The following is a 72,089-nucleotide window of genomic DNA, read 5'->3' as shown; positions in this document are numbered from 1 at the left end:
ACCACATTAGTAGATGTGCAGTTGAATGAGCCCCTGATGGTGTGACTGATATGGTTGGGTCCTGTGATGGTGTTGCTCTGATGGTGATACAGGGATTGGTTCCTGGGTTATGTTTCTGTGGTATGGTGTGTAGTTGCTAGTGAGTATTTGCTTCAGGTTGGGGGGGCTGTCTGTAAGCAAAGACTGGCCTGCCTCCCAAGGCCTGTGAGAGTGGGGATCATTTTCCAGGATAGGTTGTAGATCACTGATGATGTGCTGGAGAGGTTTTAGTTGGGGGCTGTACGTGATGGCCAGTGGTGTTCTGTTATTTTCCTTGTTGGGCCTGTCCTGTGGTAGGTGACTTCTGGGTACCCATCTCACTCTGTCAATTTATTTCCTCACTTCCCCAGGTGGGTATTGTAGTTTTAAGAATGCTTGATAAAGATCTTGTAGGTGTTTGTCTCTGTCTGAGGGATTGGAGCAAATGCGGTTGTATCTTAGAGCTTGGCTGTAGACAATGGATCATGTGAGGTGTCCTGGATGGGAACTGGAAGCATGTAGGTAGGCATAGCAGTCAGTAGGTTTCCAGTATAGGGTGGTGTTTAGGTGACCATCACTTATTTGCACTGTAGTGTCCAGGAAGTGGATCTCTTGTGTGGACTGGTCCAGGCTGAGGTTGATGGTGGGGTGGAAATTGTTGAAATCTAGATGGAATTATTCAAGGGCCTTCTTCCCTTGGGTCCATATGATGAAGTTGTCATCAATATAGTGCAAGTAGAGGAGGGGCACTAGAGGATGAAACCTGAGGAAGCGTTAGTCAGCCATAAAAATGTTGGCATACTGTGGGGCCATGTGGGTACCCATAGCAGTGCCGCTTACTTGAAGGTATAAGTTTTCCACAAATCTGAAATGGCTGTGGGTGAGGACAAAGTCACAAAGCTCAGCCAGCAGGTGTGCTGTGGACTCATCAGGGATACTGTTTCTGACAGCTTGTAGTCCATCCTCATGTGGAATATTGGTGTAAAGAGCTTCTACATCCATGGTGGCTAGTGGTGTTTTCAGGAAGATCACCAATGCATTATAGTTTCCTCAGAAAGTCAGTGGTGTCTCGAAGACAGCCAGGAGTGCAGGTAGCGTAGGGTCTGAGAAGAAAGTCCAAATAGCCAGATAATCCTGCTGTAAGAGATGCCTGAGATGATGGGGCGTCCAGGAAATCCAGGTTTATGGATCTTGGGTAGCAGATAGAATACCCCGGTCAGGGATCTAGGAGTGTGTCTGTGTAGATTTGTTCCTGTGCTGTAGCAGAGAGTTTCTTTAGCAGATGGTGTAGTTTCTTTTAGTACTCCTCAGTGGAATTGGAGGATAGTGGCCTGTAGAACGTGGTGTTGGAGAATTGTCTGGCAGCCTCCTGTTCATAATCTGACCTGTTCATGATGACTATAGCACCTCCTTTGTCAGCCCCTTTGATTAATAATGTCAGAGTTGTTTCTGAGGCTGTGGATGGTGTTGCGTTCTGTATGGCTGAGGTTATGGGGCAAGTGATGCTGTTTGTCCACAATTTCAGCCTGTGCACGTCTACGGACGCGCTCTATGTAGAAGTCCAGTCTGTCATTTCGACTGTCAGGAGGGAAAAAAAAAAGCAATTTTCCCTCTCTTGGTATTGACACCTCTGCATCAATTATTGGGAGTGGACCACATCCACCCTGAGTGAATGGGCCTTGTTAACACTGGTTCTCCACTTGTAAGGTAACTCCCTTCTTTTCATGTGTCAGTGTATTTATGCCTGTATCTGTAATTTTCACTCCATGAATCTGAAGAACTGGGTATTTTTACCCTTGAAAGCTTATGCCCAAATAAATCTGTTAGTCTTTAAGGTGCCACTAGCCCATTGGCAAGTATCTGATAAGAAATATGAGGATTGTCCTCTTCCAACAAATTCCTGAAACAAGGTATAAAACCCAAGGCCATCATGTGGAACCTCAGAGTTTGCCGAACCCACCAAAGAAGCTGCAGAACCCAGAAGTGTATCCGATGAAGTGAGCTGTAGCTCACGAAAGCTCATGCTCAAATAAATTGGTTAGTCTCTAAGGTGCCACAAGTCCTCCTTTTCTTTTTGCGAATACAGACTAACACGGCTGCTACTCTGAAACCAGATACATGAACCAGTGATGTGGACAGGCTGTCCCTTCACAGGATTACCAGAAGTCAGAAGAAGTGGTGAGACTTCATTGCCTCTCTCTTTGTGTTCTTTAATATAAGTACTGAATGTTACCTTCTTGAGTCTACACTCTTTCTAGTGAGACATCGAGGAACTGCATTTTTGGATTCTAACTAAGCAATGCTCTATGCTTGTATCTCATTTGCAAGTCCAAGTAAATTGATCTAAGAGAATCTAGTCCATTGCAGACCAAACACTAGACCTATCAGGATCACATTAAGATAAAGTACAACATTACATCTTAGAGAATTACTTGAAGTGTGATAAATGCATTAGAGATACTAAAGAACTGATTATATTCTTACATGATTCTTGGTGACTTAATACACTTATTGGTTAGTTAAGAATAACTAAGTATTCTAATCTGTGAAGTACTGCCCAATGTAAGAGTTGACCTGAGACGAACATAGCATAAAAATTGGTAATCTAATGATCCCTGGACTCAATAAAAAAGGGTTATTATTAAATTCAATTCAGATATTGGCTATAATTAAATTGAAATATCTAGTTTGTTACATTTCAGCTTTAAAAACTAACTGGTACCTCAACAAATTCATAAATTTAACCCCATTCACACTTACATAACCTACATTAACATTATTAATAAATGTAGTATCCAGTGCTTAATTTGTAATGAAAGAGGTGCTGGGGCTCAAGCAATTTTTTTACTTTCATAAGCGATTCAGCAAGCCCAGTGGTGCCGGGGCTCAGCCCTGGCACAAATTAAGCACTAGTAGTGTAGAACCCAGTGGGGTGGGAGGGTTCCAGATCTTGGGCTCCCACCTGAGCGTAGAAGTCTACACAGCAACGAAACAGTCCTGCGAGCCTGAGTTGGCTGGCACCAGCCGGCTATGGGTTTTTCTTTGCTCTGTAGACATATCCTTTGACTTTGAAATTCACTCAGCTCAGTCCAAAATGACCTGAATCCGTTGGCTTCTAGTGCATACAGCAAGACCCATCTGTTTCTCAGACCTTTGGAAGTTGATTAGGATAAAGCAAATGGGATGCTGAAGTTTGCTGAAGATTATTTGATCGTAGCTGGTTCTGAAAGTGCGAGAGGCTGATTGGAGATTTTATTGTATAATTTTGTAAGTGATTTTAAGGAATGGCAGGGCAGAGAGAGCTTTTAGGGTGTTCTATAAATGGAAACAAATGGTGGCTAATAAATTTTGCCTGCACCTCCCCAGTGTTCTCCTGAATACAGTGCCCCCTGACCTTCTGGCTATGGGCCTGGGTGGCTAGCCCAAACCACTTCATGTGCCACTATGGCAACACGGCTATTTTTAGGCACTAGCCTGAGCGGAGCTAGTGAGTGTACAGATACCTGAGTGCGAATTACACCTTCCAGGGGTTGTGTAGATATACCCTTAAAGGGCCAGCATGCTCTGTTAAACACATACCAAGTTATTTTTGTAATTGTAAGATTCCAAAAATTCACTGTCACATATGTTGTCAGATTATGTGAAGGAATGTGAAGAGCACAGGGCAATATTTGAAAAAAGGAGCTTTTTAAAATGTTCCTTCTGCAAAAATTGATAAATATGATTCAGCATGAGAAATGTCAAGGCAGTTAGTATCTTGTTAGGGGAGTACTTGTCTGTTGATTTTTTTTTTTTTACCTCAGGCTCATAATGGGAAACTAACTTTAAGCTTGATTAGGCAGCAGCTACCACTCCATAAAAATGTGTATACTCTCTCTTGTTCCAGTATCTTTTATTGAATGATATATGCCCCCTCTTTCAAATCTTCAGATAATGCATTATTCAAAATCTTACACAATCTTGGGAATCAGCATTGTCAATAGTTTTTCTCCATAGATAAGATGGTATTGATATTTGCACTTAGAGCTGGACTAAAATCCCATTGTGTCACTTATGCATGATTTAGTGTAATCTCCAAATTCAGCACAATAACTCTTCACAGGACAAGTGAATGTTGTGTGTAATTTCTTTAAAATATATTTTACTAAATTAAAATGACTAAAATTACATAGAAGACTCAATTGCTCTATGAAGAGTATTGTGCTAAATCTTGAAGATTTAATTAAATCACTATCACTAGAATGTGACACAGACGCATTTAGTTTGACCTTAAATGCAAATTTCAATGCAACTTAACTACGGACTCACTCCCGATGCTTCCGTAGTAACTTGGAATGAGAAAATAAATGTTGATTGCCAAAAGGGTGGCATATTTTAGATTTCTAAGAATCTAGGAAAGGGAAATACATATAATTATGTGAAAATACTGCAAAAAGAGCTAGGGTATTAGTTTCTTATGAAGGAGTAGTAGTAGCCACGTAATAATTAAGATTGAAGCTAGCTTCCCATTGTGGGCTAAATAAAAGAGTCTCTGATCTAGCTACATCCTGACTGTCCAGCAGCCTGAGGAAAGAGTGGCCTCTACTGACAGGCTGGAGACAAAACTGTTTATAATAATCACACACACACACACACACAATATTGTTAAGGTTGCAGAATCAAACACATTATTCAAACCTTGCTCTGAAGATAGAATTATTAATTTCCTCATGGGATTTTGTGTAGTGCTAATCACTAGAGTATCTGAGAGCTTCACAAAACTTAATGTATTTATTTTCACAATATCTCCTATTATATCCCCATTTGGCAGATGAGAACTGAGGCAGAGAGAGATTAGGGTCAAAAGTTTCCACTAATTTCAAGTGCCCAATTTGAGACATCTAGGACCTAATTTTTCAGAGTACTTGGCATTATATAGCACTGCATATGGTCAAAACATTTTACACTGAGTTGCAACTCTGGCTGCTCAGCACTTTTGCAAATCAGGCCATGGAGTTCAAGTCAAACATCCAGAAAACGAGGAACACACACTTAAGCACAGCAACCTTAATTCTGGTATATCTTGACTTGAGTGCTTGACTTTGCACCCTTAGTAGTGTTCTTTTAACAATGTTTTGGGTGTGTCAAAGATTTATTCCCTCTGTAGCACCTCATTGGGGTGTGACAGGATCTCATACTTGGGTTCCAATTATCCAGGTTGGGGTAGTTAACATCACCAGACTGAGGACAGAAACTTGGCCCTCTGGCTGACTTCCTCTGGAGTCTGCCCTTCTGAGATTCCAAGAAAACAAAAAGAAAGAAGTCAAGGGGTGGGGGAGGGGAAGGAAAAAAAAAAAAAGGGACAACCTACCAGCCCCAAACAAGCCATTGGCCACTCTGCCTTCAAGATGCTCTTGGGGCAAGCTGCAATCCAACTCAATACTCTCTGGTCAACCAGCAGAAAATGCCCTAAGACAAGTAATTGTCTATAGTCTGTCCCACCTTTCTCTCAAGGTACTCAGACATTCTATAGATATGGGAACAGGTACTGCTCTACATCGGGCTTCTCCCTGGGAGCTGTGTGGGCTGTAGAAGTCTATCCTCCTCCCAAAGCTGCCTCCTACTTAGCTGGGCTCCCCCCCACACTTCTGGGGGGAGAACTTTTCCTCCAGTCCTGACATGCCTTGCAGGCATAGGAATAGCTTCAGTTGCAGCCCAAAGCAACTCCTTAACGCATTCCTGTCTGGTGTGGACATCCATCACAGTATGTAATAATACACACACACACATACACGCTCACTCTAGTTATGTTAAGATAAACACTAGTTAACTGTATTTCTCTGGAAAATATATCAGCCACCATTAGCTATTGAAATCTCTCTTCCACAGTCACAAAGGTTCAAACGTTGTATTTAATCAAGGGAATAAATATGGTAACTAATTGCTGCCATCTATACTTTAAAGTATTTCTTGAATTGTAGTGTTTATGAAAAGTGCCAGAACACCATTAGAACTGAATGTTCAGTACTTTTGTGTTTTGTATAACTTGTACAGTAAGGCAAGTAGCAGTGTAAACTTTCCCATGCTGCCCCACTGGTATATTTCAAAACTTTTGGTCAAGAACCACTAGGGATGTGAGGGTAGGTTAGCTTCCATGCCCATTAAATCTTTACAGATAACCCCAGCTAAAAGAGTAATGGGGCTAATTGTGATACCCATTCACGAAGGAATGAAGGCAGAGAACACTAACTGAAATTTCATTGGCTGCAATGGAAGTTATGCTTGGTAGCTGAAGAGAGAGAATTTGCCCCTATCTAGTGACAGAATGAAGAAAGAACAGCTTGTACTAAAAATATTGATTAACATGGACAACTAGCAAGAAGAAATACAACATCTTGAAACATGTTAAGTGTCATGTAGAAAGCAACTTAACTACTGAAGTCAAAAACCTGAAATACTAAATCGTATTTCCACAAATTGTTACATGTGAATTTCAGTTTGCTGGTATTTGATATCTTCAATGCATTTGGTTCCAGTCTCTTCTCTTCTGACCTCTGAAATAATCTGGGTTGTTGAAGAGCCCAAGGTGCTGTGCAAGGAGGAATATCATGTTTGCAGATAGAAAGCTGAGGAGAACACACTGCATTTCTGGTTAGTTTTGAAAATTATAAAATCCTTTCACCACTAATTCTAATGAGCAACAATAGATAAATAATAAATGTGTACACACATAGTGCTTTATGTCTCCTAGTCTGTGTAATCTTCACAAGCAAATTTCCCATTCTCATTTTACAGATAAGGAAACTGAAGCAGAGGGGTTAAGAGTATGCCTGGAAGAGACATAATTGCACTAGCTGTCATTGACCTGGCATGCTAAAAACAGAATGTAGCCATAGTGGCATGAGTGGCGGGAAAGGCTGACTGCCACAACTATATGCCAATAGTCTCAGAAGGGTCTGTACTTGGGGGACTACCATGGCTAGATTCTATTATTAGTGCTCTAGCTCGATCGGAGCTAGTGCGAGTCTGCCTCCTCGAGCTGGGAATCATACTCCCAGTCGAAGTGCAGACATACTGTAAGTGACTTGGCCAAGAGTACAGAGTTAGTCAGTAGCAAAAGCAGGTTTAGAACTTATATAACATGTAAATATTTCCAGAAAGGTACCCAGTTTTGATTTGAAGACTTCAAGGTATGTCTACACTGCAATAAAAAAAACAGGGCACCGAATCTCAAAGCCCTGGTCAGCTGACTTGGGGTGGCGGGGCTTGGGCTTCGAGGTGTGAAAGTAGAATGAATTATATTGAAATTATAATTCATTAAAGAAATGCTACTTGAAGGGTTTGTTGAAATATAGTTGTCAGGAAGAGAAACGTTAAGGAGTGTGAGACAATGGGTCCTCAAACTAATGAACTTAGAGCTCCTACTGAGCTAGGAGATTGGTAAACGTTAGTATGCAAATAAGATATGTATGTATATTTGTCAGTTTCTGCTTCCTTTTGTCTCTTATGTTAAATTGGCTTTGGCTTAGCTGTATAAATAAGTTATCTTGAGCCGCAGAGAGGGGCTCACATCTGGGTGCATTGGCAAAGCGCTTTGCTAATAAACAGAGGGGTCTGACAAATTATGTGAGTCCTGAATCTGACTTTGACAATTTGGAGGTCCCACCGAGATGGCAACCGTCTTCACTGGGGCCGTATGACTCCTGACTGTTCTTACGACGGCCGTGTGACTCCTGACTGTTCTTAGGACGGCCGTGGCAAGCCGGCACCTGGGCATTTGGCCCGAGCGGTCCTCTGCCAGAACAGAAGGGTGCATGACCACAGTGAAGTCTACGCCATCGAACCTGTTGGTTCCCACTCTGTTCTGGTAGGGATCCTGGGATCTGACATCAGGAATCTGGTCAGGTAATTATTTCTGTGTTTTGTCCGGACTGTCTTGTCTCTGTGTCTATCCGTCCTCCCTGTGGTGTGTTTGAGTCTGGGCACCGTCTCCATCCGGGGATTGGCTGACCAAAGGGTTCCTGTCCCCACGGTCTGAGTGAGTGAAATCTGCACAATCGCAACCACACTGCGTCTTGGGTAAAACCTTTGGTGTGAAAGCAGGGGCGATTGAGGCAGTATCTTGTGGGCTCCTTTTGTGTGTTGCACCGGGCATCGCTCTGACGAACTCGACTTTCCTTCTTGTGTGATTGGTGTGTAAAGTCCTCCTGTATGGGTAACCAGACGTCTAAGTCGGGACAGTTCCCTAAAGGAACGCCAGCTCATTTTATGTATTTTAGGAAGAGTCCGGACTCCTGTAAATTTCTGGAAAAATGATGTAGACTAAGGGGATCAGGTAGAGTGGCTACTACCACCACTACGCTTCTGTCCCCAGAAGTTTTTACAGCTATTCTGAGGGAAAATGGGCCCTTTTCCCACAGAAATGGTCTATAAGGGACTGCTTCAGGCAGCAGGCGGAGAGAGAATCTGATCAAAATTATTTGACTATTGGGTAATGTAATCAAAATCACTAAAGGATGTAAGGGGTTTCTATTGGAACTTAACTTGGCTGCTCCTGGTTGTGTCTAGTTGTACAAGATGGAAGTGTAATCGGGGTACAGTTGTGTAAAAGAGTAATCACAGTGCAAGGGATGTTAGGCAAAAGAGAATTGTGTGTGTGTGTGTATAGTGATAAAATCTGAAGCTCTGTCTCAGCTATTACCTGAGAATAAACTTAAAGATTGGTACAGCAGAGAAACTATTGCAAACATGGTCTGTTGCACAAAAGGGGAAACTGAGGTACACCACCTCATGAATTTCATAAATGACCAGTGAGTGGGGTAATTCACTAACCTGACTATAGAACAGCCTGACTATAGAACAAAATAAGTACAGCCTGGAGGTAATTCTTCTGTTTTTCCTGCAATTAGCAAGGAAATTTGTAAAAGAAAGTGGTATTATTATTAAGCAATAATCTGTCCCCACCAGGGGGGTGGAAATTGTTTCTTTTGTTTTTAGACTCTACAAGCAAGCTGGCGCCAGCGGAAGAATAACTCAGAATACCATGGATCTATGTTTTGTGTTGTTTGTCTGTGGTGTTTGTCTTGTTGCTAGCATTGTTGTGTTTCAATGAACAGAAAACCTCATGACATGGGTGGGGGATGGCTTCAAAAGGCTGACCTTGGGGGAGTGGGGGGGAGATGTGTATGGGAATGCAAAAGACTAACTCAGGAGAATCCCAAAATTCAGTGGCCACTATTAGGATCTTGGGACAAAGACCGAGTAGGCGTCTTAAAAGACAAACTCGGCCAACCTAAAACTGAAGTGGCAAAAGGAGAGGCTAAAATTAGCAATGTAGATGTTCAGGTTTGGACTGGAGCCCAGGCTCTGCGACGCATCTATGTCGTGGGTTCTCAGTGCCCAGGCTGCAGCCCTAGCTGGACGGTCTACACTGAAATTTTATAGCCCCACAGCCCAAGCCCTGGGAGCACATGTCAGCTGGCCAATGCCAGCCACAGGGTCTTTTACTGCAGTGTAGATGTACTCCAAGACACTAAAAATCCAAAATTTCCCTTGCTAATTTGTTCCAATGGGTAATCATTCTCACTGCTTAAAAATTGTGCCTTATTTCTAATTTGAATTTGTCTGGCTTTAACATCCAAATATTGGTTCTTGTTTTTCTTGGGAACTCGGAATTCCTGACTCCCAGGCCTGAGTACATTCCTTCCGATCATGCTGCCTTATAATTCTTACAATTTATGTTCCTGATTAAAATTTTTAAGACAGTGATAAGATAAAAGACAAAGTGAATATGTGCATTTCCTTTTATATTAAACCAGGATTTCAGGTAAGGGAACAAAATTACAAAAATCACAATCAAAATCATAAACAGAGCTAATTACAATTTTTGTAACAAATAGTTTTTTTCATAAAAAAATGGCCTTTTTTCAAAAATAAAATTTCACAAACCTATCTTCCCCCACGAAATAAAGCTTGCTTTTTTTCAATTTTGTTTGTTACAAAATTTTTCATAACATTTTTATTGACACATTACTAAGGACATTTAAAAAATGCTAGTGACATTTCAATCATCGTTTTGATACAGGTTTCAAGAAGAAAGGGTCATCCATTTGAAAAAAACGCATCCATTTTGAATCTTGTGAAATGGGTACATTTTATGAAATTTCTGAATTTTTCACAAGACGTTTTTGAACAGCTCTAGTCAAAAGTCCAATACATTCGGACATATGTTTTTGCAAGGAATGTTTGTGTTTCTTTGCAGATGGGATTGCTCAGATCTGAACAGAGCGCTGAAGGCTCTGGAGGAGTCAAAGGCAAAGTCTAATCTTCAGTTGCAGCAGGTGTCGCTTTCTCAGGTTAAGATGGCCTGGGAGCCACTTTGCTGTCTCCATGATTCCCTTGCTGGTGAAGACAAGTTAGGTGCGGGGCCCACTCCTGCTTGTTAATACCTCTCTTTGGGAGGACTAAGTGCTCGCTTCCTTTATGGAAACACTTGTTAGATTTCTGCTCAAGAATCTGTCTCTTGATGCAGACTTTTTATCTTTTAAAGCCAGCAAAGTAGACAATCCCTTATATTCCAACTCTTCCTGCTCTTCACAATTTAAGTGACTTATATATTTGATTAAAGCAAAACAGCTTTTTGCTGCAATTTCACTGCATCTTGTCCAAGAAATGCCTAGCGAGTCAAAGACTTCTCTTAAATTTTCATCCTTTAGTTGGTATAGCAGTCTTCTAATTCTTGTGTTAACCTATTTGTGGACGTGTGCGTGTCTACTCAAATTGGTCCCTGGCTCAAGTAAGCGCCCCATTATGGCAATGCAGTAAAACCACCTTTCTAAATGTCATAGAGCCATGGTCAACCTAGGGAGGTCAAACGAGGTGAATGTAGACGCTGCACGACCTGTGTTGACCCTAACAGTTCTCCAGCAGCTATCCCACAATGCCCCCTTCCTTATGGCACTGAACTCTGTGCTCACAATTGCCCAGACTGTCACAGAGACTGGAAGTCACTTCCCCCACTCTTTAAAACTCCCATTGTGTTTTTGAAATGTCTTTTCCTGATTGCCCACCTTGATGCGCACACCTAGCAACTCTCCCTAGTTGTTTGCAATTGCCCAACTGAGCATGCTGGCTTCATGCACTAAACACGCTCCTACTTGGAGTAGCCAGGAGGTATCGGATCTCCTGGGGCTGCGGGGAGAAGGAATGGTGTCAGCGCAGCTATGGACCAGCCATAGAAATGTTAACATCTTTGAGTAGATTGCATGGTGGATGCAGACAAAGGGGTACCACAGGGATCAGCAGCAGAGCCATATGAAAGTGAAAGAACTTCACCAAGGAAGCCACAAGGCCAGGGAGCGCAACAATAAATCTGATGCTGAGCCACAGACCTGCTATTTTTACAAGGAACTGCATACCATACTTGGAGGAGACCCCAACAGTACGCTGCAGACCGGAATGGATACCTTGGAGGTGCCCAAGACAAAGACCACGATATCCTGCACATTCATAGAATCATAGAATATCAGGGTTGGAAGGGACCCCAGAAGGTCATCTAGTCCAACCCCCTGCTCGAAGCAGGACCAATTCCCAGTTAAATCATCCCAGCCAGGGCTTTGTCAAGCCTGACCTTAAAAACCTCTAAGGAAGGAGATTCTACCACCTCCCTAGGTAGCGCATTCCAGTGTTTCACCACCCTCTTAGTGAAAAAGTTTTTCCTAATATCCAATCTAAACCTCCCCCACTGCAACTTGAGACCATTACTCCTCGTTCTGTCATCTGCTACCATTGAGAACAGTCTAGAGCCATCCTCTTTGGAACCTCCTTTCAGGTAGTTGAAAGCAGCTATCAAATCCCCCCTCATTCTTCTCTTCTGCAGGCTAAACAATCCCAGTTCCCTCAGCCTCTCCTCATAACTCATGTGTTCCAGACCCCTAATCATTTTTGTTGCCCTTCGCTGGACTCTCTCCAATTTATCCACATCCTTCTTGAAGTGTGGGGCCCAAAACTGGACACAGTACTCCAGATGAGGCCTCACCAATGTCGAATAGAGGGGAACGATCACGTCCCTCGATCTGCTCGCTATGCCCCTACTTATACATCCCAAAATGCCATTGGCCTTCTTGGCAACAAGGGCACACTGCTGACTCATATCCAGCTTCTCGTCCACTGTCACCCCTAGGTCCTTTTCCGCAGAACTGCTGCCTAGCCATTCGGTCCCTAGTCTGTAGCTGTGCATTGGGTTCTTCCGTCCTAAGTGCAGGACCCTGCACTTATCCTTATTGAACCTCATCAGATTTCTTTTGGCCCAGTCCTCCAATTTGTCTAGGTCCTTCTGTATCCTATCCCACCCCTCCAGCATATCTACCACTCCTCCCAATTTAGTATCATCCGCAAATTTGCTGAGAGTGCAATCCACACCATCCTCCAGATCATTTATGAAGATATTGAACAAAACCGGCCCCAGGACCGACCCTTGGGGCACTCCACTTGATACCGGCTGCCAACTAGACATGGAGCCATTGATCACTACCCGTTGAGCCCGACAATCTAGCCAGCTTTCTACCCACCTTATAGTGCATTCATCCAGCCCATACTTCCTTAACTTGCTGACAAGAATACTGTGGGAGACCGTGTCAAAAGCTTTGCTAAAGTCAAGAAACAATACATCCACTGCTTTCCCTTCATCCACAGAACCAGTAATCTCATCATAAAAGGCGATTAGATTAGTCAGGCATGACCTTCCCTTGGTGAATCCATGCTGGCTGTTCCTGATCACTTTCCTCTCATGCAAGTGCTTCAGGATTGATTCTTTGAGGACCTGCTCCATGATTTTTCCAGGGACTGAGGTGAGGCTGACTGGCCTGTAGTTCCCAGGATCCTCCTTCTTCCCTTTTTTAAAGATTGGCACTACATTAGCCTTTTTCCAGTCATCCGGGACTTCCCCGGTTCGCCACGAGTTTTCAAAGATAATGGCCAATGGCTCTGCAATCACAGCCGCCAATTCCTTCAGCACTCTCGGATGCAACACGTCCAGCCCCATGGACTTGTGCACGTCCAGCTTTTCTAAATAGTCCCTAACCACCTCTATCTCCACAGAGGGCTGGCCATCTCTTCCCCATTTTGTGATGCCCAACGCAGCAGTCTGGGAGCTGACCTTGTTAGTGAAAACAGAGGCAAAAAAAGCATTGAGTACATTAGCTTTTTCCACATCCTCTGTCACTAGGTTGCCTCCCTCATTCAGTAAGGGGCCCACATTGCTGAGTGTCACAGTTCTGTGCAGCAGGAGACGATAAATGGCCTGGCACACTTTCATGACTTTCCTACTCCACAATGATTTCTTGCTGACTAGTAGCAATCCAGTGTTGCAAGCTTCCACAGTGAGATTGCCATTCGCTACTCTACGGTCAGTGCAGCTCTCATTTTTGTGTCCCTGCCTAGGATGGCTGGGGTGAACTCAGCACTCAGATCTAGAAATGTGGCCTTTCCTATCCAAAAGTCCTGTAACCACTGCTCGTCATCCCAAACCTGCATTACAAACCAATCCTACTAGTCAGTGGTTGGGCCCAGAAGTGGCACTCCACCATCTGCAGCTGCTCTGGGAATGCCACCAACAACCTTGAATTGTTTTCGTTATGTCCCTTAACAAGCTGCCCTTGAAGAAATCATCATGTCCCCTGTTGTTGTGGTTCTTCTCGTGGGTCTGCAAATACTGGATGATTGTTCTATCTGTATTTGCAACATTCATGAGAATAGTGCAGACCCTGTGTGGGCTCTATGCTTCTGCAAGAGATGGCAACAGCAAAAGTGCTATGTGGGTTTGTGGGATTAAAAAAAAAAGACGCAAAGTTTATGGGATATGGATGGCATTATGAGATGGAAAATTGCACACTGAGAACTTGATCCCCCAGCTCTCAAAGGTCCCTGGGCAAGTCATTTCTATCCCAAAACACTTTGGAAAAAGCTTCAGAGAAGGCATTACACTAGATGGTAACAACACTGGAGGGTGGCAACCGGGGCATGTCTCCATTCTGTGTCCCCAGAAGTCAAACACATGCATCTCAAACAATACAAATATCAGAGAAGAAATAACGTGTTTGCTGCCCAGCTGGCATGGTCCAACATGGAATAGGCATGCAAAACATGGCTCCTCGACTAGCCACACTGACATAAGCACTCCACTTGCATCACATGTAAAAAACCACAACTCCTACAACAGACTCATCATTATCACAAAAGGAACCCTACAGTTCCATATTGTATCAACATTTTACAATCCTGCCCTCAGGCCACAACTGTTCCTTAAACCTAATGAATCTTCACCAGCAGTAGTTAGTCCAATAAAACATATCACCTCACGCACCTTGTCTCTCCAGTATCTTGGGACAGACATGCTACAACAAAACTGTATACAGAAGATACATGTCCACTCCCTCATTAGGCTGTGGCCATGCAATGAAGGGATCAGACATCTTCATCAAGAAGCGATCACACTTCATCAAAAGGCTATTTCATCCCTGAATGCCGGCATGCTGGCAGGACTCCCCAGGCCAGGCAATAAATCCATCCTCCTCAAGACTTCTGTGTCCCCGTGGTACATTCCAATCACAGCAGATTTCATTTTAACAGTGAGTCAAAGGAAAAGAGGCAAGACACAACCAAGCATGACAAATAGAAAGCATTGCCAATATCCGCAGACATGGCACAGTCCAGCTAGGAAGATCCTCACAAGACATTATCTGGTGTTCAGCTGCCTACTAAAATCAAAAGAGGGACAAGTATATATTCACATGGGCTGAACTAACACACCCAAAGATCTGTAGGAAGAACAGTGTCAGGTAATGGGATGTGCTTTCATGAAGGCAGAAAACTGTGTATGATGTAAGATGAAGTGTGACTTTCAACTGTTTGCTAAATCTACCAGAAATACACCAGACATATACTGCCAGTGAATACATGTTCTCTATCATTCCATAGAGCATAAACACCAAATGGTACCTTGGGGAAAATCTAACAAGCAGGTCAATAAGCAGCCAAAGAAATGTATGTGTGTGTAGTAACTGGAGATGGGTAGAGCCAGCTCTCTAGGGCACCGTGTTCATTTTTATAAATGGTGTAATTTAGATTTGACCAGAATGAGACTTTGTATTGCTGCAAAACCAGATAAGGATAGTGGGGATATTCTCCCAGAAAATTTTGAAATAACCAGAGCAATTCCTGCATCTTAGAAGATTTAAACATTTCAAAAGACAGATTTTGCATAGACTATCCGATACATTATTGGTCTGTCTTTCCTCCAGAGGGGAGAGGAGGTGGTGGCTAGCTTGTGGTGCCAAATCTCTTTCTTTTCTCTTCCCCCTTACAGTGAAAGAGAAGCAGGTGCGGGGATAGATATTTCTGTAGAGCTTGTAGATAGGTGATTTCTGGCTGGACACTGTCAGGTGCTGCTGCTGCTCCACCCACTAATGCCCAGAAACACCTCAGCCAGACATCAGGTTCTCATGGTTCTCCCACTTCAGATTTCCTAGCCTGCTGAGTCTTCACCTTTCTTGCCAAAGAGGAAGGGGAGCAGTGTTCCCTCAAGCAAAAGGAGAGTGAACTAAGATCCTCCACACTTGCTCTACAAAATAGCATCCTTCGCAGTGTGACCTCACACGCACCATACAGATGAGGTCACCCCTGCGGAGGATGGCATGCCCTGTGGAGCAAAATGGCATCCTCCATACAGTGTGAGCTCACATGTACAGTGCATGTGAGGTCATGCTGTCTGGGGTCCCAGGAGGAAATATTTCATCAAAATGGGATTGTGCCAGCAAAAAGTTTGAAACGCTTGGTCTAATGGTTGTAGGGACATGCGACTCGGGGTGACTCAAGAGGTATTTTGTCATTTACACATCCTCAATTTGAATAAATAACTCAGATTTAATAGGAAATGATATGACGGGCGCCTGGGGACTTGCTTGTACCTCTGTGAAGCATGTTCTCAAAAACACGCTTCTGTAGTGTTATAAAGTTCAGTCTCATTGAGTTGGAATTTCTAAAAATGTAAATTTACACAGATGCTTTTTTTTAAAAAAACTTCAGCTTGGAATAAGGAACTGGGAGCAACTTCAGGCTTGTCCCTTACACGAACCTCTCACCAGTCAGGCTCCTGCATCTGGATCATTAGTTCTACAGGAACTATCAATCATAGGTGGAAGCTACTCTAAACCTTCAGTGAGTCTAATTTGTCTGGATACCATCATATGGGGGAATGAGAAACAATCGTCACATGGTTGCTGAAGCTGAAGGCAGCTACTACTTTGGGGTGGGGAATGAAACTACATTTTAGAATTCCACAAGTTCTTTTCCGTTCCAGGGTAGAGGCAAGGAGGCCGGCTTGCTAGGTGTCATGATTATTGATTGCAGACATGCTACAGAGATCAGCAGTACTGGAAGTAGTAGGTACCTATTATGTCCTGCAAGGGAGACAGCATAGCATTACACTACGTTCAACAGCGTTTATTGCTGTTCACTCCCCTGTTCAGGTTACCTATTGCTCTTGCCCTTCGCTTGCAGTTTTTAATAATTGTACACCACAGTAGGCTATGGAGCCAGTGACCATGAAAACACTCCAGTTGGTTCAGAATGCAACAACTTTCCTACTCAGCACATGACTCCCCACCTCCTCTCTTCTCCTCGTTGGCTCTGAGTGGAATGCAGAGCTTCATAGTTCTAACCAGTGTTCTGTTTCACAGCCACTATGATCCGTCATGCCCAGATGCATTAACTGTTTGTTTTTCCCCATGTAAGCGTTATCCTGTCAACTGTTTAAATAGTAAAACTTGCTGCCCAGGGCCATTGAGAATAAAGATTTTCAGGTTTTTTTAAAAAATGGTGGTAGTGATGCTATTGTGAAGATATTTGTTATACTTGGCTCTCTACAATTCTTGCTGGTTGAAACGCTGTTCATTTAAACTGTTTAGTACCTCTGTAAACAGTGTCAGGATGAGCTCCACCCTGACATCTGGTGGTGAGGTGTGGCAAGTTGTGGAAAAGAACTTCAGGGGCTGATCTCATTTGCATAGGCACACCCACCCCGCCTAGAATGAGGCCATAGCTGCCCAAATGGTCACTTTGGCTGCTGTGGGTTCCTCAGTGTCTCTGTTATTGGGGCAGGAAGAATAAATTATTACCCTGATTTTGGGAACTGTGCTTGGAACTGTACTTGGCCTTTTGTTATGATGGAGGGACTCACCATCAACTAATGGCACTCGCTAGGCAAGGGTCATGGGTTCCAAAACTCTGTGAATTGAGAGAGGCTGGGGACAAGTATTAATACTTGGTGGCATGGGCCCCTTGGTGAGGGCCTTACATGCTACTTGCACTTCCTCCTCTCTCCACTGTGGAATATCAGAGCTAATTTTGATTTCATTAGAAGTCTAGTTACAGGCTGCTGAGCTCACTTTGGGCTAACAATGCACCAGCACTGAGGCTCGCCTACTAATTCACCAAAGAGCTGAACTGACTAAGAGCTGAAATCACTGAGCGTTGTGTTAAGTAGTGGGGGAGCCTGAAGATAGATTGTGGAGCAGTTTGCGGGATGGTTGGAGTGCCTTGTGGACAAGCTGGTGGAGCAGTTCATAGGACGGCGGGAGCTGCTGGTGGGACACGGAGCAGTTTGTGGACTGGCTGGTGGAGCAGTTTGTGGGACAGCGGGAGCTGCTTGTGGGCCGTGGAGCGGAGCTGAGCGAAGGAGTTTGTGGGGTGGCTGGCAGAGCGGAGCGAGGGCCTATGGAGCTGTGGGGTGGTCAGCTTCAGATCATGTAAGGTGCCTCTTACCCCCGTCCAATCTCCACCCAGGTTGGGAGGTAAAGCCCCGTAGATAAACTTTCGAACTCTGGGGCTGCCCTGACCAGGGACAGAGACCTTTGGGTCATTGGACTTTTGGGACTTTGGGTGATTTGGGGTTGCTGGACTCAAGAACCAAAGGGAAAGGGGCATGCCCCAATTTGCTTGGGATGGGTTTTTTTTGCTCATGGGTTGTTTTATGAATCCTGTTGGTGGTGTTTCCCCAACATAATGACACATTGTTTCTCTGTGTTATTAAAAGGCTTTTGCTACACTCAGACTATGTGCTTGCGAGAGGGGAAGTATTGCCTCTTGGAGGCGCCCAGCGGGGGTGGTATATATTTGTCCCAGGTCACTGGGTGGGGGCTCGAGCTGGTTTGCATTGTGTTATTGGAATGGATCCCCTAGATATTGAACCCAGCCCTTGTTGCTGCCAACTCTGACGGGCAGAAGGGTTACACCTCTTTCCTTACAAGATTATGAAAAAATTAATGTAACATTGTTTGAAATTATACTAAAAGCCCCAGCAATTTAAAGAATCAAGATTACCACAACACCACAAATTCTGCCTTTTTATGCTTATACAAAATCACTAGGCTGTGTCATCGGCATACACAAGGGATCTACACTCTACACCTTGGATCAATATTTCCCAAACTTCTGAAAGGTAAGTTCCCCCTTCAGGAAATGAAACCAATTATGCCTTCCACAGCTACACCATGTGTTATTAAAGGCCTATTAGTTTTAATTGATGTGTCTTCTGCATGTCCCTCCTGAGCTAGCCCTTCATGCCCATTCCCCTACTTTGGGAAATACTTCACCCATCTTCACCCATGGTTCTCAACCAGGGGCATGTGTACCTCTAGGGCTTCGCAGAGGTCTTCCAGGGGGTACATACACTCATCTAAATATTGGCCTAGTTTTACAACAGGCTACATAAAAAGCACTAGCAAAGTCAATACAAACTAGAATTTCATACAGACTTGTTTATACTGCTCTATACACTATAGAGTATACACTGTACTATAAGTACAATATTTATATTCCAGCTGATTTATTTTATAATTATATGGTTAAAAAGCAATTTTTCAGTAATAGTGTGATGTGACACTTTTGTATTTTTATGTCTGATTTTGTAACCAAGTAGTTCTTAAATGAGATGAAACTTGGGAGTATGTAAGACAAATCAGACTCCTGAAAAGGGTTCAGTTGTCTGGAAAGGTTGAGAGCCACTGCCCTATGATACTTCCTCTCTTTTCATAAGTATTTTGACAAGCAGTGAGATAGTTAGTAACATTGACATTTAAAGCATTATTAGCGACATCTGAGTTAGCACCCATTGAAATGCATGGAGCAGTTCACACTTCAGTGCTATTGTTTCAAGGTCTCTGTAAGCTTGGACAGACATCTTTCCTTTGGTTGCACTCCAGATTTTAACAGTTTTCTTTTCAGTATAATAGCTAGAGACTTCATTTCGTTTTAAATGAAAGCACAGACTCTGAAGAACGTTTGAAAGGTCTGTATGAACCCCTCAAAACTAGTGCTTTACTGTCCTCCTTGGACATGTCCCTCACTTTGGGGAAACACTGCCTTAGATACAACCTTTCAAATTACTGCCTATGCATGGAAGTGAAATATTCTGCAGAACTAAGAAGTAAAGGCAGTGGCAATGCAACTTTTTCTATTCAGCCCCAATTATTGTCCTGGAGGAACTACCTTTAACAATATGAGATTATGTCAATCTCTCCATGTCCATTAAATCTCACAATCTCTTCGCTGTGAGAGCCCATAAAGGTAACAGCTATGTTAATTTGTGACCTCGATACCCATTACCTATGGTACTGAGACAGGTCACTACATTAACTTTTATTTGCTTTAATGAATTACATACATATGTTGAGGGGAGAATATGCCTGTACTGATGGAAAGAAGAGAGAACAGTTGAGGATAAAAAATACTGAGTAACAGACAGCTATCAGAACAAGTATGACATCTTTAAACACCTAAAGTATCATATAGAAGAGAATTGATCTAAGGAAGAAATAAACCTGAAGAAATAACCCATTATGTCCATTAACTGTTAAACATGAATTTTGATTAGCTGGTATCTGACATCTTCAGAGCAGTGTGGTTTTGGTCCCTTCTCTTCCGGTCTCTGACACCGTCCAGATTGTTGAAAATACCAGCATACTCTACAGCAAGGAGTAGCACTTTCTTAGGTACAAAGCTGAGGAGACAAACAGCATTTCTAGTTAGTCTTGATGGTATTTTTTAACTATCCACCCACTAATTCTAACTAACAAGGAAATAATAAATTAATACTACATATAAACATAAAATCAAATATCTGTCAGGGATGGTCTAGGTATACTTGGTCCTGCCTCAGCATGGGTGGATGGTATAGATGACCTCTTGAGGTCCCTTCCAGCCCTATGTTTCCATGATATAATACTTTACATTTCCAACATTAGTCTTCACACCACATTTAACAATCCAAGTTTACAGATGAGGAAACAGAAGAGAGAGATTAAGCCATTTGACCAAGAGCACAGAGCTAGTCAGAGGCAATTTTAGAACTTGGGAGTTCCTGACTTATGGCCCCAAGTGCCTTCCTGCAGATCACACTGTCTTATAATTTGTGAAAATCCTTGAAATAACTTTTACTTGTGTATACATTTACCTGAGAAGTGTGTTGGAGGCAGTAGTTGAAACCACCCTTTCTTCATAGTTCTGTAGGTAACTAGTCTGAAAATTGATAGCCCAGCATCATATCTTATTGCACATTTTTACTAGCTTTGCATTCTGTTTAGCTACCAGGTATTTGGTGGGGGGGGAGGGGAAAGAAGTCCCATTCTTACTTTTTCAAAGAAGAAAGGCAATTGGTCAGAGGCATGAACACATAAAACTTCTCCTCTCGAATTGCATCCACGATCTTCCTGCCTGCATACTCTACATCCAAAATAGGAAGTAAAAGTGGCCTCCTGGTAAAATAGGACATGTAATTATTATAAAACTGTAAAACTTTACTCCTGGAATCACTTACTTCAAAACTGATAATTTCCCTTCTTCCTCCCACTTCAAATGGAAAGTTTTGCTTCTTGCAAAAAAGTAAAGATCCTCCATTCTTAGGCCAGGTTTTCACTTAACATTTTTGACCTAGTTACATCACTCAGGAGTGCGAAAGATTCACACTCCTGAGCAACACAGGTAAGCTGGCCTAACCCCCAGTGTAGATGATCTATATGGATCTTCCATAGGGCTTGCATTGACCTAGTTACTGCTTCTCAGAGCGGTGGATTAACTGGTGATGGAAAACCCCTTTCCATTGCTGTAGGAAGCACCTACACTAAGGAGCTAAAGCCGCACAGCTGCAGCACCATAGCTCTGCTGCTGTAGCACCTGTAGTGCAGATCTAGCTTTCGAGTCCCCCCGTAAGTAAAATAATTAGTAAAAACTGTCGAAAACTGTGAAATTTTACCTAATAAATAGCATTCATACAGGGCCCGTGCTGGAGCCCACTGAAGTCAATGGGAGTCTTACCCATAGTTTATTTGGTAAACATTTAACATGTAATGCTCTTTTGTGGCTAAGTTGTCAGATCTCTGTATGTGCAAATGCACCCATAAACTCTGGGCAGCTGTGTGGGCAATTTATGCACTCACATGCACACAAAGAGGTGACAAAATTTGGCCCTACATCAGACTGGTTGCCTTTTATGATCTGATTTTCATTTGGTCTTATCTAAGTACTATCTGTAGCATAACTTCCTCAGCACCTCATCTGCCAACAACGCTTCTTGCCTGCCTGAGTGAGGGCAGTTTGTAATGCCAGCAGGTGTCCACTACAGGCTGATTCAAGAGGAAAATTTTATTTCAAGTAGGCCACTGAATTGATGTGGGTCACTTTGAGATGGAATCTGAAACAGTGACCTATAAGGCAAGGCTCCCTGTCTTGCTACCAAATCCAAGCTAGTCATCCGCGTTTGAGTGCACACAGTGCATGGAGTCCACACACAGGATTACAAGGTTTGTGAATTGTACCTACCCCACAGTGTCTGGTATTATTAGACTATGTCTACATTATGGATCGTATGCCAGCATAGCTATGTCGGCATAGCCCTCTAGCATAGACACAGCCAACACCGAGAGAAGGAGTTTTTCAGTCAGTGTAGGAACACCACCTCCATAAACAACAGTAGCTACATTGACAGAAGCACTCTGCTGTTGACATAGCTGCATCTACTCTGGTGGTTTTGTTGGCATAGCTGTGTCAGTCCGGGGTGTATTTTTTTCCCCCCACAGCTGTGACTGATGTAGCTACGCTGATATAGTTTAAGTGTAGACCAAGTCTTAGGCACTTACATAATTATATCTATCTATTGCATATACCATACATTCGGACCTGTACATTTTTCATGTGTTCCAGTGGATGATTTCAAGTTATCTGCTTCATCAGAGGCAGGGACTAAACCCTGCTGAGCCGTCACTCTTGAAAATATGATGGGGAAGCTCCCCACCTCGGCTCTTGCTGGAATGTTTGTGTGTCTGACATGGCAGGGCTTTCCCCTAGTTTCCAAGCATACGCTGCCATGCCCAGTCTCCTTGAAGTATGAAGTATTGTCCAAACGTAAGCAAGTAAAACAAACAAAAACAAGTCAAACTGCTCACCTTATCCCCTACGGTTTCATGGGCTCCCCTCCCAGGGTCTTTGGTAATCCCCCTCCTTGCAGCTTCCCAGTCCCAGCCAGCTCCCTTCTCAGCCACTCCTTGTTCACTAGCATTGCTCTCAGCCAGCTCTTCTGTTCTTCTGGAACAGCAGCTCGGCTCCAGGGCATCCTTTCTGGGCAGCTGGCCGCTACCACAGGAGTTAGCTTCACTCCACTGTGGTTCCTCTCTCCTAGTTACTCCCCCTCCTCCTGTCCTCTGACAGGCCTTTAGAGGCCCAGGTGTAGCCGCACCCCCTTTTTTTTGGCTTTACTGGCCACAGCTGCTCTGACACAGGGAAGCTGGACCAACAGCCTGCAGGGGTCAGTTACCCTGTGACAGCATCCTTCTTTACTCTGGGGGCTGGGAAGAGAGCCCTGGAGGGGAAACTGGGCAGAGCCCCAGACCTGCCAAGTACTACTTCAGCTGCTTAGGTCTGCATGCAGACAGCACACTGAACTGTCCGAATGGTTACTGACTGATGAGCAGAGCCATTGTGGTAGTGCACAGAAAAACCAAGAACAATTGCATTGCTTGAAGCTGCTAGACCAGTGCTTTTGTGTACATTGGCACTGCAATGGTGCAGTGCCATTAGGGTGGATGACATAGTTGTCAGTCTTGCTCAGAGGAAGAGCAATCACAATGACAGTGTGAGCACCTGTGCACCATTGGTAGCGATTGTATGTGGCCATATGATGTGTTACAGGTGGCTAGGGGGCTGGAAAAGTGATTGCAAGGCCAATATTCTCTAGTGTAGGAACATCATAAACCAGTACATGTTTGACTTCAGTGACCATTACAGACGTTTTAAGGGGTGACTCAAATAAATTTGACTAAGTTCTGTGTTTCGCTTTCCAGAGAAGCAGCACTAAGGCATAGCTCAGGAGGACGGGAGGCAAAGCTGGCTTTAAACCACTTGTGTATTTCTCACATTTTGAGCTGTTCTGAGGGCTGGAATGGCCTCTGATGTAAATTAGAACAGCTCCAGGACTGCTCTGACTTATGGCAGTCTTCCCAGAGCCATCTATGGGTTACTCCATATCCTAGAACAGACTCAGCTTCCCCTTCTATATGCAACATTCCCCCTTCGTCTTCCTGCATACTCCTATATAAGTTTGGGCATGAGTTCAGGCACTAAGGCTTTGTTTATGCTAAAGAGCCTATGCCAGCATAACCCCCTAGTGTAGACACAACGTACATTGACAGGAATTTTTCTGTCAGCATTGGAAAACTTCCTCCCTGAACTTCATTAGCTTTGTCAACAGAATCACTCTTCTGTTGGCATAGCTGTGTTTACACTGTGGGTTTTATTGGCAGACCTACGTTGCCAGAGGTGTCTTTTTCACACCTCTCACTAACATGGCTAGGCCAGTACCAGTTTTAAGTGTAGACCGAGGTTTAGTGTTCTGCATTTCTCAGGCACATGCAAAAGTGAAATAAGCTGAAATGAACAAAGGCCACTTTACTTCTTAATTAGAGCATCCACCTAGGGGTATAATTCACTTTAACTAATGCACTTTAAATTCAGCTTAACTTCTTGTGTAGACAAGCCTTCAGTTATCAACACACTACCTTGCCTAATTTTTACCTGCCTGAAAGAAGTGTCCAGTTCAGGCATTATCCAAAGCCAGTTTAAGTCACTGGGCTTTGGTTCATGCACTTAGTGCTGCACCTCAATGTCCCTCTTCTTTACAGGTAAGTCGGCTGGACCACACACATGCTGAAGAAATGCATTTCTGAGTAAGAGTCCACAGCCAGTAAGACTTTTGTGCCGTCTGTGCTTGTGTCAGTTACTGGTCATGTGTGCTTAAGTGGATTCATTATTCATGGCTTTGTGCACTTATAAGCCATACAAATGGTATTAAAAAACAAAGCCAACTTTAAAATGGCTGGAGACTGAAAAAATGATTTCTACTGTTTACTAATTATATTTTCATACACGCTGTGACAGACTGACAATTTCCTGCAATGTCCTGAATGAATTTCATTGAATTAATTTAAATCATATTGAATTACGTTAATACTTTTGGGGTCCATTATATTAAAAATGCAATTGTGTATGTGTTATTGTAGCGTTGTATGTATTTCCATAGGAAGAGTAAATAGGAGAACAGCATGGGCTGATAAGGCAAATGCACTCAGGCTATAACATTTTCAGAGAAGCCACTCCCCTTGAGAGGCTCACATATACTAGTTCAAAATGGATTATCCAGGGACCAACAGACAAAGAAAAGGTTTTTGGATAAATAACTTGGTTTTCAACTGGCTCGGGCCTGAGCCAACAAATTGACAGAACCTCTGGTCCACGAAGGCCCCCAATCTTTAGGGTGGGGTTGGAAGGACTGGGCAAACTGAGGCCCCATAAAACTGCTTGTTCTGAACTCAAGCTGTGATGAACTTGTGATCACAAAGGAAACCTCTGGATGTGGTGTTGAAGGACTGCTGCTGCCAGAGCCCATGTTAGGATTGGGGAGCAGGGGGGATTATTTGGTAAGCTTATTAGCATGCGTCTAGGTTCTGTATTGATTTTAATGTGTTTTCTCTGTAGTGTTTTTACCTTAAGAATAAAGTAGGCATGCACAGGAAGTGTTGTGTGGTACCTTATTACTGTAGCAATTATACCTGTTAACTGTCTCTGAAGAGAAAACGAACAGGTGTCCTCGGGCAACTTGTCTGTGCTGGGAATAACAGAGTGAAGGCAGGGAACTGTGCTGCTTGGAAATACCTTGGTCAGAAGAGAGAGCTACGTGGATCTCCACACAAGAAATACAACAGCTGGGGAGCTGGAAGCATGAGAGTGGGTGCCCTTGGCTGGACCACTGAGGGAGAATTAGACCACTGAGAGGGCAGTTGCCCTGAATGGTGACAAATGCTAGATCTAAAGCCAACCATTTTTAGTATTCCACATGCAATTGCTTAATATGCAAAATATAAAAAGTTTTACTTACGAGACACGAATACCCGTGGATAATTCTGTATTTACGAAAGAAGGACAGACGATGGTGGTTTTAATGCCTTTCTTTCCTGCAGCCTGTAACTCAAAAGCTAATGACTCCAGAAAGCCAATTATTGCAAATTTACTTGCACTATAATCTGTAAAGAGAAGAAAAAAGGAATATTCAAAACACATCATTAGCATCATAGCAAGTGTTACTGCCTGAATTTAAATTTTTAGAATAAAATACTTAAACTTTGATGATAATGAGTTATGTTACGCTACTTTCTATTTTGTCAAAGGGCCCAGTTGTGCAACCCTTACTCATGTGGGTGAGCATTTATTGATGTGAGTTCAATGGATCTATTCATAAAAGAAAGAGCTCACTAGCATGAATAAGGTTTTCACAACTGGATCATTAGTTTTTCACAGCATAAGACTTATAATCTGACAACATACTCTGACAAGAGTCGCTGAGATATTGAAACATTTCAGTTTGTTACTGGAGCTCAGGTACAGCACTGGTATGCATGGAAAGAGCATCCTGGATATTTACATGCAAATAACAGACCAAACATCCTATTAGTTTCAGAACACCTGGATCCAGTACTACCCCAAGAAGCTTACACTGGAACAGAAACTATTTCCTTTGCTAAACTCTAAAGGCACTACCTTCTCAATGCTGCCTTTAAAAAAGAGGATTCCCTTCAGACTCTTCATCCAACAAACCACACTTTTTCTCTTCCAAGTTCTCATTAGTGTATTCTTCCCCTAGCTCACCCATTACTCCCTCAGAATCTCCTTTGGTGTCTCTTCATCCTCAGTTCTTTCATGTCCAATTCCTTCTCTTCCCTGGATATATCCTCAGCAAACTCATCTGCTCCCAAGACTCCCATTATTATTAACCTCTGGTAGCAAGAACTCTCAAATCTAACTAACTCTTGTCCAGTCTTGTGGCTCTAGTTGTCTTAGACATCTTCTCTTGGATGTCCTTCTGCATGTCAAACTTGATCTTTCCAAAACTGAAATTCTCATCTTTCCTACTAATCCCTCCCCATGTCATCTTCCTCCATTACCAATGGCAGCTCCATCATCCTTCTATTGCCCAGGCTTGCAATGTGGATGTCATTAAGGTTCCACAAACATCCTTAATACAGGCTTTTCCTAACTTTTGGTGTTTGTCTTTTCAACTTTAACAACATTCTTTTAACAAGTTTTTTTTTAAAGAATAAAAAGGAGAAATATTATATTATACACAAGTGTAATATTCCTTTCCCTCCACTTGTGCTAGAAGACTAATTTTAATAAATGACAGCGGGTGTAGTCTTATTCTTTGAAACAGTGTGTTACATGTGCAGGAGTAGCCCCATTTTATAGACAGAAAGATTCTGCCAAATCTAACTACTCAGATATGCTGACAGGAAGTGTAATTAAGTGGCTGAGAGTTAGGACTGTCATGTTAAAGACATGATTACATTCTCAGATTCTCAGTGGAGTATGTGGTCTTGCCTAATAGAAGTTGGGAAGAATACAGAATTATTAACACCAATTAGTAGAAGAAGCAAGACATGCTCCTAATATCCTGGCTGCTAGCACAATGGTATTTTGAGAGGAAGTATGAGAAGCTGGATGATCCATTTTGTCTGTGTGGAATGCAGAAGTGAGAGGTTGGGAAGCATACAACATGTGGATGGTTTGTTCAGAAATTTTAATAGCAAGCTCTACTGAGAAAAACACAAAAGGAAAATGGAGAATTTTAACAGCTTATAACTCATTGAATCAGAATGGATTTTCATGGGGATCATAAAAGGCACCTGTATGACACCAGGACCATCCCCCTACTAAATATAAAGTTCTAGCTGCAAACCATGAAGGCAACAGAGCTCTTTGCAAAATGTCAGAAAAAATGATAATGGGAAATATTAGGCAATGTTCCTGAAGGGATCACTGCTGTGTCCTCTGTGATAATTGAATTATCTGTTTGCTATGGTGCATACTGCTCTTTCCAGTCCGTGACGCCTGCAGGGGGCTTGTCTATGCTAAACAGGTATAATCATCATAGTTCTCTCCTTCAGTCTGCTCATAATTTTTACAAATACTTGCAGGTTTTTCATGAGTTTATACTATCTTTGCATAATAGATTAAGACAACGTTCCTTTAAAAAGCTGGATGAGATTTCAGAAGTAAAATGGTTAACTCTGAGTATACATTTACATTAATTCAGAATAGCTCTACAGCACACTAACCTGTCAGTTTATTGGCACCAATAAGTCCAGTTCCACTTGAGATACTAACCAAGTGTCCACGGTTACAGGCAATCATAGCTGGAAGGAAGGCTTTGCAAGTCTATGGAACACATAAGAAACCACACAATTAGGTATCAGTTAAAATTAGTTCATTCTATAATTAGGTTTTACAACTTCAATTACTTTTCAAAGCTTCATTTTTGAAACTAGGAGATATAAGATAAGGACTTTTCAAGGAGTAAGCTTTCCCCTAAAATCATGGAGATTTGTCAGCGCAGAGATTATTCTTATTTCATCTGCTTAGTGTTTCCTTCCGGTTTGACTTTGCAAGACTCACTGAGTGTTTTAAATTAGGTTTCTCCAGTCATAGTGATCCACTAGGGGGAGCTAGAAGCCAACTTGTCACGCAGACGGAGGCAAAAGGATGGTAATCGCAGGCAGAGAAGGCCTGTTAGCCATGCGGCAATTCTCAAAAAGGGCCATATTTTTGGAGTTTAATGTATCTACCTTAAACAGGCCCACATTACACATCATTTGAAAACTTATTTTATGTACTATGGCAAGACACCTTTCACTTCAGCTGGCTTGGTGTTTCTCCCTCTGGCTGTGGGGGCCTGGTGTAAATCAGTGCCACTCTGGCAGGTTTTTAATTCCTCACTTTGGATTTTTTTTCAGTATTTACAAGGTGGACTTCAGGGTAGGCCAGAGGAGCTCTCCTGAGCAAAACAAAAAACCAAATTCACAATGCAAAAAGAAATACCTTTCCCTGCCCCCTCTCCATGGCATTGCCTTACTACGCTGACTTCTCGTTGATAGTTCTTCCCCAAACAGAAGTTAACTTGGGTCTTTCACCTATGGGGAGGGGAGCAGTCTTCCACCCAGGAGAAGCCTTGCCTCCCTGCTGCAACTAGTCCTCCTGCAGCTTGCTTCTCATCCCTCCCTCACACTAGAAGAGGTTTTTTTTAAGGATCACCAGAGGCCCTTAATTGGTTCAGGCATCTCTAGCTAAGCTAAGAACTTCTTTTCAGATCAGAGGGAAAAGGGCCTTCACCATTCTAGGGCTGATATATCTGCCTTCCACCCTTTCTCGTGCAGGCAAGCCATGCTCGCCTTATTGCTGAAGAAGCGGGACCTCCGTGACTTACGGAATTGGTGTCCTGTCTCGCTACTCAGCATGGACTACAAAGTCGTAGCCAAAGCCATCTCGCTGCGGCTGGGGTCCGTGCTGACGGATGTGATCCACCCAGACCAGACCTACACCGACCCGGGTTGTACCATCTTTGATAACCTCTATCTGGTCCGGGATCTTCTGGAGCTTGGGTGTAGGGATGGTCTGTCGTTCGCCCTCCTGTCCTTAGATCAGGAGAATGCGTTCGACAGGGTGGATCATGGATATCTTCTGGGCACTCTGTGAGTGTTAGGCTTTGGATCCTGGTTTGTGGGCTTTCTCCAGGTGCTGTATGCCTCTGCGGAGCGTCTGGTCAGGCTCAACTGGACCCTGACCGACCCGGTCAGCTTTGGGCACGGAGTACGGCAGGGGTGCTCCCTCTCTGGCCAGCTGTACGCTCTGGTGATCGAGCCCTTCCTTGGTCTCCTCCGTCGGAGACTGATGGGGTTGGTGCTGTGAGAACCGGAGCTGCGGCTGGTCCTGTCAGCGTACACCGACGACATCCTCCTCATGGTCCAAGACCCGGGCGACTTGGTGCGGGTGGAGACTTGCCAGGGCGTCTACTCAGCAGCTTCCTCCGCTCGGGTCAAGTGGGTCAAGAGCTCTGGCCTGGTGGTTGGGGACGGGTGGCAGGCGAGCTCCTTCCCACCCGTGCTTCAGGCCATCCAGTGGAGCGCAGGTCCTCTGCTCGATCTTGGCATTTACCTTTCTGCCACGCATCTGGCCAGCCGCTGGAGAACTGGCATGGTTTAGAAGGCAGGGTGACAAAGTGGCTCTGGAAATGGACAGGACTACTCCGGTGCCTCTCCCTTCGAGGGAGGGCACTGGTGCTCAATCAGTTGGTCCTGTTCATGTTCTGGCACTGGCTCAACACCCTGGCCCTGGCCCCGGATTTCCTGGCCAACCACCGGACGGCGATTCTGGAGTTCTTTTGGCCAGGAGTGCACTGGGTCTCTGTAGAGGTCCTCCACCTGCCCCTGGAGGAGGGAGGGCAGGGCCTGAAGTGCCTACGCACTCAGGTCCATGTCTTCTGCCTCCAGGCCCTGCAGAGGCTCCTTTATGGTGCAGGCAGGCCGGCATGGAGAGTGCTGGTGCACGCCTTCCTGCGCCGCTTCTGAGGGCTCTGATATGACTGACAGCTCCTTTATCTCCATCCTCTCTTGGCTGCTGTTCTTCTACCAGGATCTGCTCCGGACCTGGAAACTGTTCTCGGCGACCAGGTCCATGGCGGCCACCGAGGGAGCAGATCTCCTGGTGGAGCCCCTGCTACACAACTCCCAGCTCCCTGTGCAGGTGGCGGAGTCCCCCTCGGTGCGCCAGAGGTTGGTCCTGGCAGAAGTCACCAGAGTCGGAGACCTCCTGGACCACAACCATGGAGACTGGCTGGATCCCCTGATGCTTGCTCAGCGCATGGGGCTCTCCAGACCTCATACTCCCGGGTGCATACTTCAGGAGGTGAGGGCCGCTTTACCACCTGCTGCTTGGGTTTACCTCAACCGGGTTCTGCGAGAGGGCACGCCCCACCCACCCTCCACCCCGGGCCCTCTGGACCTTTTCATCGGGCCCCTACCCCATGGACCCAACTGGCCCCTCTGTACCTTCAACATGAGCTGGCTGCATGATTTGCAGCAGGTTCTTTTCCAGACCACGCCAAGAAAACATCTATACATGCTCGCACTCCACACCCTTCACTTCGTCACCCTTGTGTCCCACCCTGACACAAAGTGGCGGGACTTCCTGCCACCTCTCGAGGGTGAGGAGCCCTGGTGGGTCAGCCTATATTCCACCCTGGTTCCGAAGCCCGCCGGGGATATCAGTTGGCGGCTCCTTCATGGGGCCGTGAACACAGGCGTGTACTTGGTGCGGTTTACCCCTGTCCCGGACACCTGTCCCTTCTGCGGCGTGAGGGAGACCCTGGCGCACGTTTACTTGGAGTGCGCCAGGTTGCAGCCCCTATTCCGGCTCCTCAAAAATATTTTGTTATGTTTCTGGTTGCACTTTTCCCCTCACCTCCTTATCTATGCACTCCCTATCCGTGGCCCCACAAAGCCACGGGACCCCCAGGTCAGCCTCCTCCTAGCCCTGGCTAAAATGGCCATCTATAAAACCAGAGAGAGAAGGTTGGTCGATGGGGTCTCCTATGACTGTAGGGCCTATTTCCGATCCTCTGTTCTTTCACACATCTGGGCAGAGTTCCTCTGGGCGGCGTCTGCTGGCTCCCTTGATGCCTTCGAGGAGCAGTGGGTGCTGTGCGAGGTTTTCTGCTCGGTGTCCCCGTCCGGTTCCCTTCGTTTGACCCTTTGATCTCAGTTCTGTCCCTGTTTTTTCATTAGTTGTCCCCCAGAATCATTTGGTTTCCAGGTCCTGTGGAACTTCCCCTTAGGCTGGGGGGAGGTGCTTTAGCAGTGGGCGGGCTTCCGACCGCCCATCTCCTGCATCCCAATAGGACCACTCTTTTATAGCTGTGAGGTCTGACTTTGCCACAGTACGTTTAGATGAGGTATGATCTGAAGCTGTTAGTGGTGCCGTAAGCCTGCAGGCCAGGTGAAACAATGGTACCCAGAATGAGAAAGTGTCATTTTTTTGCACTGTTCCAGAAACACTGCAACATGACTACTGTTTAAGTTAATTTCAACACCTTACTGTGGTGTTTATTGGTCAAACCTACTAAACGACAGTTTAATAAAAGACTTTTATTGGTTTTGCATGGGCAAATTTTTTTTTCAGAAGTGATGAAGCTGTTTAGCATGTGGCAAAAATGGTGAATATCAACACTTTGCAATTTGCAAACATGAAATACTTTGACAATTAAGAATATGTGATGTGAAAACATCTCACCAGTGATTATAAAGCTTCTATGCAGTATTTTTGATTAAAATTTGCTGGCCAGGTTATTCTCACATTGAAGATATTGCACCAGTATCAGTAGACTGTGTGTCCATAGCCTGCACTGCATAATGGATAGATAGAAATGTACGCAAATTCCTAATGCTTCACCATTAGTAAGCTTTTGTACATACAGCATAGCTCCTAGTCTGCCTTGTAGAAGGTTTTAATTTGTAATTGTCTATGTATGTAGTACTAGCCTTTGAAATATTCTAGAAACTAGCCTTTTAATTGACTTATGCATAGGTCAGTATTAGAGATGACAATACATAGCTTCATATTATGAATATACAAAAACTATGAGAGAAAGAAGTGGCATAACAAAAGTAGTAAAAACAAAGTCCACCAACAAGTCCTTGCTCTGCATTGAAGAGGGGTGAAGAGCATGTTACAACTTTACCACCTGTCACGGGGTAACTCACCACACTGTCACCTCCTGCTGGGCGTTTCAGGAATTTACTCAGTCCCAGCGGGTGCATCCTCGGGTGGTGGTGGCTCTCCCATCCTTGCATCCATCTACAGACCCATTCTCTCCTTTCTCTCAGCGTCTGCTTCATGGCACAGCCCTCTGGTCATGTGTCCATCCGGTTTCCCCCCCTTCCGGGGGCCTCTTCTAATAATAGTCCAGCTGCTCCTCGCAGCGGCTTGGCAGTCCACCGCTGGGCTGCTCCTTCATCATCTAGTGGGGAGGCCCTGGCCCAGGAACCCTGCAAACAGCAGCTTCCTGCTGCCTCTTCCTTCCAGCTCACTGTCTCTATTCCTTGGACCATTTCCCCACAGCCCCAGTTCCTTCCGCTCCTGCCTCTGGCTCCAATTCCTTTGCTCTTTTCCCAGGGCCTCAAGCCTATAAGTCCTGGCAGCCTGCCAGGAGCCCTCTAGGAAGCCAGTTGTCTCCCTAGGGCTCCCTGCAGCAGACTCCCTCACTCTGGGCTGCAGCTTCCTTTCATATGGGCCAGCTGGGCCCTGATCGGCTAGTCCAGCTGTCGCCCTTATAGTCCGCAGTCGCCATCCTAATTAGCTGTTTCCCCTGCAGCCACTCCTTTGGCTGCCTTGCACTTAGCCTCCCTAGGCTGGTTTTAACCCTCCCAGGGCCAGTGCGGGGCAAGCACTCCATCACACCACCATATCCACAACAATATGACAAACCCATTTGACCCTGAATCACATCCAGAGGCCCTTATCAACATACCCAGTGGAGTATATGTAACATCAGATGTATACGACTCTACTGAAAACAGCAGATGTTGGTGAAGAACAAATGGAGAGATTTGTGAGAGGGGCACTTGATTCTGATGGGACATGCTGCTTCTTTAGCCCAGTCAAGAAATCTAGCATCAAAACATTTTCTGCCATGACCAAGAAAACCAAATTTAAGTCTGGTAAGGGAAGGACAATCACAGCAACTATCAGTCCAGACATTTTCTGCAGAGCCCTGTCCTTAGCAAGATGCAGAGATGATATTTCAATGGCAACTGTTCTTAGTCCCTCAGTGGGACCTGTGCCTAAGACCCTCTTGCATGCTGACAGACCACTGAGAATAATATACAAAACTGAATTAGGACATCAGCTGAAAGCTCAGGCTGAAAAAATCCATGACCTAAGATCATGCAACAGAGAAACTACAGTGTACAGAGATGCTATGGCTGTCATACAAAATGATGGCTGGAGACAAATTCCACACATGTGATGAACTGGCTGCTGAGTACTTGAGGCAGATCCTAAAAGGATTTGACAAAGCCAGTTCTGCAATCAAAGTCTGACCAATATGACAACAGTAACCCTGCGAAAATTGCAGAAAAACAGCACCAGGCAGGATCTAAGGTTGGCTGCAAGAAATATCAGGTGATTGGTGGATGCCCTGTACATCCATGGAAAAAGTTTCTAAACCTGGCATCCAGTAAGCAGTCACTTGTAAAATTCCTCTGTGAATGTATGGTTCAAAATGCAGCTGAGAGTGTAGAGACATATACAACACAAACACTCCTTCTTGCTGGCGGCTTTTCCAATGGTGAAGTAGCAAAGTAGAGGTATCAAAGAAGCCCCAAGGTTTGTACAGTACTCAAGAGGAAGCGGACACAAGGATGCTCTTCATGCTGTATGTGTTAATACAGCTTTTGGATCTCTTAGGGTCAAAGGAACCATAGTAATGATGTCACCTGATACAGATGTTTTGGACCTTTCTGTTCACTACTTTCCAAAAATGGAACACATGGATAATATGTGGATTGAAACAGGCACCATTACCAGCACATCGGACAAATGTAACTTCATACCTGCGCATGCAGTTTGTGATGCACACACTCCTGACTTCTGCAACATACTTCCTGCTTTACATGCATTAACAGGAGGTGACTGTCATTCCTAACGGGTATTTGGGGGGTGGGGGGCGGAATCTGTGTTTAATGCTGTGAAAACAAAGGAAGCTGACATCTTCAGAGATCATGCCAAATATGGAGAGTGTGATGGACAATTTCTTCATTAAAGAACTTGGTAGCAGTGCTATATGATTGGAGTGAGAAAGGATAGAAGACTCACAGAGACCTGAATTGCTTGCACCTCAATCTAGCCATCAAAAAAGTACAAGTCACAGGCCAAACTCCTCACCATTTGAGGACAGTTTTGAAGAGCATCTCAAAAGAGCATCTTGGCAAAATAAAGATTTGGATGTCTTCACACACAGGTAAATAGAATATCAGATCAACATTGCAACATGGATGGAAAAATGTGGATGATTAACTACTTTCTGTATTCTTCATGGGCTCAAAGGCACCTGAGCTTCTACAAGACCTTATTTGTGCCTGTACCAGTAGGGTTTGGTGCACAATCAACTGTCTCTGTAGTCAGAAAATCTTGCTTGCACAGAACTGTATACTTGCCAAGGCAATGAAAACTGTGGTAACCCACTTATTCTTGACAGATATCATGATGATAATGATGACTAGAAATGTCAAATTATATCTGTACAAAGCTAACAGAAATGAATGCAAATATTTCAAACTGGTCAATTTACTGCATTTATGGTGTCATTGTGTATCCTTGTTGCTATGGTACCAGCACCACTTGACAGAGCCACATCATACTTCATATTTAAGTAGACATAATAAGCTTTTAAATTATGTACAATGTGGATGTGTGTAGATAGGATACGTTAAGTTGACCAAATCGGTGGTGCCTGCCATTAACCTATATGAGGCTATAATTTTCCTACCCATGAAGAGCTCAGTCGCAGCAACCTTCTGAGTAAAAGCTTTTAAGTGTAATAAAGCTGTTTTCCATTTTGCCCTTAAATATCAATCAAATAGAGGAACCTGGTAGTCACAGATGATTTTCCACAATCACTAATAGATTCAGTTCGCTCTGGCCTGTTTCATTTCTCCATTTTCCAGCAGGTGGAGACAAAGCAGAACACTTTGCATGACTCCTCTCCAGAACTTTGAAACATGAAAGTTAGCTTCCAACACAGGAAGATGCAGGTTGGATTACCTATTACCAAAATAAAAAGTGCTCTGTCAGAGCAAGCATGCCAAAGTTAAATAGGTACAGAGTGCTTTGAAACTTGCAATGACTAATTATTACTCATTCTTCTTTGTAAAGTAAGCACTCTTTGGCAAATCCTCTCCTTCAGCTTCTCCAGGGCCATGAAGGTCAGTGACAGCTGCAAAATCAGTGTGGACCCTCTGTATATATTGGGAGAAGTAGTATTATAGGACCCAGCACAGAACATCCACGAGTCCTACATGCTGGGAAGCTGTGATCTGTTGAGGCTTATTGAAGTCCAGCACAAAGGGGTGGAGGAAAAGAGGCACAGAGTAAGGAGTTTGCATGGTCTGAGGAGGAGGCAACCCTTGATGGTCTCATAGAATCTTTAAAGTAATCTCTGCTTCTTCTCCTATTACTCAGGCTTTGTACAGTGACCAGGATTTTTCCCTGTGGAAGAAAATCTTGTGAATATTAATCTGCCAAATCCCAGTGCCCCAATTGGCCAAATTCTCCAGATATTTTCTTCCCCACCTGGTACCTGCAGAAACATTCTGCGAAGGAATTGTTTGCAATAAGGCTCTGTAGAGAACTGGATCTTTCATTACTGGAAACCAAGCACTGAAGGTGGATAAGTGAGTGTTTTGCTTTGTTTCTACAGGCAGAAGAATGCTGTGAGATGAGAGAGTTCTCTACTGAAAACAATATTAGCACATCTGTGAAGTTGCTTGGTGTCTCTTTCCTTTCTATATGCACATAGAGCCACTACAATTACCTTCTCTATCAAAGGCATTCACTGTCCACATTATTTCAGCTACTGCTGTCACAACAGTTTATCTCTGGAGGGCTAAAAGCTTGGAACTATAGAGCATGCTTTCCCCCAGAGGCAGCTTCTCGCTGAGCTGGAAGTGTAAATTCCACCTTGAGACATACTCATGCTAGCTCTCATTGAGCCAGTGTGCTAAAAATAGAGCGTAGCCATGGCGGTGTGAGACGTGGGAGGGGAGAGCTGCCTGGAGCACGTTTAGCATCTCAGACAGGTACATGCGTGAGTCTGCTTGCCCATCCTGCTCCTCACACCACCACAGCACACTCTATTTTTAGGATGTTAGCTTCATCAGAGCTAGCAAGGGTATGTCTCCTCGAGCTGGAATTTACACCTTCCAGCTCTAATGCAGACAAAGTCATAATTATCATTGGCCTAGAATGAGAGAAAACTCTTGGATGGGAAGTGCAAATGGCTTCAGTTCTAGTGAACTCGGAAGTAAAGTTACTGATGGACCTCATTCATTCCCAGAGGGCTCAGTTAGGGTGTGCATCAGGGCAGGAATGGGTTGCTGTAGGAGCAGTTACACCAATTCTAAGCCATTGGAGGATCCCCTGTGCTGGGGTGATTGGCTTGTGGCCCCAAAGCCACCATAGCAGTGTATTTTGTGTAGGTTTTCACATTACAATGTGTCTCCAATGTAAGGGAAGATCTGAGCCTATGTCTTCTAAAGGTGTTTTCTAATTTTAAGGAGGCAGGGATGCACTGGGAATAAGATAGTTAATTAAATCTTATTTGCAAGTGAATTAAATATAGAGAACGGGAAGTTAGAGAAGTAATGGAAAAATATGAATTGCGTATTATTACTTTATTATTAATCACTTTTATTACAATAGCACCTACAGGTCCCAGTCAAGACCAAGGCCCATTGTGCTAGGTACTGTTCAAACTCATAGTGAGAGACAGTCCCTGCCCAAAGAACTTGGGACTAGATTTTCAGAGGTATTTAGGCGTCTAAAGGTGCAAATAGATGACTACTGGAATTTTCAAAAGTGGCTAAGTGCCCACTAGGAGCATATGTAACTTGCTTAGCTATTTTGGAAAATTTCACTAGGCACTTATTGTTCCTAAAATCTTTGAAAATCTGTCTCTTACAATCTAAATAGGTAAGATACAAAAGCAAGGGGGAAATGAAGTATTACTATCCCTATTTTATTATTGGGAACTGATGTATAAAGAAGTTAAGAAACTTCCCATTATAGGGAAAATAGGGTATTATTTTAAGTAATTAAAATATAGGAGGGGCTCAGGAATAACATTTAATTATTTTTACCTCTATATAGGTTACTCTGGATTGAAGCTGTGAGAAATAAACCAGTTTGGTGCACCTTTTATAAATTTATTAAAAGACTAAGCAAGCAGTTATAGAACAAATATGAATTTAAGCAACACAAGCTAATTTAAGTTAAAGTTTTCCTAACTTAACTTACTATGGTATAATGCAACAGTCAAATTAAGGGTATAATTAAAACATAATCAGTAATTCAATGGTTCAATTTATCTGCTTTGCCAGTGAACAAGTTAAGGAAAACAATTCTGTTAAGATTTAGCAGGAAGGTTAATGGGAGAAGCTATTCCCTTTTATTTAAACCCTTTAGCGAAGGGTCCGTTAAAGGCAGAGGCTATTTCTTGCCTTGATTTTGAGGAAGTACAGCTCTTAAAATGATTTTTTAGTGCCTTCTCTCTCTGGTTGCTTTCTCCTGCTTAGCTTCGTGTTCACAGAAATCACATCAAGCGTCTGTTCATTTACTCTATTTCCTCTCCCCACTTGAACACAATACCTGCATTTTTCTGGCAGTCATACACAGATATAGAAAGTTTTCTAGAGACCCATACTTAAACCAGTGTCATCCTAAAACTGCCATGACCCAGGATCTCCTTATGTTTAGATAACACTTAGGGGTTTAGTGTCTACTTTGAGAGGCAGTTGCGACACACATGTGCGTGTGTGCGTGCATTGGAGCGATTTGAGTGTCCTTGAATTGCTCTACAGAAGGATTTTCATACCTTCTTCTCAAAGTCTTTAGCTCATAAGAGTGGTCTTAGTTTGGAACTATGTAACCTGGAGTTCTTTTGCATGTGGTGAGGAAAGTTTGGTCTCATATTTCTTAGCTGTAGATTTCAGGCTTGGCTTAGCTGGCGGTCAGAGTCTTTCACCTCTTCTTCTTTGGATGTCTGGTCCAGGGAACAAAGCATGATACAACTTTGGGTGTTGGGTTGATGTGAGAGAGCCTCTCCCTTCTTTCTGCATGGTTAGCATCTTTTGGATCAGTGACTCCTCTACTCAGCCCTAGGGACACTCTTGTCCAATTAGGGGTTCCAGCATGTCGGCTGTAGTTCATTGTGCATCAGTGACTTGGCACCTTGATCTTGAAGTCATCTAGAAGACGCCAGTTCGGTATGTATGTGTCTTGCACCAATTTGTTGATAATCACAAAGAGATATTCTCAAAGACAAGATGCAAGAAGGTGCCATGTGATAAGGAACTGGTAGGCAAACTTCTGCTTATGACCAAGACATGTGTCCTATTTGTTTAAATATAATTAATAGCTATTCAGCATTCACATATCCACTCATTCCCACACATCTTTGTGACCATGAATTAATTATGACAGGGGGAATGTAACTCTGAGAAGTGGGGCAGATCCTAGGGCAAGTGAATGACTGTACCCTAATAACCTGTTGCCTACAAGACAGAATGCTGCTTCAAACATCTCTTAGTAATGCTAACTTTCATTAAGCATTGAACATTAAACTATCATTAAATATTTCACACAGGACATCTGTAAAAGAGCCAGGAATTTAACCCAGACTGTCCGAAGTCTCAGTCCAGTGTCTTAGCCCAAGCTCATCATCCTTGTTCACAGTTAAGCCACTTATGTTTTCAGTCTTTTTTTTTAAAAAATGGGATGACTACAGCTACAAGACTGTATGGGGTCAATTGTGGCTAATGATTTCCTGTCCAACAAAAGTCAAGTCACTTCAGGCTAACTTGTTCAATTCTGTTTCATTATGTGTGCCTCAGTTTTTGGGTGCTCAGCTTGACACACTATGGCCTGATTCTGGAAAACTCAGAAACTCCAGCTGAAGTCAATGGAAATTGTGAGCACTCAGCAACTCAGAAGATCAGGCATTAGGGGTCAGATTTTCAAAACAGATCAGCTCCCATTCAAACACCAAAATAAGTGGCCAGATTTTAAAAAAATCTTTCAGCACAATGGATAACAATCCAGCCATAAATGTCACAGTGGGAATTACTGGCTGCTGAGCTGTTTTGCAAGTCATGTCCAGAGTTCTAAAAATATGCACCAGAGTTAGACGACACTTTTCAAAAGCTGACTTTACCACTTTGTGCCTTTCTCTGACTTCACAAATCTCTAAAATGGGACAATTCTCTATTAACCATTGAAAAGTGCTTTCAGACCCTAAGAATAAATGATCTGTACAAATACTGGCTGTTGAGGACAGATGGTACCAGAAAATAAATACCCCAGAATTTTATTTGAAATCTATGGAAAGCAAAGGAAAATACCAGTTACAGATGTGCAGTCCTGCATACTGGTGTAGGAAGTGTAGTTTAAATATATCACGGCTTGTGTTTTATGAAAGGTGAGAATAGGAAAAGAGACCAAAAAAAAAAATAGAATTCTATCATCACTAACTGCAGTCACAGCTATTATAGAGAGATTCTGTTTCTTGACTTAGCAATACAAAGCCTTTAGATGTACACCAAAGAGCACTGTCAGATTTTGCTTTTAACGTCAGTGCACATCATTTTTTGTGAGGACAGTTTGGGTGCCTGTTCCTAGTCAATTCATACCTCATAGAGGAGCAGAGCTTGCAAGCTAGTACTTTTTCAGCCTGGCATTTGTCACAAGTTGAACCAAAACCAAATATTGCTCCATTTCTAACGGGAATTTCTGAATACTAGACAACCTAAGTTGAACACATTTTGCTCACTTCTGAAGAAGTTGGGTGCTAGCGCCCTTTCACAGTTATCCATGGAAAAAATATATTACCCAGAACTGGGCCATGATGTTCACCCTTATAGTTTTCTCCATATCAGCATCTGGAAGGTCAAGAAACGTCTTCACATTTGCTATGCCTGCATCATTGATTAGGATATTAACATCCCCAACTTCTTTTCTAACCTGAAAGGAAAGAAGGGAAAACCAAGCTATTATATGATATTCATGCTTTATGTTTATAAAAACATATAGTGATCTGTTCTATGTACTTCCTGAATATTTGCCATTATTATTTATTACCAATACTGTGGAAGCAGACCACATTTGATAGGTGTTTTACAAACACGGAGAAAGACAGTCCCCTTGTCTTGAAGAGTTTACACTCTCAGAGGATTACTGTCAGATTCACACATGACTTTTCAATTAGTGTACATGCCTAGAAAGGAGTTAATGGAATTGAGGATATTTTATCAACCAACTTCTAACACTTGAGTATGAAAAAACTCTTCAAGGAACAGATTTCTGCCTGTAGTTTAAGGGTGTGATTTCTAAAGTGTTGCACACTAACTGGCCCATGTAAACCCTGCTGGTGAGAACTAAGCACTACATTAATGTGCAGTAGGGAATGTATAATTTGTTTCAGCAGGGTCTACATGGGCCAGTTAGTGCATAACATGTTAGTACACTTTAGAAATTACACCCCTTTAGCACACATTGTTGCACATGTAGACAAGCCCTAAGTCTGTGCTTTTAAGAATAATCCATACTCATAGGAACGCAGAATATTCAAGGTGCTTGATCCCGTAATGTTTAGCTGGTAGAGTCAATGTGTTGGAAATTTCATATGGACCTGGAATAATTTCAGTATATTAGTTTACCTGGTAATGTGTACTATGCGCATATGATTATTCTTATATTCCATTTTAAAAAACGACAAAACAAACAACATCGTTACTAGCATTGGATGAAATTTTTCAGATGAGTAGTTTATTCATAAAAAAATGCAGTTTTGGGTGGACCCAAACTATTTCCAAATGTGTGTCAAGTTCACCAAATAGTTTCAACTGAGCTGAAAGAGTCTCAATGTTTTGATAATGTTGAAACAAAATGTTTAGTTTTGACCTGGAAAAAATGCTTTTGATTTTTCAGCATTTTGACAAAAGCAAAGCATGGACAAATTAGCTAGAAAAGGAGGTGTTTCCCTTATAAGCTTTAGCCTAGCAGTTAGGCCACTCACCTAGGATGTGGGAAATCTGGCTGCAATTCCACACCCTGCGTGATGTGTTGAAGGGATCTGCACTTGGGTCTCCCACATTGCATAATCATTGGGCGATGGGGCTTTCTTAATCTCACCTGTTGAAGCTGTTCCACTTTGGCCACGTCTAGACTACAGACCTATATAACTATGTCGCTCAGGGGTCTGAAAAATCCACACCTTTGAGAAATGTTATACTGACCTAACCCCCTATGTAGACAGTGCTATATTGATAGGAGTGCTTCTCCCCTTGACATACCTACTGCCTAGGGTGACCAGACAGCAAATGTGAAAAATCGGGACAGGGTATGGGGGGTAATAGGAGCCTATATAAAAAAAAGACCCAAAAATCGGGACTGTCCCTATAAAATCGGACATCTGGTCACCCTACTACTGCCTCTCAGGGAGGGGGATTAACTATTCTGGCAGGAGTAGCTCTCTTGTCAGTGTAGTAGCATCTCCACTAAAGTGCTACAGTGGTGCAGCTGCACTTGAAGGAAAGCCCTTAGTATCAATAATTAAATAGTCATGGAGCACTGACTTCAACTTGGGTCTCCCACATCTTAGGTGACTGTCCTAAGTACCAGGCTATAGAGTCATACTCACTCACTTTCCCTGGCCCAATGACTATCCATTGTCATTCACAGTATCGAGTGTCATTCATAGTCATATAAAAGTGTTTGGGCCAGGGAATGAGACTGAGAATGACTCTATAGCATGGTAGTTACGGCACTTATGTAGGATATGGGAGACCCAAATTGAAGTCCTTGCTCAATGACTATTTAGTGGAAAAGTGGAAAAGCTTCAACAGAAGAGACTGAGAAAGCCCCACACCAGAAAAGTCCAGTGGCTAGGCACTCTCCTGTAGTGCTGGAAACCCAAGTTCAAATCTCTTCTCCACATCAGAAGCAGGGAAACAAACACAGGTCTTCCGTGTGAGTGCTTTAACCACAGGTCTAAAACTTATAAAGGGAGACACCACTATCACCTCCTCATCCAGCTTTGAATACTTTGCTTTTGTCAAAATGCCTGCAAATCATAATGGATTTTTTGGGTCAAAATGAAACAAAACATTTCAATGTGACATTACCCAAATATGTCAACTCTTTTTAATGTTTTGATTTGCTGAAAAGTGTCATTTGACAAAAACATTTTTTTTTCAGAATTGCCAGCAAACCAAAAAATACATTATTCACTCAACTCCACTCACTACATTCAGGAGTCAGTTAGAAAATGCGAATGTTAAGATTGCGTATACCAGCTTAATTGCCACTTTTGTATATGCTTTCTCAAGAGAAATAGAGTATATGGAAATTCAGACTTTATATTAGTTTTTAAATTGTATTCTTAAATGGTTGATCTTGATAGGTTTTAAAGTAACTTCAAGATGAAGATTCCAGAAGATAAGTTGTCTGACGTACAGCCCAGTTTCAAAATAGAAAGATTACTGTAAATTGTCTTGTTTGCAAGAAGAATGACGCCACTGATCCTTAGTTGTTTAACCTTATTTTTAATTTTGTGAAGGATGAATGTTAAGTGACTGATTGAAATAGATTGTAGCAACAATCAGCTAATTTTATAGGACTTTTGTTGAACTTTTCATAACCTGGTGATTCCATATCATCATAAGACCTTTTCACCTAAATAAGACCATATCAGCTTCCTCAAAAGTAGTCTTGTGTTCTGGGTTTTTTTGGAGGAGTGGGGGAAGCATGGGGGAAGCATGGGGGAAGGACACAGTCTAACTAGTCTTTCCCCAATATAGATGCTAGCTCAGGCTAACCTAATTTAAACCTGATTGAACCAAGTTTCATGGCTCTAAGGTAGGTCTCACACTCTATGTTTATGACAGCCTTAGAGACAGGCATTGCAAGGCAAAGTAAGCAAAGTTTGCAAATCATAAGAATCAAGGGTAAGGCTGAGAAGCCTTTACCTTTTGGGTCAACAAGCCACCTGAGGGAAGACTGATGTTCCTGAATCCTCAAGACCCAGCCACCTTGGGGAGAAGAAGTCAAGACATCAACGAACAGGCCATGCCAGCCTTTGACCAGTCTCGCTACAAGAAGGTTTGCTAGCAAGAAGCGCTGTGCCAGTAACATCATCATCTGGTTCCTTGACGGCATACTCTATGAGAGAGACAGAGTGGATGAGGTAGTGTTTTTAAATGGACCAACGTCTGTGGGTGGAAGAGACAAGCTTTTGAGCTGCACAGAGATCTTCACCAGAAAAAGAGCCTTGTGCAGTTCAAAAGCTTGTCTTTTCCACCAACAGAAGTTGGTCCATTAAAAGACATGATCTTACCCACCTCGTCGCTCTCATATCCTGGGACCAACATGGCTACAACAATGCTGCATACTCTATGAAAGTCCAGAAGACTACAAAGGTTTAAGAGCTCACAACACCTTTGTTATCTTAAGTATCTTAGTTTTCCTTTTTTCCTGTTTTTGTCTTTTGCATTTATTAGCTGGTAGAGATCCCAGCTTTTTTTTTTTTAAACATTCTTTCATTTTAGAGTGTGAAAGTGTGGCTGCGTGCATGCACCTGGTGTATAAATACCCCAAAAGTCTAAACAGAGACGACACCAGAAAGTAAGTTCTTCAGGTCTAAACAGCCCTAAAAGTTGTCTCATAAAACCATTCATTGAAGTGTGTTCTGTGTTTTAATGTCCTGGCTTACATTGGCTTGAAATTGTATTCTGTAATTTCTGGTAAGCGAGTGTTCTCAAACTTCTGCTTATGAAGAGTGTTCTGTTAAAGTCTGTACTATAATGTCTCTTTTGGGGCGTGGAAGGAGGAAAGCGTTAGCCACCCCATAGCAACAGAATTCTAAAAAGAAATCTTTACAATTGGCTTTGAGGATGTGGTTCAGACAAATAAAAAATTAGTTTCAGTATTAAGATTCCAACAGGTACCAAGTTGTAAATTTGACTAAAGTTGGTAAAATTCTTTAGTTGGGATTTATAACCAAATAGACAGCCACATTCTTAATCAATCCTTAGAAATTCTAGAAAGTTTTTATTTGTACTTAGTTAAATCCTCTGATTAATTGATTATTTCATTTTATTCCAAGGATCTTCTTATTGTACGTGGAGCTTGCCAAACCAATTTGCAGCAGCCCTCATCAGTGAAGTGCAGAACCGTCAGACCACCATCAAATCCAGTCATCAGTGATGTGTGACGTTGTCTGTCTTTAGACACAGCCACATGTGGGATCCTCTCATTGGCCTCAGGTGTGAAGGCTGGCTGCACATTGACCCTGGCTTATTGAAAATTGGTTCAGAAGGCCCCATGAGCAGAATGGCAAATCAAAGCCAGATACACACATAGTTAAGTCAGTTGTAAGAGACTGGTTTCTGACATCAATGGCAGACCATTCTTCATTCCACATTGACATCACAGAGAAAGTAGTGTCAAGTAGGCCCACAACAGGTGTCTCAACAATATGCACACTCTTGGGAGGTTGAAGAGGTCTGCGTAAAGTGATTGGTTGTGAAGATCAGTGCAAACCCAAGCCTTTCTGTATTTAGCATCCTCACAATGGATGCGAGGAGGAGGATGTTACTTAACACAGTAAGCCATGGTACTGGGGCTGGTCAAATTGTCCCAGTTACGATGTGCATGGTTGAGAGTAGTTGTGTATCAACCAACTTGATGTGAGACGAATGGAGCCGACTGCGTTTCATGGCATTTCTCGGTCTGAAAGGATGAACCCCGCACTGCTCTCTACTATTGTGATCACTGTTATGAACACACTGTGGATGGTCATGCAGTATATCAGGAGCTCCCACTCTGAACAGGAATCAGAGTTGCCTGACTTGCTGTGTGCCATGGAAAGAAACACCAGATTACTTCTGGCATTCACGGAGCAGCAGAACATGGTGGACCGTCGCTTCTGGGCTCGGGAAACAAGCACTGAGTGGTGGGACTGCATCATTGTGCATGTCTGGGATAACGAGTAGTGGCTGCAGAACTTTTGGATGCGGAAAGCCACCTTCCAGGAACTGAATGTGGAGCTTGCCCCAGCACTGCGGTGCAAGGACACCAAAACGAGAGCTGCCCTCTTGCTAGAGAAGTGCATGACGATCATTTTGTGGAAGCTGGCAACTCCAGACTACTACTGGTCAGTCACAAATCAGTTTGGAGTCAGGAAGTCGACCGTTGGGGCTGTGTTAACGTAAATGTGTGGGGCCATTAATTGCATCTGGCTATGAATGACTGCAACTCTTGGCAATGTGCGTGAAATAGTGGATGGCTTTGCGGCAATGGGATTCCCTAACTGCGAAGGGGCGATAGATGGCACACACATTCCAATTCCAGCCCTGGACCATCTTGCAACAGAATACATCAATAGAAAGGGGTACTTGTCTATGGTGTGGCAGGCAATTGTGGATCACCATTGGCGTTTCACTGACATTAACGCGGGGTGGTCCGAGAAGGAGCATGACGCAAGAATCTTCAAGAACACTGGCCTGTACAGAAAGCTCCAAGCAGGGACTTTCTTTCCAGACCAGAAGATTCCAGTGGGAGATGCTGAAAGGACATAGTGATCCCAGGAGACCCAACGTACCCCTTACTTCCATGGCTCATGAAGCCTTACACAGGAAAACTGGACAGCAGCAAGGAGCACTTCAACAATAGGCTGAACAGGTGCAGAATGACTGTGGAACGTGCCTTTGGCAGATTAAAAGTGCGCTGCCGCTGCCTTTATGGCAGGTTAGGGCTAAATGAGGAAAACATTTCTATGGTCATAGCAACCTTCTGCATGCTCCATAATAGTTGTGAGGCTAAGGGTGAAAAGTTCCCCCAGGGGTGGAGCGCAGAGGTGGATTGCCTTGCTGCTGAATTGAGCAGCCAGATACCAGGGCTACCAGAAGGGCACAATCGGGGCTATTCAAATCAGGCTGGTATTGGAGGCAACATTTTGATAAGGTGCCACAAGTACTCCTTTTCTTTTTGCGAATACAGACTAACACGGCTGCTACTCTGAAACCTGTCATTTTGATAATGAACACCAGTAATGTGTCTTTCTATACAGCACTCTGCCATGCTCTGTTAACTTGCAGCCTTGCATGAAATTGTGATGATTCCTAACTGGGATTTGTAGTCAGCAAATGATCAAACAGCCACTATGTATTACGACCACTAGCAACCACACGTGTAGAAGACAAAGATTGGTTATCTTTCAGAGAGTTTGTTTTTATTAAATACCAATTAACACCACACACAAAAGGCTTGGTTGGAAGGGAGATGACAATTCAGGGCAGTGTAGGCTCTCATAGCTGTGTGTAAGTCCGCTGTCACTTTGGAAGCTGTCCGAAGGGGTGGAGTGAATGGGGTACCGAGACGTTCCGGGAAGTTGCAAAGAATATGTGGGAGGAGTTTGGAGAGCATGGGAAGCAGTTCTGTATTGGCTGCAGGTGGGGTGAGCACACATGTGTTTGGCCTGGAGCTTGATTAGGGACTTCTCTGTTTGATCCTCTATCACTTTTATCATCCACTCCTGGCCCTTTATGATGCGCTCCTCACTCTCCTTTCTGTCCTGCCTTTCTATTTTAAATTTTTCCTTCAGGGTCTCTCTCTACTCCCTGCATTCTCCTTTTTCGGCCTCTGAGGATTGGAGCACTTCTTGGAACATGTCCTCCTTGCTCCGCCTTGGTTGCTTCCTTATCTGGCAGAGGTGAACTCTGCCAGTGTACAGTGGGTTCCCCTGAAGTCCACATCTGCAGAAGCACAAGAAACAATATACAGAAGCATGACGGTTAGTTCATGCACAACATTGAATCATTACAGTAAAATACACCTCTTAACATACGAATCACTTTCCCACTGTCCCTTGGCAAGCACACATCTTGGCAAACACCTTACACATGGTGAGTTCGGCCTGGGTGGGAGTTGGGCATTCAAGATGAAGCAAAGGGTCTACATGTTTTTTTAAGGGGATCAGTGCATGCAATTAGGGACAATATTGTAAATTCCGCATGAGAGCAACTTCAGACCCAGGCCCTACGCTGCTTGCCTGCGTGCCACTTTGGTACCTGCACAAGAGATTGCCGATTGGCGTAGGAAAATTTCCTACAATGGGGGAAGGAACAAAGCAGTTCTGCCAAGGAACCTTCGGCAGAGGATTGTCAAGTGCCTCCAGGAAAGTTTCCAAGAGATCTCTCTGGAAGATTCCTGTGAAATCTCAGTGTGCATTAACACATTGTTCCGCCACGCTGCTTAGCTGCACAGGGGAATGTGGAGCACACTCAAACACAGCTAGTCTTGTATGTTTCTATCCTTTCACCCACTTCTAGATTATACAGAGCAAAGGACAGCTCTACCACACATAACTGAGCAGCATCAACTCAAAAACATCACTTACCAGGGCTCTCCTCTCCTGCATCATGCACGCCAGAGATGGACTGCTGGGACTGGCTAGATCCCTCTGGAATGGAAAAGAGGTCCTGACTTGCCATGCCACTGGACGACCCTGTCGTGTTCTCCACGTTGTCCTCCAACTCAACCTCCTCATCCACAACTTCATCCTTGGGGTTGAGTCCACTGTCCACTGCCTCCAGCCCATCCTAAGTATCCATGGGGCTCTTGGTGGTGGAGGTGTGGTCGCCACCAGGGATAGCATCCAGCTCCTTATAGAAGTGGCAGGTCTTTGGTGCAGCATCAGAGTGATGGTTTGCCTCCCTGGCCTTCTGGTACACCTGCCTCAGCTCCTTTATCTTCGCACAGCACTGCTGCATAGCCCTTATCCAACAAGCCATGAGAAATCTGATTGTAGGTACCGAAGTTCCTATGGCTAGAGTGGAGCTGGCACTGCACAGCCTCCTCTTCCCACAGTGCCAGCAGATCCAACAACTCAGATGTGGTCCAAGAGTGAGAGCATTTACTGCATGGAGCTCTCATGGTCAGCTGGGCAGATGCAATGTGAGCTCTCCACACTGAGCAAACAGGAAGTGGAATTTCAAAAATTCCTGGGACTTTGAAAGGGGCAGGGCAGAAACCTGTATACCTGGGTGCAGGGCAGCCGAGTTCAAACTCTGGACCAGAGTTTCAGGATGGGCATTGTGGGACACCTCCTGGAGGCCATTTACAGTGACATAACCAAGGAGCCCTCTCAATATAACTTAGCCACAGAAAGCTCTACGCCTCTCATCGAGGTAGTTTTATTTTGTTGGCAAAGCAGGAGAGTTACATTGGAAGAAGGAACATTGCAGTGTGTACACCTCCACTGTTTTGTCAATGAAACCTGACTTTTGTCGACAAAACTGTGTAGTGTAGATAAAGCTTTAGTTTACTTAAGATAGGGCAGCAGAGCAGCAAAAGTTAAGTTTGTAGTGAGGTTCTATTATGTCTTATTTTCCAGCTTAGGCTGAGTGAAGAATAAGTCAAACTGTACATCAGGAAAACTAGGATGAGACCCTCCTAGTTGCTTTTTTGAAATGGTTAGATCCCAAGACATCCTTATTTAACTATAATTCACTGATCACATGGACAAATAGCAGAAAAATCTCTTTACTCTGTTTTACTGTTTCTCAGTAACATTTGCAAATTTTGAGTCTCAGCAATGAACATGTGAAGTCAACTACTATCATATGCTTTACCATGGTTTTGATCTGAAGCAACTAATTTCCTTTAGAGGGAAAACTCACAGTATTTCAGTCTCCACAGTACATTAGATCAAACCCAATTATTTTATTACAAAAAATAGATTAAGCTCCATTTAAAATACCTTCAATTTTTTTGTTAAATTGCAATAAATGGACATAAGTGGTAAGTCCTCTTTATCAAACATTACTGCTTCTAAAACTAATTATTTGAAAGAGATATCTTTTAATCAGATACAATATTATACTGGAAACAAAAACAACGTAAAATATTACCTGATCTGCCACTCTGTAGACTTCTTCCCTATTGCTGCAGTCACACCTGTAGGCATAAACTCCTTTGGCTCCATTTTCTTTGGCCAGTTTAGTCGTCTCTTTGTTACCTTCTTCATCAATGTCCCAGAAAACCAGGGTAGCCCCAAGACGAGCAAAATTTAAGGCAATCTGCCTTCCAATCCCATTTGCAGCTCCTGTAATAAGCACTATTTCACCAGCAACATTCTTTTTACATGGAGGACAAATTAACAGAACGAAAGCCTCAAAGTAGTAATATCCTAATAAAATCAGGAATTCAAGGGTCTCCAAGATGCTGTTTAACTTGCACATGATTTTTCAGATACGAAGGATAATTTTTCTGATTAAAAAGATAAAACAAAAATGCTGCATTGAAACTTCAGAGATATTAGGGTTAAAAAAAAAAAGAATTAGCTTGTACCCTAAGGATCTAGTTAGTTAATAGGTCACAATTCTTTTATGCAAAAATGCATTTTATCGCTAGATATATTTATTGTATTTTCCTAGGGAGTCATGGAATAGTGCCAGCTGTTAAAGACTGCTTAGGCCAGAGGAGCAAGATCCCACAAGTCTCCTATTCACTTTGTTTTAACACTGCATTTTCCATTGGCTGTAATATCATTTTATATACATATGTGGGCTTTTGTATACACACATTTTGTGTAATTGTTCACATTTCTGCCAAAAAATAGATTGTTTTCGTAGTAGTTTGTTTAAAAGGAGTAGTTTGTTTAAATGGAGTGAAAACCACCAAAACACTCAGACTGCATTAACCTCAGAAGATAGACTGCTAAAAAAGTTTCCTTCTCCCAAGAGAAAATGTGAATCACAGTTTCAAAGCACAGGAGATAATGATTTGTTCAAACACTGCAAATTTTCCATTGATATTACTATTTGTATTTTCATGGTACCCAGGAGCCCTAGATTTAAAAATCACACCCAGTGTTTTATATTATGGTAAAGTGCACCAATGCTCCTAAGCAGCATAGAATTACAATCTTACAATTTTATTATGACAGCACATCATTTTGTTTCCTTTACATTGTTCTCTACTGTACATATCTATTGTGTCTTTAAATTTTAGGCTCTTAATTCTAGGGACCTGTTATAAATTTGGTACATTTCACTTCTGAAGTTGCTGTATGTAAAAAGCCAGTTCTATGTAGTTAGTTTGTGATAAAACTATCTTGGATTTTTGTAGTTACTTTGAACAAATGGGTGAAATCTCATCCTCTCCAGCATCACTCAAGATGTGATGAAAAATAATGTTTGTCAAGTGGAACAAAGCAGCAAATAAGTTTTTTTCCCCCCATAGATGACAAGGCCAGAAAGGATCATCATAATATCATGATCTTCTAATTTGACCTGCATAAGACAAGCCCTATCTTACCCAGCAATTACTGCACCCAGCAGATAATTTCTGTTTGAATGATAGCATATGTTTTTTTAAAAAATATCCCATCAAGATTTAAAGACTCAGTGATCAAGAATCCACCCAGTCCCTAGGTAAATTATTCCAATAGTTAATTACCCTTACTGTAAAAACCTGTGCATTATTTTAATGGGAATTATGAACTAAGAAAAAATCACTTGTCTCTGTCCTTTTAAATCCAGTTAAAAAGCTCAGTATAGCAAGCTATGAGATATTGTGACATTATAAAAAGGAGTACTAACAATACTTTTTTAAAACCATCAAGACCTAAACAGTGACAACATATATAAGAAAAGTGCAGTATTGAGTCTCCTCTTTCTTCTATCTGTTGCAGTGGCCGTTAAATACTACAACAGTTTTTTGTGAATAATTTTCAACCCTCCAAGGTTTATGCGGATTTTGTTACCAATGTTGTAATGACAGGCAGAGGATCTATATCAAAAATAAAGGAGTACTTGTGGCACCTTAGAGACTAACCAATTTATTTGAGCATGAGCTTTCCTGAGCTACAGAAGTGAGCTGTTTTCAGAGTAACAGCCGTGTTAGTCTGTATTCGCAAAAAGAAAAGGAATACTTGTGGCACCTTAGAGACTAACCAATTTATTTGAGCATGAGCTTTCATGAGCTACAGCTCACTTCATCGGATCATGCTCACTTCATCGGAGCTCACGAAAGCTCATGCTCAAATAAATTGGTTAGTCTCTAAGGTGCCACAAGTTCTCCTTTTCTTTTTGGGAATACAGACTAACACGGCTGCTACTCTGAAACATATCAAAAATAGTAGTCCAAAGCTAGATCTAAGGGGACTGCCCGCTATTATACCTAAGGCTAAACTCACTTTTCAGATTTTGCCTTTCTAAGGCCTGTACTTTATGGGGTGGGAGAGGGGGACGGAAGATCTCCCTTGTACAAGGCAGCGCTGCACACCATTCTAAGGTACCACTGAAAGGTACACTGTGTTTATTAGTCCCCTGCACACTTTTAACTGTCTTCTGACAGAATCGCAGCTGAGGTAGCTATTGTACTTCCCAGAGCCTGCAGCCGATTTTCCTCCCAGCCCAGGAGATCCCACAAAGCACACGTTTGCGGGCACGCGCCCATTGGGCACCAACAGCATGCACAACTGTAAAGCACTGGAAAGATCAAGTTTTCCTGCCCCCTCCTTTAAGATCCGCTGCGGACAAGTCCCCAGAGCCCGCTCCTCCGTCCACCCCCCTGACAGACGGGAGGGGCTGATTTCCCCCCGCCCGCGTTTAGTCTCCCCTCCGCGGGCGCGCTCAGCAGCGGCAGCAGCCCCGGCGGGCGGCTCCCCCCCCCGTGCCCTGCCCTGCGCGCGGCGACCCGGGCTCCCGCCATCCCGGGAGGCGCAGCGAGCGGCGCGGCGGCGAGCGGGGGGAGACGCCTGCCCCGAAGCGGCGGCGCAGCGCCACTGGGGGAGCCGCCGCCGCCGCCTGGCTCCGGACGGCTCGAGGGGACCCGGCACCGCCCCGCCCCGCTCCCCACTCACCGCGCGGACAGCTCCCTGCGGCGCGCGGGCTCCGTCTAGTGCCGGGCGCCGCGCGCGCCAGCGGGGTAAATAGCTCCCCGGCCCCCGCCACGCCGCCCTCAAGCGGCCGCCCCGCCCGGGCCCGCTGCCCGCCAGCAGCCGTGACCCAGCGGGGCCGCCTGGCCAGGGGTTGCAGCCCGCAGCGGCCGGGGGGCACCCAGGGGCCCGCGGCAGAGAGCAGGGGCGGGTGGGGGCTGGAAGGGGGGGGGGCAGTTTCCCCTGTGCTCCCCTTCCCCCAACTATCTCCCGCAGCGGGGGTGGGGGTGGTTTTAAAGCCAGGCGGGCGAGTCAGTGGCCACTTTGGGTGAGTCTGCACCGCAGTTTAAGCGCAGGGTTAGTGGGACTTGAGTCAGCGCTGACTTGTGTTAGGGAGCCCTGGTCTTAGGGTGACCAAAGATCTCAGTATTAGAGGCTTTGTCTTATATAGGCAATTATTATTCCCTTCCCCTGCCCTGAAAAAAAAGTCTATACACTTGCTGTCTGGTCACCCTACCTGGGCTTAAGCATCTACATTGTATTTTAACCTACCTTAACACTTTTCCAACTTGTGCTCAAACCTAAGGCTCTGGTGTCCATACTGCAATGCCCAGATGTGAGTCAAAGTAACCATATCCCAGTGTCTCTAGTGCCTCCTCCCCCGAATATGGCTGCTCTAGCCCTAGGTGTGCAGTGAACTGTAGAAACAGCTCACTGCTTGCCCTGCACATTACCAGGAAGTAGCTTGCTTTGCAAAAGGCTTGTTCGGTTCGTTCGGGCAGCAGACCAAGGAGACTCTCTGACAGTGAGCTTGCATATCAGTGATCAGAAGCGTCTGGGTTAATGCTGACCTGAGCTGCTGCTGTTTGCAAAGGGGGGTGTGGGTGGGTGGGTGGGAGGCGAAGGGTGGCATCTGTTTTAAATAGAGTGGATTGAATATTGTTGGGATAAAGAGGACTAAGAAACTTGTCCCATGGAATTTTGGGATACTTCTGACTGACTGCTGGGGCCTGAGTCAGGTGCGGCTGCATCTACAGTGCAAAGCAATAAGGCTTGGACCCTGCATCATGGCTTACCTTGAGCTCGGAGCCTCAGCCCTGCAGGGTTCTGGGACCTTGGGTTCGAGTTCTGGGTGAGTGTAATTGCAGTGTAGACAGAAGGGGGGTTAGGCTTGAGCCTGGAATCAAGCATGGGCTTATGTTGCAGTGTAGACATACTCTGAGGAGGCAGCTGTGTGCCTGGCCATTGTCGCAGGTGGCTGCATAGTGCCTGAAAAGAGTAGCAATGAGAGGGCTCCTCAGCAAGGGGCCAGAGCCCTAGGGTCATCAGCGTCTTGCTGCCATTAGAAAGTTACAGCGGGCTAGACGGTGGCTCTGAGGAGTTGTATTAGCCAACACTGTGCTACCCCCAGCGGTGCACTTAAGGCAGACAGGACCAAGGCATTGCCCCTACCCTCATCCCATCCTCCACACTGCTCTGCAAAGAGGCATCCCTGAGCTGAGGTGCGGAGTCCTCCTATGCTATCTTGCTGCATCAGGGCTCCCATGGGAGCGGTATGGTGCACAGACATCTTACTGGGGTGGACGAAGCCTCCTGAGTCAATAGATTCACTCTACTAAACTGCAGAGGGGGCTCTGCCCTTAATCCCCGGATGGAGAGGAGGCCTTGGGGTGAGTGGAGTAGGGCTGGAGAACAAGTATGCCTCACACTCACTGCACAGTAAGAGCTCCTGTGCTGTGGGTCTGGGCCAGGCTGTCCTCTCGAGGTGCTGCGACCTGGTGCATGGGGCTGCAGTGCCATTCACATGTGGCTCAGTGATGCTGGAGGGCCTTCTGGGCCAAACCTGAGTGGTGCTGTGACCCTGTGTGCCTGGTCCCAATGCTTAGAGAGGGGAGCCCTGCCCATCCCCACAGGACAGGAGTCACTGCTGCAGGTTGAGCGTGTCACAGGCTTTCTCTCCTGACCAGGTTATTGGCAAAGGGTATAGTTTTGTAGTGGGGCAGTGAGCAAATCTGGCATCCTTTGCCAGTGCACCCAGTTATTACTTTTCCACATGAATCTGCCAACAAGGTTGTTATACTTAATCCGATGAGAAGGATGCCATTGTTCATTACATGGAGTGGCTGCCTGCAATAAGTTGTGAACCCTGAGTTTGCTTAATTTCTTCAGCATTTGTGATGACCTGTGCCTTGCAGTTGCATTATATAATATTGTCTGGAGACTTCCTGTGTCCTTTCAGAGTGAGTCTGGCTGCTGGAGCTACGAGTGAGCACTTTGGAGCCCTCTCTAATGCAGTGTGAGCTCTGGTGTACTGGTTACCGGCCTGTCCATCTTGGTACATGATAGGAGGCCCAACTTTCTGTAACAAGGCTGCCTGCTGCCACAATGAGTGAGTACAGTGTACCTACATATCACCCAGCTCTGAGTCAAGTCAGAATAGAGAGTAGCCGCTTGCAAATGTATTTATTTGTTGATTTGTATTACTATAGCACCTAGGGGCCCTACCATGGTTCAGGATGCTACCGCATTACGCTCTGTACAAGCACAGAACAAAAACGTGGTTCCTGTTTTAAGGGGCCTACAATTTAAATATAAAACAAGAAACATAGATACAGACAGACCAGGGAGAACACGGAAACAATGAGGTGATATTGGTCAGCATGTCAGGCAGTGGTACCAGCACACCCGCAGCTTAACCAATGCCAATTTTTTATAGGCATCACAGCAACGGAGAGTTTTCAGGAGGGTTTTGAAGGAGTGTAATGAGTTAGTTTTGTGGATGTTTATGGGCAGCACTTCCCAAGCACGTGGGGCAGCATGGGAGAAAGTATGAAGATGTTGGTTTGAAAATTTAACAAGTGGGCAGTGGAAGCTGGCATCATGTGCTGATTGGAGGTGAGAATCGACAGTTTGGTAGTGAATGAGAGACGATAGGTAAGGTGGAGACTATGAAGGGACCTGAAAGTCATTATAAGGAGTTTGTATTAGATGTATTAGAGAAGGAGGAGCCAATGGAGGGATTCAAAGGGAAGGTTGATATGGTCAAAGTGATGGGCTAGGAAAATGATCTTTGCAGCAGCATTCTGAATGGATATGAGTAGGGCAAGACTACATTTGTTAAAGCTAGAGAGAAGGATATTGCACTAATTGAGACTGGAGAAGATGAGAGCTTGGATGATAATTTTAGCTGTGTGGATGGATCGCAAAGGCTGTATTTTAGAGGGATTATTCAGAAAGAATTAGCAAGTTTTAAAAAGAGCCTGGCTGTGAGGCCATCGAGAGAGGTCCAAGTCAAAGATGACACCCTGGTTGCACCTTGGGGAAGCCAAGACTGAGGTGCCCAGGAGAGCTTGGAAAGTACATGTTTGTATTCTGAACACCATAGCAGTGAGAGTAGAGTCTCATTTTTGCATCACAGGAGGACAGAACTTGGAAGAATACCACTATCATCCTCTCCCCCACTTTGATTCCTGTCGTACAGCTTGTCCCCATGCAACAGAACTAAATTGCTTCCCCTGCATTCAGATCTGCAGGGGAGAGGGAACCATATATTTTTAAAAAAGGAGGGAAAATGCCTGTCACAATTGACACAGTGTGGTTCAAGGTCAATCATGGAGAGATCTGTAAAGTAACAATTACCCTTTATTGTGTTTAGCAAGTTCAACTGTATGTTAATGGTTTTGCAACACTGAAAAATACATCTAAAGCAAAGCAACTAGCTTACCCTTGTTTCAGGTCTTTAAGGAGACACCCATAGCAGTCAGTTTTCCTTCTATCCTAATTAAAACTATTCCTTTTTGCTTAGTAATTATGTGAATGCTTCTATGACATTTAATTTAATCTAGCATTTTGCATACCTTGCCTTAGACAGCAGTCCTTTTAAAACTAGTTTCATTCACTTTAATTAATATTTGTATGCAAGAAGATCAAACATATGATGGATAGACCCACCTAAACGTCTCCCATTTTACTGTGTATAACATTAGTCACTTCTGTCCATACATGTACTTCCTGCCTATTTACCTCATGATCATTTTAACAGCTTCCATGGTATAAATTAATGTTTACACCTTTTGTGTTTATTTAAAGAGGTAAGTAAGGTTATTGTGATGTTGCACTCCATGTGTTTTATGGAGATATGCTTATGAGTGTAAATATGATGTAAATGGAATATGCTTTATGCAAAAGGTCTCTTGTAAGGTATCATAACGAAGATTATAACCTACTGAATATATTCCTCCTATTTGTATGCATGTATCTTTCTTGTATCTGAAGCTAGAAAGATGAAGTATAACTCTGAGGTCCTATTGTAATTATGCAAAGTGTGGGCCATAAATGGTGGTTTAGAATCTTGATGGCTCCCATTGACTAGGACGAATGGTTGTAAATGGCTCTGTTTACCTGCAAGCCATCCCGTGTATGTGTAGGCCAGCCCGTGGGTAATGAAGAATGAGGTCTGATATGACCTGATATACCATGTCACCTGATACTGGAATCAATCTTAAACCTGGTGCTTTTCCAATTAGAAGGAGGGGTGAGGACCCAAGAGACAAAGGTTTCCCTCCTTGTGCCAAAGCTATAAAAGGGGGTGAGCAGGACAAGGGGGGGTTCCAGTCATGTGAAAGCCCCTGCTTAACACCTAAGACGTCTGCTGGAACTAACAAGGACTGTACCAGGGGGAAAGGATTGGGCCCAGACTAGGAAGGCATCTAGTCTGTGAAAGAAGCTTATTGGAACATCTCTGAGGGTGAGATATTACCTGTAATGAATTTCTTAATGTATTAGGCTTAGACTTGTGTGTTTTGTTTTATTTTGCTTGGTGGCTTACTTGGTTCTGTCTGTTATTACTTGAAACCACTTAAATCCTACTTTTTATACTTAATAAAATCACTTTTGTTTGTTATTAAACCCAGAGTAAGTGATTAATACCTGGGGGAGAAAACAGCTGTGCATATCTCTGTATCAGTGTTATAGAGGGCAGACAATTTATGAGTTTACACTGTATAAGCTTTATACAGAGTAAAACGGATTTATTTGGGGTTTGGATCCCATTGGGAGCTGGGTGTCTGGGTGCTGGAGATAAGTAACTGGTTGACCTGTTTTCAGTTAAGTCTGCAGCTTCAGGGGCATGGACCAGACCCTGGGTCTGGGTTGTACCAGGCTACCGTGTCTGGCTCGGCAAGACAGGGTTCTGGAGTCCCAAGCTGGCAGGGAAAACAGGCTCAGAGGTGGTTTCAGCATGTCAGGTGACAGTCCCAAGGGGATCTCTGTGACCGAATCCGTCACAGTTATTTCGATCTCTAGATTTCCATTTTTGAATAAAAGTGTTCTGGTCCCCTACACAGTCATGAGGAAGGCCACAGAGGGAGTGGGTTTTTTAAAAAGTGCTAAAATTAAGTTGAATTCCATAATATGCTTTTTCTGTGCAGTATCATTAGATATTTTTCATTTCAAACATTTAAATAAAATAGGTTTTAATGTAATTGAAGTTTGAAAATGTAAGGGCAAATTCTGCTCTGTAAGCACTGATAGCATATTTGCATAGGGGGTATTTAATTAGATTTATAAGTAACTACAGTACATTCCACCTACATCCTGTCTGCTTATTGTGGCAGAAGGCAGGCATGTCTTTTGTATTCTAGTCAGGTTCCTTATACTTTGCTCATCACAATAGCATCTCAGCACCTTCCAGCAGTGCACTAAGCAATGTTACTGCACATCTATCACATGTTGTGTCATCTCTTAACCTCTCCACAGAGAATGAAGTATGTGCAGTGGAGGTTTCTTTTAATGTAAATATACCTGTTGCTGTGTATTTATGTAAGAGAAGGCACGGTCAAAGAAATGCACCTTATATTTGGAGTGGAAAGTGGTGAGGTTTGTGATGGTCCTTAATTCCTGGGGGAGTTTATTCCACAGTCTTGGATCATCTCCGGAGAAAGTCTGTCTCCCATACAGCCAAGCTTTACTCTTATAGTTGAGAGTTCTGTTAATGTTCCTGTGGCAGGAAAAACACCACAGCAGCCCAACGCTGTAGCATTTAATTTCAGAAAGGGGATCTACACAAAAATGAGGAGGTTAGTTAAACAGAAATTAAAGGCTACAGTGCCAAAAGTGAAATCTCTGCAAGCTGCATGGAAACTTTTTAAAGACACCATAATAGAGGCTCAACTTAAATGTATACCCCAAATTAAAAAACACAGTAAGAGAACCAAAAAAGAGCCACCGTGGCTAAATAACAAAGTAAAAGAAGCAGTGAGAGGCAAAAAGGCATCCTTTAAAAAGTGGAAGTTAAATCCTAGTGAGAAAAATAGAAAGGAGCATAAACACTGGCAAATGAAATGTAAAATTACAATTAGGAAGGCCAAAAAAGAATTTGAGGAACAGTTAACCAAAGACTCAAAAAGTAATAGCAATTTTTTTTAAGTACATCAGAAGCAGGAAGCCTGCTAAACAACCAGTGGGGCCATGGGACGATTGAGGTGCTAAAGGAGCATTCAAGGACGATAAGGCCATTGTGGAGAAACTAAATGAATTCTTTGTGTCGGTCTTCATGGCTGAGGATGTGAGGGAGATTCCCAAACCTGAGCCATTCTTTTTAGGTGACAGATCTGAGGAACTGTCCCAGATTGAGGTATCATTAGAGGAGGTTTTGGAACAAATTGATAAATTGAACAGCAACAAGTCACCAGGACCAGATGGTATTCACCCAAGAGTTCTGAAGGAACTCAAATGTGAAATTGCAAAATTACTAACTGTAGTCTGTAACCTATCATTTAAATCAGCTTCTGTACCAGATGACTGGAGGATAGATAATGTGACGCCAATTTTTAAAAAGGGCTCCAGAGGGGATCCCAGCAATTACAGGCCTGTAAGCTGGACTTCAGTACCAGGCAAACTTGTTGAAACTATAATAAAGAACAATATTGTCAGATGTAGATGAAGATAATTTGTTGAGGAAGAGTCAACATGGTTTTAATAAAGGGAAACCATGTCTCACTAATCTACTAGAATTCTTTGAGTGGGTCAACAAGCATGTGGACCAAGGGGATGCAGTGGATATAGTGTACTTAGATTTTCAGAAAGCCTTTGACAGGGTTCCTCACCAAGGGCTCTTATGCAAAGTAAGCTGCCACAGGATAAGAGGGAAGGTACTGTCATGGATTGGTAATTGGTTAAAAGATAGGAAACAAAGGGTAGGTATAAATCAGTGGTTCCCAAACTAGGGGTGCTGCTTGTTCAGGGAAAGCCCCTGGCAGGCCGGGCTGGTTTGTTTACCTGCTGAGTCCGCAGGTTCGACCGATCGCGGCTCCCACTGGCCATGGTTCGCTGTTCTCGGCCAATGGGGGCTGCGGAAAGCGGCAGAGGCCTAAGGACGTGTTGGCTGTCCTTCCCGCAGCCCCCCTTGGCCTGGAGTAGCGAACTGTGGCCAGTGGGAGCCGCGAGTGTGATAGTGGAGGGAAATGCAGTTTCCCATGACCATATGTTGCAACCCTCCAGAAAGGACTCAAACCATTTTAGCGCATAACCTTGGACCTTTGCCATCTCTCTCAAGTGAGCAGCAGAATATCATGATCCACAGTGTCAAATGTTGCAGAGAGGTCCAGGAGGATGAGTGGATGAAAGTCAGGCCCCATTGAACTATCTCAGGGTGGGAGTCAAAAAAAAAAAAAAATCAAGGCACCCAAACTCGCTTGTTACTCTTGAAAATCTGGGCTAATGGATATGAAAATGTAAATGCTGTGGTGCAGCAGGAGGAGCCAGTGCAATGGTTAGGTAGAAGGAAGCACAGGACATGGCACAAACGTATGAGAAAATTAATGCTAAACTCGAATGTAACATGGTACCTTGCAGGAAAGAAAATCATCCGTAAGCACCATGCTCCCTACCCAATGGACTATAGAATCGTATTCTCTCTCGCTGTGGCCTAATGACTATTTAAGTATTTATCCATAGTGAAACAGTCATTGTTAGAGAGAGAGATAGAGAACGACTTTGTAATGTAGTGGTTTGGGCACTTATGTGGGAGCTGAGAGACCCAGGGTCCAGTTCCCCTGCTCCAATCACTCTTTCATTACTTATCCAGAGTGCAACATCTTCAGCAAGTGAGATTGAGGGAGCCCCCACAACAGAATATCCCATAGCTCAGTGGTTAGAGCATGCTCGTGGGAGGCCCCTGTTTAAATCCTTTCTCCTGCTTCTAGCAGAGTGGGGGGAATTAAATGTGGATCTCTGTAACAGGAAGATCTGCCCCTTTAATAGCCTGAGGTGGGGGAGGGGGAAGAGGGAGCAGTCGACCCTGCCCCGGAGAGAATTGTAGCAGGCAGGTGCTGGGAGTCAGGTGACCCAGCTGATCATATGATTGGGCTACACTCTCAGCTGGACAGTGTAAAGGGTGAAAACCAAGAGAGAGGAGTGGTAACTATAGCAGGTGTCTGCAGGCACTCTGGCCCTCCCTGTGGTGCCCACTGCAAGGTCAGAGAGGGCCCTATCCAGTAGATACCAGAGGACCCCAATGTGAACCCCTAACCAAAGTGTTGTTTGTACAAACAACAGACACACTTTTCTTTCTTGTTTGTGGAGACAATAAGCACAACCCTGAAGAAAGGGACTAACCTGGGTGTGGCTGATGGTCTATTCCCAGCTGGCGGCGGCTCCACCACCACCTCCTCCTCCTCTCCCCTGCTCCCATTTTGTGTGGTGTACCTAACTAAGTCCCACAAGATATGCCTTAGGTACTGTGACAGAGCTTCCTCTCCGCCTTCCCTTCCATTTAGCGGTGGGCTGGGGTATTCCTCTCTTCCCTCAGGATTTTTCCCACACCCCTGGGTTTACTATCCACACCCTGTCGGAGCAGGGTTCCTCCTGGCCTCCCTTACAAGGGTTGGGGATGGGGGGCAGCCTCTCAATCTCTGGTAGCCCTTCTGGGTGTGGTGGCAACAGACCACACCCCCAGTTCAGTCTCTCCTCTCTGGCAGGGTCTCTTCCCTCAGACATCCGGGGCCTGGAAGGGCCATCCGCCCTTTGCCTTCTGTACCTGTGTGGCTTCTCTCCTAATGTTTGTCTGTGTCTGCACTGCCCAGCTCGCCAGTAGCTCGCCTTCCTCCCTCAGCTCCTATCGCGCACCCCTATCTGGCTGGAGGGGAGGCTTTTAACAGGTTCTGGCAGGCCCTTTGGATAGCCTCCAGCTTATTTAGTTGGAGCTTTACTACACCTCTTCCTATGATGTATCTAAGGTATTTAGCCTCTGCTAGCCCTATGGCGCACTTGGCTGGATTGGCTGTGAGGCTGGACTGCCTTAGGTTGTTCAGCACTTCTTCCACCTTTCCCAGGTGGGTCTCCCAGTCTGGGGTATGGATAATCACATCGTCCAGATATGCAGCAGCATAACTGGCATGGGGTGCAACAGCTTGTCCATGAGGCGCTGGAAGGTGGCTGGGGCCACATGCAGTCCGAAGGGGAGAACAGTATACTGAAATAGCCCCTCTAGTGTGGAGAAAGCAGTCTTTTCTTTTGCTTCTTTGGCTAGGGGGATCTGCTGATACCCCTTTGTCAAATCCAGGGGGGTCAGGAACCGCGTGTTGCCCAGTCGGTCAATTAACTCGTCTATGTGGGCTATAGGGTATGTGTTATACCAATAAAATAAAAACCAGCAGGATCTTATTAAAGGGAATAAGGCAAAATGCCACATTTACTGTGAATCCGGAAAGAATCATAGTAGGCAGTTAGTTATAGCTATAACATTCCATTCAATTTCATATTTATTCGCACATTCATTCACACACACAAGTTCTGCAAGGTTATTATCATAGTTACCAGCCTTAGTGTTGCTCGTGCCAAGCCACTGGCCAGGTGGCCTGGACATGAGGAGAGAGCAGGGCCTTGTCAGATGCTCATCTGATGCTCCTGGAAGTTGGTTTGCAGTATCAGACCCCAAAGTTCTCACTTTCTAGAGTCCATTTTTATATGAATTTCTTCCTATGCCAGTCTATGGGAATTGCTTCATTATGCTGTTGCTGAATCAGTCAGCAGATGGCACATTCCTGAAGGCTCTGTGCTACCAGATGTTATCTTGTTCTTTGGTTCTCCCATCCTTGAGGCTGTTGGGTGGATTCCAGTCTGCCCTCCGGGGGTTCTCTGGTTGTTTCCACTTGACGCCTTCTTCGGCCGATCAACACTGGATTCTTAGGCTGGCACCTCCCTGATCATTCATTTATTATACACACCAAGCATCCATCCACATACATCCTCTATCTCTATTTTAATCACAATTGTTAACAAAGCAAGATAAATACAACAAAAGGACGGGGAGTCTCTGTGTGCTGTTTCTGTCGTTACAAAGTGTCGCTCTGAGTCTCTCTCTGTGTGAGTAGTTGTTGTTACAAAATATTGCTTTGAGAATAGACTCTGTTTTAGGATGTACTAACACAATTAGCAGCTTGCAAGTTTCACACAGAGAGGGAGAGAAACAGTAAAAATAAGAGACCAAAAACCAAGAGACCTCTTAATTAGTAATACCCTGGAATTTAAACTATGGGGAATCAAACTCATTTGTGATTTTAATACAGAACTTCTTTAATATGATCCAACACATGCATCAAACTGGGATACCTCATTCAGTTGGTGAAAGTCATTGCAGATCTTGTAGTGCCATCAGGTTTGGGCACCAGCATGATTGGGCTGGACCACTGATTATGGGATTCCTTGATGACCCCTAATTCCAACATTCTCTTCACTTCCGCCTTGATTTCCTCCCTTTTGGCCCCTGGGACCATTGTGGGGCCTTAGCATCACCTTGGCCCTGAGGTTCATGAAGATATGGTGATATGCCTCGGTCGTCCAGCCCGGTCTCATTGAGAACACATCCTGGTTCCGACTGACCATCTTGGACACCTCGGTCTTTTGATCTGATGTCAAGTTGGGGGATAGTCTCACCTGCTTGGGCCAGTTGCTTTCCTAGGGCAGGGCCTCTTGGGTGGCTACACATGCCTCTTGATTGTGCCAAGACTTCAGGAGGTTGACATGGTAGATCTGCTCTTGCTTCCGGCATCCCAGCTGTCAGACCTTGTAGTTCACCTCCTACAATGGGTTCGATCACTTTGTAGGGCCCTTGCCACTGGGCCAAGAGCTTACTCTCTGCCATGGGTACCAATACCATCTCCCGGTCTCCAGGTTGGAACCGCTGAACCTTTGCTTGGTGGTTGTAGTGAGCTCGTTGGGTCTCCTGCGCTGTGTCCAAGTGCTCCCGTACAATGGGTGTGACTCGGGTTATCCAAACTCTCATCTGTAGCATGTGCTCAGTTATGTTTCTCCGCACATTGGGTTCTTCCTCCCAGATTTCCTTGGCTATGTCTAATATGCCACAGGGGTGGTGCCTGTATAATAGCTCAAAGGGGGAAAACCTGGTGGAAGACTGAGGAACCTCCCGAATGGTGAACATGAGGTAAGGCAGTAGTTTGTCCCAGTCTTCCTGTCCCTACTTACCACTTTCCTTATTATGGCTTTGAGGGTCCTGTTGAACCTTTCCTGCAGACCAGTGGTCTTGTGGTAGTAGACAGAAGTCCACAGGGCCTGTACATGGAGTAGAGCGCATAGGTCCTTCATCAGTTTTGACATGAAAGGGGTCCCTTGGTTGGTCAGTATGTCCTTTGGTAGCCCTACATGGGCAAAGATCTCCACTATTTCCTTGGCTGTTGACTTGGAGGCTGTGTTCCGCAGGGGAATGGCCTCTAGGTTCTGGGTGGCATAGTCCAGGATGATGAGCACATGCTGGTGGCCTCGGGTTGTCTTCTCCAGGGGGCCCATCAGGTCCATGGCTATCCACTCAAATGGGATCTCTATGGTTGGCAGAGACACTAAAGGTACCCTCAAATGGGAATGGGGACTATGTAGCTGACACTCAGGGCAGGGGGCGCAATACTGCCAGACTGCTTCGTGAACTCCTGGCCAGAAGAACCTTCATAGGATCCGTGCCAGGGTCTTCTCCACCCCTAGGTGCCCTCCAAAAAGGTGACTGTGGGTAAGGTGTAACACCCCCTCTGATGCTTTCGTGGCACCAGGAGTTGTTGTACCTCCTGTTCCTGCATCTGTACGACTCAGTACAGGAGATCCTTCTTGATCATGAAGTAGGGACCTGGTCCCTGAGCTTTTCCATCTGTAGATACCTCATCTATCTCAGCCACCTCCTTCCTGATGTTATCATATCTCGGGTCTTCCGCATGGTCCTGCCTGAAATTCTCCCTCCCGGGACTAACCTGCCTGAGCTCCAGGGGGCCTGGCTCTGCCCCCTCTGCCAGTTAGGTGGCATCATGGTTGGGACCAGCCTTGGGTTCGTCTCCCGCTGTAGCAGCCTCCCTATCCGCTGCCCATGTCTGCATGCCTACAAGGGCAGCCTTCTGGCCCTGAGTCAGGATCTAGGTTCCCAAGGCCTTAGCTTCCCTTTCCCGCTTGATGTTCCTGACCCTCCCAGGAATGGGGAACAGATCCTGAGATATCTCAGAGAAAATCGGGGGGTGGCATTCTGCTGTGGAAGACTCATTAACTTCAGGATCCTCTCCTTCCTCCAAACCCTCTGGTGGGAGCAAGCTTCCAGACCCTGGGAAATCTCTCCCTATGAGTATGGGGTACGGGAGTTTAGGGACCACTCTCACTGTTATTCTGATGATGTTCCCCTGGATCTCAATCTTTACCGGGATGGTGGGGTAATGACTAACCACCTCAAGGACGCATGTTACCACCTGCATTAGCTGGCTATGTTTCACAAGCTTCCCCGAGATGAGTGTGATAACACTCCTGGAGTCCACAAGCACCATGGTCTCTATCCCATTCAGTCTCACCGGCCTTGTATATTTATGTAGGGTTACTGCGATCCCCACGAGGTAGATTAGGATGCATGGGTCTGTCCAGTTCCCCAGGTTACACTGCATGGGCTCCTCAGTGTTGGGCCACTGGGCCACTATGTGCCCCCACTCCCCACACACATAACACCTATATATGACCCTAGCCCTCCCCCCCGCCCCGTCCTTTGGGCTAGGGGTACAGGTCCCACAGTCCTCTTTGCCCAGGTCGCTCCATCCCTTCGTGGCCCCTGGCTGGTCCTTGGCTCCCCTCTTCCCCCACCTAGACCTTCCCAGGTGCTTGGTCATCCAAACTCCCGGGATCGGAGCTGATCATATGATTTGGAGTGGATCTTCCCCGGGTGATTGGGAAAGTGCCCTGGCCATCATCTGTCTCTCCACCTGGTCTACCCATTTGCAGAGGTCTGGCGACAGTCCCCTCATGTATCAGTCTATGACCAGAATTTCCTCTGGACTATGGGCCTCAGGTCTCCGCCACTTCTGTGTGAGGTGGGTGAGGTCAAATAGTTGGGAGCTTGGAGGCTTGCTGTGTTGGTACCTCCACTCATGATTTGATTTAGTTGGGGATTGGTCCTGCTTTGAGCAGAGGGTTGGACTAGATGACTTCCTGAGGTCCCTTCCAACCCTGATATTCTATGATTCTGTGATACCTCTGGGCCTGCACCACTGCCATCACCCCTGATCGGGCAAGGATCTCCACTTTCAACTGGGGGCAGCTTCTGCAGGCATGTCATGGTAAGCCAAAACAAAAAGTGGGTGAGGATGCTGGCCCACTGGTCCTGAGGCCAGGCCTCACACAATATGGTCCTTTCAAAAGGACCTTCACATAGTGCCCCCACATCGTCTTCTGCAGTCATCTTTGGTAGATAACTGGTGGCCCTCATGGCTCGCGTCCCTTTGGGCCAATGGGCTAGGGTGGTCAGGGCTTTCAGCTGGTCCATCACTTCTTGTAGGAGGGCTCAGTCTTGGGTCACCTGACTCATCAGTAATTGGTTGGTCTTGTGCTGCAACTGAATCGATTCCTGCTGGGCTGTCATCTGAGCCTGGGTGACCTCCTGCTGGGCCGCCGTGGACTTTACTAGTGCCCTCACCATGACAAGAAAATCCCCCTCTCTCCCCATTCACCATATAAGAATCCTAGATGCCTAACTTGGCTTTGTGGGTTGCAGTGTTCCTGTGATTTTCTAGGTGCTTAAAAGTTATTGTTAGCATCACAGCACCTAAGAGTCTTCATGGACCTCACCCTTATTTTTTGGCCTCCTGAAAATTGCACCCACTAACTTTTAGACTTGACATGAATGGCGAATCTATGTTGATTTTGGGGGAGGGGAGAGTCAAAAATGGGGGGCGGGATCTGGAATTTCTTCCCTGGAAAATTTTGAAATACCTATAGCAAATCCTTGCATTTTGCAAGATGAAAACATTTCAAAAGACAGACTGGGGTGGGAACACACAACAGTATCTGTGCAATCCCTGGTTTCTAACGTTTGTGTTTTGTGTGGGTCAGTGTTTCCTGGTCCTCAGTGGCTGCTGTTTCTGGCTGTCCACTTTCATGTTCTGGAGGGGTATGAGGCAGTGCTAAGCAACCTTAGCTCCCACTGAACAAAGCTTTGTTAGTGATTTTTCTTGTCTTTTGAGAAACTGGTTGTAAGAAGTGGATCATATTGAGAAGCACCTGGGGGAGGGGGGTATCCTGAGCACATTTTGTTGCCCCTCAACTGTCATCTCCCTTCTCCTCCTAGCCTCTACACCTTCAGCAGGGAGGATCCTTGTGGATGAGTAAAGAAAGTAGTCAATGGGCTGCAAACAGTGCAGTGGGAGGCAGCCAGTCCTTACTCCATATCAAAGTTCAGTGCAGAGACAAGGGACTTTACATATCATTTGCCCCCAGAAGTAGGAGATAAAAAATCCCAGAGTCACTTTCCCACAGGGAAGGATCTCAGGGCTACACTTTCCCACAGAAACTGGGGCAAGGGCAACTCCACAGTGCCTTACCTTCCTCAGACATTGTTCTTCACTAGGAAGATGGTATCCTGGTAACTTTGAGACTGAATAGTTGGAGACTTGCAAGTAGAAGGGGCAGAGCTTTTTTGGCAGCTGACCCGTGACTGTAGAGCTCACACCCTAAATATGTTAAAATCATCATGACTCACTGCCCTCAGAACAAAACGAATGTATCTGAATTACTTTCCCATGATGATGGTAATAAAAATTCCTGTGTGGTGGGAGGGAACAAGAGAAAAACAAACTCTAAGACATTTGTAAAACTTGTTAAACATCTTGTTAGCTTTCTAAGGTTTGAAGATGCAGTGGCAGAAAGTGCAATGTGAAAACCTAGATATCGATTTTATAGAACAGTTCTGCAACACGTGAGGGGTGAGGAAACAGTATCATCATCACTGAAGATCCCAGTGTAAACTAAGATGGAGCCACTCTCTGAACATAGTTTCTTTAGTTAAGAAATCGAGAATGTGGGAATAATCAGACTGCCAGTGGTTGGCAATAATCAGAGTTTCTCATCCTTTTCCACACGAGAACCCCCTTACCAGAATCTTAGCCTCTTCAAAACTTCCAATTTAGCAACGCGGGAAGGGCAAGATGGTCACAGCCCCCTCGCAACTCTTCATGATCCCCTGGCAGCTCTAAAGCAAACACACCACAGAGTGAGATAGGAAAGAGCTGTCCTTAACCAAAAAGAATCAAATAAAGGTCCATACCACAAACTGAGTATAGCCTCAAGGTCAATTCCAGAGGGAGAAAAGACCCTTTCCTACTCCACTTGTAGGCCTTTCCTTTCCCATTCACCAGGTCTGAAAATAGTTTGCCCACTCCAGACAGAAGAGATAAATCCCAGTCAGTTGATTCCCAGGCTTTTCCTTGTCTCTGGGAGGCCAAGCATGTCTTCCCATACATTAGGTGTATTTACCATCTGTAGCCTGAGGTTCTGTTTCTCTTCGTGAAATCCTGTTGTTTTTCTCTCTCTTCTGGGCATATTTTAGTTGTCAGGCCTGTGGGATTTAGTTTCTTCCAAGTCTAGTAAAGAGAGGGTTTCCTTGTCCTCCCAACAGTTTAAAAACAGAAAAAAAGAAAGAAAAAAGGAAAGAAAGAAAAAATAAAAAAACCACTGTCCACAGACTTTGTTAATGCAGCGTTAAGATTAACAGGCAGTGGCTTGTACCCTTCTGGAATGTCAAGTGCATTTATATTTAATCCTCTGAAAACCAGGAAATAAATAAAATCTCCTTCCTCCCACATTAAGTTAGTCCCCGAGCAGTTGTCAACAGGTATTGGACAAAAGCAAGCCTGAATGATCCCTAACAAAATCTGGTATTTTCTGTGTCATGTTCTAACACAATGCTATACCAACATTCTTCTTTGCATACTTCCATTGACACCAACTATGCTAGGTTTGGTGTACTGAGCCAAGGAGTAGTTGCAGCTAGTTGACAAAAATTATATTGCTATCTGATTCCTCCAGCTGCAATTGCACCTCTCAGGGATCCCTTTTTTTCTGAGCTGTGATATCCAGGAGGTCCAAGTATATAATACAATGGCCCCTCTTGGCTCTAAAATCTAAGAGTCTGAAAGAGTTTTTAAATGTCTAACGTTTCAGGACTGCTAGAACAGCTGTCAGTCTCACTTCCAGAAGGTGACATTTCAGTAGCTAAAACTGATAGGATAACAATATGTTTCAGAATTCAGAGTAAAGATCTCTTTTTGATGGATAATCACCAGAAGAGGCCCTAAATCAGGGGTCTCAAACTCAAATGGCCATGAGGGCCACATGAGGACTAGTGCGTTGGCCCGAGGGCCACATCACTGAACCCCCACCCCTTGCTGCTCCTGGCCCTGCCGCCACTCCACCCCTTCCATGAGGCTCCACCCCTGCCCCGCCTCTTCCCACACCTTTCCCGCCCCCATTCCAACCCGTTCCCTGAAGTCCCCACCCCAACTCTGCCTCCTCCCTGCCCCCAGGGGGAGCAGGAGGGGTGCAGGGTGTGGCAGGGGGTGCAAGGGAGTTGGAGTGTGGGGTGCAGGAGGGGTGAGGGGTGTGGTAGGGGGTTGGGGTGCAGGGTGCAGCAGGGGGCTCAGAGCAGAGAGTGCAGGAGGTGTGCAGGGTGCAGCAGGGGGCTCAGGGCAGGGAGTTGGGGTGTGGGGTGCAGGAGGGATGAAGGGTGCAGTAGGGGGTCAGGGTGCAGGGTATGGCAGGGGGCTCAGAGCATGGGTTTGGGGTACAGGGAGGAGTGCGGCAGGGGGCTCAGGGCAAGGCGTTGGGGTGCAGGAGGGGTGCGGGGTGCAGGAGGGGTGCGGGGTGCGGCAGGGGGATCAGGGCAGGGCGTTAGGGTGTGGGGTGCAGGAGGGGTTCAGGGTGCAGGCTTCGGCCCGGCGCTGCTTACCGGCCCGGCTCTGGCTCCGGGGTGGTAGTGGCAAGCACTGGGGCCAGGGCAGGCTCCCTGTCTGACTGCCTGCCCTGGCCCCGGCCCCAGCCACGCACCGCTCCGGGAACCAGCTGGAACCACGTCCCTATGGCCCCGGGGGTGGGGACGGGAGAGAGAGCTCCGTGTGCTGCTCTTGCTGTGCCTCCAGGTACCTACCCCGAAGCTCCCATTGGCCGCGGTTCCCGGTTGCTGGCCAATGGGAGCTGCGGTCCCTGAAGCCTATCTCTTTAGTGGTGTGAGGGACACCCTGGCCCATGTGTACCTTCAGTGCGCCAGGCTGCAGCCCCTTTTCCGTCTCCTCCAGAACCTCCCCACACTTGTTTATTTATGCACCCCCGATCCGAGGCCCCACAAAGTCGTGGGACCACCTCATCAACCTCCTCCTGGCCATGGCCAAGGTGGCCATTCGTAACATCAGGGAGAGGAGGTTGGCGGGGTGGGGGTTGCGACTGTGGGGCTGGTTTTTGTTCCTTTATCCATTCACGTATCCGGGCAGAGTTCTTCTCGGCTGTGTCTGCCAGCTCTCTCGATGTCTTTGAGGAGCAGTGGGTGCTGTCCAGGGTTCTCTGCTCAGTGTCCCCTTCTGTTTCCCTAGTTTTGGCCCTTTAACCCCTATGCCTGTTCCCGTTATTTCATTTCTTGTCCCCCGAACTTGGTTGGGTTCTGGGTTTAGTAGCCCCTCCCTAGGCTGGAGGAGGGGCTTTTAGGTATGGACGAGCTCTCCCGCATCCCGGTGCTCAAAAGGACCACTCTCCTGTAGCCATCTCTAACCTAAATCTTCCTTGCTGCAGAATAAGCCCATTACTTTTTGTCCTACCTTCAGTGGATATGAAGAACAATTAATCACTGTTCTCTTTATAAGAGCCCTTAATATATTTGAGAGTCCCCCCATAGTTTTCTTTTCTCAAGACTAAACATGCTAATTTTTTTAACTTTTCCTTAAAGGTCAGATTTTCTAAATCTTTTATAATTTTTGTTGCCTTCCTCTGGGTTCTCTCCAATTTGTCTAAATTTTTGCTAAAGTGTGGTGCTCAGAATTGGACACAGTACTCCAGCTGAGGACTCATAGACATTAAGGTCAGAAGGGACCATTATGATCATCTAGTCTGTCCTCCTGCACAATGCAGGCCACAGAACCTCACCCACCCACTCACTTCTGCAATAAACTTCTCACCTATGTCTGAGCTATTGAAGTCCCCAAATCATGGTTTAAAGACTTCAAGGTGCAGAGAATCCTCCAGCAAGTGACCCGTGCCCCATGCTACAGAGGAAGGCGAAAAACCCCCAGGGCCTCTTCCAATCTGCCCTGGAGGAAAATTCCTTCCCAACCCCAAATATGGCGATCAGCTGAACCCTGAGCAGGTGGGCAAGATTCACCAGCCAGATACCCAGGAAAGAATTCTCTGTAGTAAATCAGATCCCACACCATCTAACATCCCATCACAGGCTATTGGGCCTATTTACCATGAATAGTTAACATGATTTTGGCAATTAATTGATCTTTATCCCATCATACCATCTCCTCCATAAACTCATCAAGTTTAATCTTGAAGCCAGATAGGTCTTTTGCCCCCCCTGCTTCCCTTGGAAGGCTATTCCAGAACTTCGCTCCTCTGATGGTTTGAAACCTTCATCTAATTTCAAGTCTAAACTTCCTGATGGCTAGTTTATATCCATTTGTTCTTGTGTCCACGTTGGTACTGAGTTTAAATAATTCCTCTCCCTCTACGGTATTTATCCGTCTGATATATTTATAGAGAGCATAGAATCATAGAATCATAGAATATCAGGGTTGGAAGGGACCCCAGAAGGTCATCTAGTCCAACCCCCTGCTCAAAGCAGGACCAATTCCCAGTTAAATCATCCCAGCCAGGGCTTTGTCAAGCCTGACCTTAAAAACCTCTAAGGAAGGAGATTCTACCACCTCCCTAGGTAACGCATTCCAGTGTTTCACCACCCTCTTAGTGAAAAAGTTTTTCCTAATATCCAATCTAAACCTCCCCCACTGCAACTTGAGACCATTACTCCTCGTTCTGTCATCTGCTACCATTGAGAACAGTCTAGAGCCATCCTCTTTGGAACCTCCTTTCAGGTAGTTGAAAGCAGCTATCAAATCCCCCCTCATTCTTCTCTTCTGCAGGCTAAAGCAATCATATCTCCCCTCAATCTGCTTTTGGTTAGGCTAAACAAGCCAAGCTCCTTGAGTCTCCTTTCATAAGACAGGTTTTCCATTCCTTGGATCATCCTAGTAGCCCTTCTCTGTACCTGTTCCAGTTTGAATTCATCCTTCTTAAACATGGGAGACCAGAACTGCACACAATATTCCAGATGAGGTCTCACCACTGCTTTGTATAACGGTACTAAAACCTTCTTATCTCTACAGGAAATACCTCGCCTGATGCATTTCAAGACCGCATTAGCTTTTTTTCACAGCCATATCACATTGGCAGCTCATAGTCATCCTGTGGTCAACCAATACTCCAAGGTCCTTCTCCTCCTCCATTACTTCTAATTGATGCGTCCCCAGCTTATAACTAAAATTCTTGTTATTAATCCCTAAATGCATGACCTTACACTTCTCACTATTAAATTTCATCCTATTACTATTACTCTGTTTACAAGGTCATCCAGATCCTCCTGTATGATATCCCAGTC

At 44.7% G+C, this 72,089-nt stretch overlaps 1 protein-coding gene across 2 annotated transcripts; it reads right to left on the bottom strand.

Annotated features, from left to right (window-relative positions):
• Nucleotides 1–19,705: 19,705 nt before the first annotated feature.
• On the bottom strand, nt 19,706–52,787 carry SDR16C5 (short chain dehydrogenase/reductase family 16C member 5). Of its 2 annotated transcripts, none has more exons than XM_073329405.1 (7): nt 52,691–52,787; nt 49,167–49,524; nt 40,087–40,218; nt 27,711–27,810; nt 25,478–25,622; nt 20,685–20,807; nt 19,706–20,053 (listed from the first exon to the last, which is right to left on the bottom strand). In XM_073329405.1, exons 2-7 carry the CDS (start codon nt 49,494–49,496, stop codon nt 19,924–19,926), a joined length of 960 nt encoding a protein of 319 aa, XP_073185506.1. In that variant the 5' UTR covers nt 49,497–49,524; nt 52,691–52,787; the 3' UTR covers nt 19,706–19,923. The 2 variants fall into 2 exon arrangements, with proteins under 2 accessions (XP_073185506.1, XP_073185507.1); XM_073329406.1 differs by lacking the exon at nt 52,691–52,787 and adding an exon at nt 52,124–52,209.
• Between the last annotated feature and the right edge of the window lie 19,302 nt (nt 52,788–72,089).

This window comes from Lepidochelys kempii, chromosome 2 (assembly GCF_965140285.1).
Source record: "Lepidochelys kempii isolate rLepKem1 chromosome 2, rLepKem1.hap1, whole genome shotgun sequence".
Lineage (NCBI taxonomy): Eukaryota > Metazoa > Chordata > Testudines > Cheloniidae > Lepidochelys > Lepidochelys kempii.
This window is presented reverse-complemented; position numbering and strand designations above follow the sequence as displayed.

Coding starts and splice junctions, on each gene's coding strand:
- SDR16C5 (XM_073329405.1), bottom strand. CDS start 49,496: ATGTGCAAGTTAAACAGCATCTTGGAGACCCTTGAATTCCTGATTTTA. Junction 40,219..49,166: donor TCTACAGAGTGGCAGATCAG/GTAATATTTTAC, acceptor CTTTCCTTTCAG/GTTAGAAAAGAAGTTGGGGA. Junction 20,054..20,684: donor TGCCTTTCTTCTTTGAAAAA/GTAAGAATGGGA, acceptor TTGTCTCCTCAG/CTTTGTACCTAAGAAAGTGC.